Genomic DNA, 72,089 nt, shown 5'->3' with positions numbered 1-72,089 from the left:
AGGAGTGGAAAGGTAGCGGCCGTGGCCTTAATTAAGGTACAGCCCCAGCATTTGCCTGGTGTGAAAATGGGAAACCACGGAAAACCAGGTCTGCCGACAGTGGGGTTCGAACCTACTATCTCCCGAATACTGGATACTGGCCGCACTTAAGCGACTGCAGCTATCGAGCTCGGTTTGCTTGCCTTTCTTGAACAGCTACGCTACCTTCGGTATCATACAGCTCCTCACTTGAACTCATGAGGCTGAGAGAATCACGTTAGGGTCCTCAGTTTCTGATTATAAATCCCTGGTCTAGGTGCGAATCGAATTTGGGTCCTCCGAGTAAGGGGGTAAGATACATGCACGCAACCCCTACACAGCGGGGCTGCCTGACGTTAAATAAATCAAAAAAATATTCCAGTATTTGTAAATTTGGATTACATGTCTTATAGAAAAGGAAAATGGGAAAAGATTAAAATTAATCTGTCAGAAAGTAACCATCACCGCATTTACAGGAGTTCGAATTGGAATGTATCGCCTAAATACTTGGAAAGTGGCTACCGAAGCCGCTGGTTACACTCACTGTGCTTTCTTCATAGCAGTGAAAAAGAAGAAGAATCTGTAGGTGACACTGAGTTATTCTCAAACACTTCGTTCTTAAAGCCATGCGACTGTATGGAATGCTGTTTGAAGCGAACAAGTAGTATACAACATTGCACGAACAGTGTGGAAAATTAGTGATAAACGATGTTCCATGAAAAAGTTAAATGTAGACATCATTTCACGGTTATGGAGCTTCAAGGGCAGGACGGGATACTGTACTTGGGTTACCGCAGATGTTACATGATCGGAATTTCTAAGCCGCTTCTCAATGTCCGAGTGAGTTTGTTACATTTTACGGGTCATGTAGCTGTAAGATAGCAGTCAGTAGATGATCGGCTTGAATCACACCACGGGCAGCCAGAAGATGATGGTCCATGATTTGTAATTTCTGCACCACAAAAAATTTATCAAGGTCGCAAAAAGCCTAATTTCACTGCAGTTTATCTTCATAGGACGATATTTTTTTACAATTTGCTTTAAACGCACCGACACAGATAGGTTTTATAACCACGATTGGATAGGATAGGAAATGACCGTGGCCTTAATTGAGGTACACCCACTATCTCCAGAGTGCAATTGATAAGATGTTATATCACGTCAAGCGTTGTATTAAACAAATCATTTAAAATATTTTTATTCAATGCTACGACGTAAATGATTTTTCCCTGACGTCCTGGTTGACTATTTTCTCTTGCCACCCTACTTCATTATTCCTCTAATCCCTTCACTTTAGCCTTCCGTGTTTTACCGTTACCAGAATTCTGCACTACCTCGTCTGCTATGATTCTGAGTTCCAGTTCTACACACTCTTTCTTCCCCCATGTCGCTGTAATTTTCTCGGATTAGTTCTCTCTTAACAAGAAATCTGACTTAGAGCACTGATACCGGAGTTAAAAATATGTTTTTAAAGATCCATCTCTACACCTGCCGGGTTGAGTATCTCGGTCGGTAGAGCGCTGGCCTTCTGAGTTCAAGATGGCAGGTTCGATCGTGACCCAGTTCGGTGATATTTGAAGATGCACAGATATGTCAGCCTTGTGTCGGTAGATTTACTGACACGTAAAATACCTCCTGGGAAACAGGATTCCTGCACCTCAATGTCCCTGAAAACAGTAAAAGTAGTTATTTTTACGTAAAACCAATAACATTATTATTTAAGAAATTAATTACCTCTACATCGCCTGTTTTATGTAGCACTGACACCATTGCTACCTCCATCAAAGTTATATGTAGTCGAGATTGTACTGCTACTACTACTTCATGTCTTCATTTCATGCCCTGAAGGAAGTTTTGTTTTGTTATAATGAAAGCCACGTTTCCTCAGTTTCAACTTGGTTAATTTGTAACTGTGGGGTTCATCATGGTATAGAAATTTATTGAGTATAACATAAATTTAGAAAATCCTGAAAAATAAAACATTCATTAAGAAATTTTAACTGAAATAAATACTTTTAATTCGGTTTTTAAATAATGAAATATCTTCAGTTGTTATCTGTTAATAAATGTCTTCTTTATCGGGTATTTTCTAAACTTATGTTGCACTGGCCGCCTCTGTGGTGTAGTGGTTAGCGTGATTAGCTGCCACCCCCGGAGGTCCGGGTTCGATTCTCGGCTCTGCCACGAAAATTTGAAAAGTGGTACGAGGGCTGGAACGGGGTCCACTCAGCCTCGGGAGGTCAACTGAGTAGAAGTGGGTTCGATTCCCACCTCAGCCATCCTCGAAGTGGTTTTCCGTGGTTTTCCACTTCTCCTCCAGGCGAATGCCGGGATGGTACCTAACTTAAGGCCACGGCCGCTTCCTTCCCTCTTCCTTGCCTATCCCTTCCAATCTTCCCATCCCTCCACAAGGCCCCTGTTCAGCATAGCAGGTGAGGCCGCCTGGGCGAGGTACTGGTCATTCTCCCCAGTTGTATCCCCCGACCAAGAGTCTGAAGCTCCAGGACACTGCCCTTGCGGCGGTAGAGGTGGGATCCCTCGCTGAGTCCGAGGGAAAAACCGAACCTGGAGGGTAACCAGATGATGATGATGATGATGATGATGATGATGATGATGATGTTTTACTGAATTAGTTTCAACAGACTGATGAAACTCACTCACAGTTACAAAAGAAAAAAAGAAGTACCCTGCAGGGGTACGACGAACCTCATAGACGGTTACGCCCACTCTCACGCCAAGGAGATTTGAAGCGGCGATTTGAGTTGCGGATGAGGTGAGGGGGTGGCGGCCGTGGCCTATAAAATGATCTGTCCCGGCATTCGCCTTCGTACAGGACAATGCAAAACCATTCTCAGGACAGCCGACGGTCGGGACCAGCCCCTCTGTTACCCAAATACAGAGCTGCAAGTCTAGTAAAAGTAGTCGCTGTTAGCCGAAGTTGTTTTGATTTCAAAGTAATAGGTGTAGAACTAAACGAAAAAGATGATAGCAGATTTTTTTTAGAATATGTTTTACTTCGCACCGACAAAGATAGGTCTCGTGGTGACAATGGGATGGGAAAGGGCTAGGAGTGGGAAAGAAGTGGCCGTGAATTAATTAAGGTACAGCCGCAGCATTTGCGTGGTGTGAAAATGTTAAACCACGGAAAACCATCTTCAGGGCTTCCGACAGTGGGATTCCAACCCACCGATGATCCTAGAGAGGCTTATTTAATTCTCAGAGTCTTGCACAATGAACGCTGAAAGCCATAACAGCCTATAATAAAAGTGGTGATTAGGGATGTCCAGGCAACGGAACCGGGTAGACTCTGTTCAAGCAACTTGAGAATCGAAACTTCCGGCTCGCATAGTGGTTTCACGTTTACTCGTATCACTATCTGTGAGAGCAATGCAGCGACAAGGGATGTGAACTCGGTTAGCAATCGGTGCCAATATTGCTCCAATTACTGCAAATATAATGTGAGTAGTTCTGAAAAGGAAACAGTTAATTACTATGACTTCTGTTTCAAGTACTTAAGAGAATATTCTTCACCTGCAATTTGCTATCAGCAATTGCATTCAGTTTTAACGATGGTGGAATCAAAATATGCCATTCGATGTCCAATCAAGCTTCCATGTTAGGAATTAATTTCTACCAGTACCATCCATGTATCCCGTTTTATGAACTATTCTGTTATCTAAAATATATTACTGAACAAGTAACGGATTAGTACCTAGTCACCAATACACATATCAAGACAAACTTTCACATTCTGAAGGACATGATGTTATTCATTATTTCTGTCCTACTTTGTGGCAAAAACTTTAACAAAAATGGTTATAATTAAATACCGAGGAATTCACAAAAATATCCAATATCTGTTGGATGTGGTAGAAAACTATAAACAGCAGGATATACCCAGTGAATCAACAGTAAACAGGCCTGTGAAGATATAAAATTATACAGCTTAGCCTTTTATCCTTAATTTTTCTCTCTTTTATTCCTATTTGGCAGTATGTAGAGAGACTACTGCAAACTCTGCTGTATATCTTCTATCGGCTTAGACGAATTGTGTCTCTCAAGATAATGATAAATGTTGATAATGTACTTGTCAATTCCGGATTGTAGTATGGAATTTATTATAGGAGTGGGTGGGGCACTGGATAAGTATATAATCCCTCTACCCATTACCCATAAGCACGTACTAAAAGCTATGCATGGGAAATCTTTTTACTTTCCCTCTAATAAACATTTTCAATTTAGCTCACGCTTTAAACATAAGACAGTTATACGCAAATGTTATCACAACACACATAGCAAAGAACTACCACAGATTCAAGGACCAGAAACGTTCATGCCATGGCACTAGACTACAACTAAGACCTGCATTACCAATCCCAACTCGAAATACACCTCTTGGACAGAGACACATAGCATATCTAGGACCACGTATTTTTAATAATCACCCCCAGAAATACTGAAGATAAGGAGAGGACCAAAGCTTAAAAAATGGCTTCTACAAACAGATATGAATCATATAATACATTTTTACCTACGATATTTCCTTCCAAACACCGCAGGCTGTTAAAAGAATCTGAAATGTAGATTGAAATATTGTAATTATGAATAATGTGAATTAAATTAAAGAGAAAGAAACAGGCAGCGTCCCATTTTAAGCTGTTATGCGATTGCCTGCATTTCTAAAGTAATATAGATGTGATGTTGAATTATTGGAAGACATAAAAACAGATTTCAGATAAACTAATCGGAGCTGCTCCTTTGTAAAATCATCATTACCATAGACTATTCAATAACCTTAATACCCTTCTCCATTTTCCCCCTGAAGGAGAAGGCAACTAAAATGGTAACCTTAGGAGTCTCTCAGCATGGGAGCGTGAGTTTCTGACCATGCGGTCCCTAGGCCTACCTGAGTCTGGCATGGCCACATATCTCGAACATAACTGTATACCGAGGTGCTTCAATAAAAATCGATCCTCATTCACTGCTGAAGGTGCAAGTTAAAAGTTTGCTTTGATTTTTTCTTTATTAGTGGTTTAACGACAATATTTCTGTGATCTGTGATGATGATCACTTTGTGAAATGTAACTTCCGTCTCCTATAAAACATTCTCCTATTCAGAGGCAGTTACTTTTCGCGCCATCCAAAGGTGAATTTTCCATCGTTCTCCTACAAACAAGGTTTTCCATTAGCAGCTGATATTGCGCATGCGAAGTAGATGTGGCTTGGTAGTCTCAGTGATATCAACAATATAATGCTTTCTCGATCTCTAACTGGAATGATTTCTGTAACATCTGCACGGCCTCTCCCTACTGGTAGGCAACACTTTAAACACCTGAGGCCAGTGAAGTCTCACGGAGACAGTCGTAATTTTCAGAAGAGTACTCGATAGCTGTTCACCTGTTTCTAAGTTGCCGCTATTTTGACTCCGTTATCAATAGGGGTTATCTTCTACCTTATGCATCTATCTGGATGGTTTCGTGAACAAGTGTTATGGGCTATGAGGTTCTCCTCACAAGGGGTTACATGTGAGCTGGGGCAGTCTCTAAGGTAGTCAGCTTGACTTTACTCTGTCATGTAAACTTACTTCCATGTGACGACGGGGAGATGCCAGCGTTTCCCTCTAGCATGTAACGGTTAGTGTTGAGCTGCGTTTACCTTTATTTTAATGTAGACTAACTTTAATTTTCACTCACGGTAATTTGGTAACATGTAGGTTTTTATGCTGTCTTCGGATGGAATGTAACCACTCAATTGTGTGCCATGGGATGTACAAGTGTGGATCCTCATTTCCCATGTTCACTTTGCTGTTTGGTGCCCAAGCATTACCAGATTTTGTAAATTTTCATCTTGCATTTCGGTGAGTAATTTTCTTTCCCGTCTTAGTCCCCAACGTAGTATAGATTATCCTGAGTGTCACAGGGCCTTCTGCCCCATTAGGTTTTATGGCAAGTTATGTACGGGATTTCTTGAATGGGTTCAGCATCCCTTTCTATTTTGTTCACGGCCTCTCTATTAACTATTTCTGCCATTCCTTGCCGTGTGTCCGCACCGGGTTTCACCCTTTCCCTTGCTACTATCATATATCACGTCGTTCATTTCATCTCATTAATTCCTCTGATGAGGGTGGCGTCAGGAAGGGCATCCGTTCATAAAAACTCGCCACGACAGATTCACTTCACATAATACCCGACACTGTACAGAAACGGGAAAGGGATTGGACAAACAAAGAAAGCTGTACCGTACTATTTACCTAATATCATCACAAAAAACAACTATACAAATATTCATATCTATATGGTATTGTACAATGTGAGCCATCTCCGTCTATTATCTGCGCACTTTTTATCGATAGATTAGTGTACGGGTTTGAGGAGTAAGGAAGGAGCAATTCCGGTTCCATAAGTACTGCCAACCGAATGGAAATGAAATCTGAATTGAATCGATAATATGATCGATCGATATGAATTTTGCTAAACCTTTGTTATCTTAAGCCAACAACTGTGTCATACACACATTGTATAACATTATATAACATTTCTCGATGCGAATCTTATTCCTAGAGTGAATTCTATAGTTTGGCTTTGCTGTGTAAATAACAACAGTACTAGTACGTAATGTGTACGCCAGATGTCGCACAGCGATGCATAAGCGATTCATAGTTTGTGTTTCAAAGGTTGCCAGTACGAATTTCGAAGATTGCCGTGGTCGACCAATTCAGCACTACGGTGTAAATCTATCCAGAAAAGGTGCGCAGATAACACTTGCTGAACTCCTAAATTGAAAGACAGCCATATCCGTAGGCATGATAATTACTGGGGTACTTCAGGAACTGGCGCTGAGTCTGTTGTTGCCATTTCCATCAATAATAATAATAATAATAATAATAATAATAATAATAATAATAATAATAATAATAATAATAATAATAATAATAATAAAATTCACTAACTATGTTTTCGATTTTCAGAGACGCTGAGGTGCTGGAATTTTGCCATGCAGGAGTTCTTTTACGTCACAGTAAATCTATCGGTTCGAGGCTGACGTACTTGGGCACCTTCAAAACCACCGGACTGAGCCAGGATCGAACCTGCGAAGTTGGGAGCTCTAGTAGCTTTGCTGAACTAAGATGCAAGAAATGGCGCTTCTTTAATGCACATGGAACTCATTTTAGTACCTACCGAAAGTGCCAAAATTTGCGCCACGATTCGATTGCACAATCCTGAGGCAGAGAGGTGATAGTTTAAGCAGCTGTGTTACCATACAGGCACATCTTGTACAAATGAGTGTAGAATCACTCTGATAACGTGTGTTGCTCTGAGTGTGTTTATGTATTCATAATTTCTTTGGCTTGTGATTTGCATAGATGTTTCAGGACTTAAAAATACACATTATCCAAAATGTTGTACTGAAGTAGTGGGTAAAATCCCAGGAAGCATCAACTGAAGACGACAGATGTCATCGCAAATATTCTCACCTAGGTTCTGCGAATGGCGAAGTTTCCCTGTCCCACTTTAGAGTAGACTTGACCGACCAACAACGAAATGTATGAAGACGTCGTACGTCACATAATTGATTGCTGTCTTTGGTGCTGTTCTTAACCACTTTGTTTCACTTTACTTAAAGGATTTATTCTGTATTCCGTCTCCTCCAGACCAATATCCTACCCACGTTGTGAAAGATACTAAATTTACTTTCATCATAAGTAATATCGTATCCCAAAAATCTGTTGTACTACACACGCACTGTTACGCAAATTCCAATATCCATTCCTTATTCTTTTCACCAATGTAGGTACCAAACAAGGTACTCTGGCTCTGTAGCCTGAACGGTTGATGTCTTTTTCGTCTGGTTATGCACAGGTGCAGATAGTGGAGACGGTACCAGTTTAAGGGATTTTTTAATCATCTTAGCAGAATTCTAGTCTCCCTTGTCGTAAGCTTCTGTGGACAACCTCTTCTTACCACCGTTGTTTATTGTTTTACTGCTCTTATATCGCTTACTGATGGGTTGTACAGTCTCTCGACTTCATCCGTTATACTTGCAATTTCAGAATATGATTTGTGTTGAAGATGTTGGGACACGACAATGTTTCTTTCCTAAACGGTCGTATACTTCCCTTTGCGGTCCATTCTGCTGTTCCATCGGACGTACGTCTTTCCAGCTCGTACTTCACGACTACACAAGTGTTCCTTGCACTACGGGGTCGGAGCAGGTGTTGTTTGGGTTAAAACTAGTCTGGTGTACACTTTGTTCCAGGTTGAATGCCGTCCGAAGTACAGTATCTTCTATTTCATAGAACATTTCCTTATCATACGAAAAGCTTTATAACTAATAACATATTCGTGGTACCTATAAGCTTGGATTTAAATTTTTAATTTACTATTAAAACACGCAGCGCATATCTTACCGTATGAATACCATTCCCATAACGGTATCATGAAATATATACTGTACATTTCCGTAGCCGTGTTTAAACATGAGATCTCCGAAGCTAAGCAACATTGGGCGTGGTTAAGATTTGGATGGATTGCCACACGCTGTTGGTGGGGGGTAAGGGAATGGAGGAGCGGAAAGGAACCGGCCACACTACCGTACGTAAACTCCGGCTCAGGCACACCTCTGCGGAGGTTCGGACCTGCCTTCGGTCAGAATACACCTTTACCTTACCTTTTTACATGTTCATAAACTAAGAGGTAGTTTTACATGAATGCTGTAAACATACACGGAGTCTCCATGGACACGTGGAATCCTAATAACAGAAACTTGACTTTCGTTTAGAGAATTTTATATACGTTGGCCGGGATTCAAACCACGACTACCTTAGGAAGAATCCACAGAGTTTTTCAATCGGAGAGCAGGTCACCTTTCTACTAAGTATAGAACATATTTGTGAACGTATTTGTGAGGAACGAGAATTTCCTAGTACCCTGCAAGTTCAACTCGTGACCAATGTTGCAGTGCATGGAGTAATTTGCCGGAATTTTGAAATTGTAAGTGCACATTGAGTGTTTCTTTCAACAAGCGATTCTCATTCATAAAACATTTTAAAGCCTTTATGACCTTTTCCGTTATTCACCTCATTCCGAGATAGCATGTCATTATTTCCTTTTATCGCCAAATATAGGTAAATGGAACAGTACCTAAGTGGATTAAATATAGTCTGTAGTTGTAACAGAATTGTTAAGTCTTGTAAGCGGTGTTCAAAAATTATTGATATTACAGATTAAATCATAACAATAAATGGATAGATTCCCTTGTCCTCATTTGAGCACGTGAGATGTTGAACTATACCTACGGCAGGTGAGTTCACGACGCGCCGTCACGAAGTCCTTGAGCTGTCGAGGAATGTTGACATCATAAAGTGTCCACTCTTCTGCCGTGACTGCCCACAGTGTAACATCATCTTTCATAATCTTAAGAGACGTAGTGTAGGTGATTGTTGTTTTATGCAATGAAGTGTTACAAATATTAAAACGTTTTACATCACCTCAGACCAAAGAGCTCCTGACTGTTTATTTTCTTAAAAAAAAAAAAAAGAAAGAGAGACGTACTGTCCACTAGTTCATCATGTTAATGTTGGTTCAAACTGTCCCACTCCTCAATGCTGATCTCACAGACTCGTTGTTGGGTCGTGATATCCATAAACAGCCTTCTTTAATTTATCCCAGGCATAGCCGATTGGGGTCATGTCCGGAAAACACGACGGCCACTCCAATCGAGCGATACCCTAATCAACTGACGTCATTAACGAGAACCGCACGACGGATGCGTGTATTATTGCCCATTAAGACAAATTCTCCTCCTGCTGCTGGTGATGTGGTGTCATTATGGGTCGGAGGATGTCGTCCCCGAATCGCACAGCCGAGACATTTCCCAACATGAATAGGAGTGGCGTACGGTGGACCAACACAATTCCACCCCAAAACATGAGGGAACCGCCACCTTGTTGCACGTGCTGGACAGTGTGTCTGAGATGTGAAACCTGACCAAATTGCCTCCAAACACGTTGCCAATGATCGTCAGGAACAAGACTTATGCGACACTCATCGGTGAAAAGGACGTTATGCCAATTATGAAGAGACCACACAGAATAATGCTGGTCCAGGCTGTATCGCGACCCATGGTGTCTAGTATGGGAGCAGAGCCTCGCCATAGGCATGGAGACTGAAGTTGTGCCTCATGCAACCTGTTTCTCACAGTTTGAGTTAGAGGTTGCCTACGATAGTTATTCAACATGCTGGAATTGCGTTCAGGGTTCCTCCGATCTGAAATTTGAAGATAACGGTTATCAATAGTAGTCGTAGCCCTTGGACGACTTGTGCGAGGCAATCCATCAACAGTTCCTATCTCCCTGTGCCGCTTCCATGTTCGAACCACATCACTTTCATTACGGTCCGCACGTCGAGCAAGTGTTCTTGTTGGCCATCCTCCTAGATATAATGTGATTATGCGTACACGTTCACATGTCAACACTGCACGTCTTGGCATCCTAGATGCTCACTACACAGCTTACAGCACACCTCTATTGCTTCCACACTAGTGCTACTTCAACTGAAATGCTGCCTCGCATTGAGCGTGGCGTTTTGCCTGTGGGTTGGGGTACGTGCACTTGTGAATATGTTTACCAACATCATAAGGGTCGCCTTTCCGGTCTGCATAGGATAGATCAAGATACCAATGCAGTTCAATGGAACACAGTGTCGATGCAAGACGTTGCTAGGTGTGTCTTACTACGACATCTTCTTCGTATTATTATTATTATTATTATTATTATTATTATTATTATTATTATTATTATTATTATTATTATGTTACTTAGGACCTTCTCGGATATTTCCGAGGTTGATTACCTCATTATTTAAGTATCCATGCATTTCCTGACAAAATGTGACCTTCTCAGGTGAAATTGTGCCACGAATTGACCAGGATTCGAATCTCGGTCGCCAATCTGGAAAGCCAGCAATAGAGTCTCTGATCTAATCATGACTTCTATTTTTACCGTAAATCGTTCTGGAAAATCGCTAGATTCAACGTCTAAGCGATAATCGTACTGCCGATTATGTGGAACTAATATTAGACAATGTCCTTTATTAAGGTATGATTTCATTGTTTGAATGAAGTTCAAATGAGACGCAAGTAAAACCCTTTGGTATATGGCTTTTTTAATTTAATTTCGTATGGCTATTTCTAGCCGTGTGTAGCCCTTATAAGGCCATCCGATGAGGGTGTCCTCCATTCCAATTCTTAAATCCTGTCTCAAGGTCATGCCAGACGTCTAAATGTAATTCATTGGATTTTATCTAAAAAATTAGGCGATCACCAAACTTGACCATTCGCAACGCGCTGTACATTCGAGTACACAGGGGTGTTGACTGTCATATCCTTTAAAAAGGTTCTTGAAATTGTGGACCACCGAGCTCGATAGCTGCAGTAGCTTAAGTGCGGCCAGTATCCAGTAATCGGTAGATAGTAGGTTCGAGCCCCACTGTCGGCAGGCCTGAAGATGGTTTTCCGTGGTTTCCCATTTTCACACCAGGCAAATGCTGGGGCTGTACCTTAACTAAGGCCACGGCCACTTCCTTCCAACTCCTAGGCCTTGCCTATCCCATCGTCGCCATAAGACCTATCTGTGTCGGTGCGACGTAAAGCAAGTAGCAAACAAAAAAAAAAATTGTAGACCTGTGTCAGGATTACAGGATTCTATAGTGAGATGGTAATTTTTAATATTAAATTTCGATAATAAAATATAATAATCTAATGTAGGCTTCCTGCGTGACAATTTCGATGTTCCGAGTTACTCTACCAGATAGCAGAGTAAACCGGATGTCTGCTGGCCAATTTATGGTTGAGCTTTAATTAATACTGTCAGATAAATACCAAATGTTCACCAGTCTGTTGAATGTACATTTAAGTCCGGCAACCTATTCCGGGTAGAAACTCCGTGAAGAAACTGAATTCGGAAGGATGGGGGTTTAAAACTGGATTTGGAAAACTAAACGGAATTAGTACAAAAACGCAAGCATTTTTCCAACCAGTCGGGAATTTTTTTTCTAAATGTACGAAGTGCACATGCTTAGAAATAGAACGTGTGTATTGGCACATAATTTAATAAAAGTATTGGAGAAGAAATAATTAATATACATATTTCACCGAATGTATTTTGACCCCTTAGGTGTTCCACACATGGAGAGAGACAGAAGAGCCGGAAGGTCTCGGCGATTTGAATAGGGAATATGTCGTATACCATTAGGAGACGAACATACCGAACACGGAGCTGTCTCCAAATGGCGACAATGGCAATCGTGTCCTACGTAATTTTCTCTGTTTCATTCTTTATTGTTCCTTTTTTTTTCGCGATAATATCAGAAAGTGGTTTAAGTTACGAGGAATTATACGAGTGTATTATCACACTACGATTAACGGTTACGTTTACGTAGAATGGAATAGATACCACTTTGGTTCCGTCCATTCATCCATGCCGGGCTGAGTGGCTCAGACGGTTTGTGACTTTGTGAGCCTAAGCTGGCAGGTTCGATCCTGGCTCAGTCCGGTGTATTTGAAGGTGCTCAAATACGTCAGCACCGTGTTGGTAGATTTACCGGCACGTAAAAGAACTCCCACGAGACAAAATTCCGGCACCTCGGCGTCTCCGAAAACCGTAAAAATAGTTACTTGACGTTAAAACAAATAATATTATAATTAGGTACCATCCATCCGTTCAGAGAAATATAAATATCAGACCGTTCGTCGCCGCCAATGAGCTATAACTTACAGACTTAAAATTAATTGATTTCTGTAACACGTCTAATGCATTTTACATTCAACTGGCGAAAATAACTGCTCCTATTTGAACTTGTATTGAACGGGGCTTTTTCTCAACCTCCTCCACAAATTTAACGTTCAGTTCTTGTTTCATCATTATTTTATCGTACTGGAGGAATACCACGCGAAATGGAAAAACACTGTAGGAAAAAGGAGACTCGGTGGAAAGGCGATCTGTTACATGCGACCTGCATGCAGCGTCACGATCAACTGGTAGAATGCATGTTCGCTACCTTGTAGCACGCTATGCGGAACCCCATTAAATGTCGCTGGAAATGACTTGTAAGTAACTTCGCGTAACTCCGTTGTACCGCCGATGTTGCTCCGTGTGCAAGTCCTGAATTCGAAGACTGCGATGGATGTAGTTTACACAACTATTGATACTATTATGCATGTTGTGTATTCATCCCGAAGCCTGGCTTGATCCTCAATAGCTACACCATCAGCTATAATAGATGGCCTAGGCGTCACTGAAGAAGAAAATTAGGTAAATAAGGAGTGAGGTAGTTCCCCGTTGGTTTCCTCAACGAGCCTACATATCAGTCTGCCAAGCCCACTTAAATTCACGCGCCATTCGACCCCTTGAGCGACATTTTCATACCATTTATAACAGAGACCGGCTGTATTAGGCATGGCATTACATCATCATCATCATCATCATCTGTATCTGTTTACACTCCAGGTTCGGTTTTTCCCTCGGACTTAGCGAGGGATCCCACCTCTACCGCCTCAAGGGCAGTGTCCTGGAGCTTCAGACTCTTGGTCGGGGGATACAACTGGGGAGTATGACCAGCACCTCACCTGCTAAGCTGAACAGGGGCCTTGTGGAGGGATGGGAAGATTGGAAGGGATAGGCAAGGAAGAGGGAAGGAAGCGGCCGTGGCCTTAAGTTAGGTACCATCCCGGCATTCGCCTGGAGGAGAAATGGGAAACCACGGAAAACCGCTTCCAGGATGGCTGAGGTGGGAATCGAACCCACCTCTACTCAGTTGACCTCCCGAGGCTGAGTGGACCCCGTTCCAGCCCTCGTACCACTTTTCAAATTTCGTGGCAGAGCCGGGAATCGAACCCGGGCCTCCGGGGGTGGCAGCTAATCACGCTAACCACTACACCACAGAGGCGGACTAATGGCATTACAAACACTCATATTTCAGTCACTTTCATATCGTCAAAGCCAAGGATGGGACTTACACAAGTCAATGAAACGAACGTTGTCTATAACATGGATAGTATGTGAAGTTCAGTGCGATTTGTAAGTGCAGTGAAACGCTCGGGTACCGTCAGTTTGTTATGAATTGAGGCTAGGATTGATAAGGAAGCAGCCATGATCCGTATGGTACGTGCCATCACAAAATGCGCCTGAAAATCGTCCTAGGACATCCTAGAGTGAAATTGTAATTAATTTCCCGTTTCGATTGATCCCCCAATGTTGAATCATGAATCAAACTCGGGGCAACCGGTCAGGAAGAATTTCTATTATCCTCTAGATTCAGTGGTTGCTTTGCCTAGTTTGAATTAGTTTTACTCTATCACTTGACCCTAGAGTTGCCAGGTGTACCGTATTATACGGGATTTACTGTATTTGAAGCCAACGGCCGTAGCCGTGTTGAAACACCGGATCCCGTGAGATCTCCGAAGTTAAGCAACATTGGGCGTGGTCAGGAGTTGGATGGGTTGCCACGCGCTGTTGGTGGGGGGTAAGGGAATGGAGGAGCGGAAAGGAACTGGCCACCCTACCGCACGTAAACTCCGGCTCAGGAACACCTCTGCGGAGGTTCGGACCTGCCTTCGGGCAGAACAACCCTTAAATTACCTACTGTATTTGAAGGTCTGAAAGTGTCTCGTTTTAACAGCATACTGGATGCCCTTTTCTGCCATATTTAAACAACTCGCTTATAACCTAACCCCATGGCACTACAGCCCTTGAAGGGCCTTGACCTGCCAAGCGATCACTGATCAGCCCGGAGGTCAGCACGATGAATCCTCTCGATGTTATTCTTGGCTTTCTAGACCAGAAACAACTCACTTGTATCAGGGCTAAAATTATTTGTTTACTGTAACATTTAGTGATTGTGTACTATAATCGACACTTGCAGTAGGCGTGTGAACCACCTGCGTCGAGCCCAAGCGCGGACCTCACGGGAGCGGAATACAGAAGCATCTTGTTTATATCAATGCAACAATTAAGGAAAACTTGGATTGTTTAATTTTCAAATTAATTTAAATTGTTAAAGCTGTCAGGTTGTGTTGTGTTGTGGTGCCATGAGAGTAAAAGAGTTCATACTAGTGTTGTTATTACGTGTGATCAAGGAAGAGTCAGCATTATTGGAAGAGGCTGAAAGTGAAGAAAAATACGTATTTTAAACCTTTTGTGTAGAAAATGTAGAAAAATACTGTAATAAAGTATGTGCCTACAATGTAATTATACATGTTGCAGTAAATTATATCTCACTGTCGTTATGTCGTGTTTGCATGACCTTTCCCGTGTTGGAATTTCAAAAAACCTGGTAACCCTATAGGGGTCAGTTGGGCAATCAATCAATCAATACTGATCTGCATTTAGGGCAGTCGCCCAGGTGGCAGATTCCCTATCTGTTGCTTTCCTAGCCTTTTCCGAAATACCTAGTCTAAGTGGTTCCCGAGTTTGTTTCCAGCTTGCTTCATGCTCTTCTTTTTCACATTGTATACGAATCACCCCTAATCAAATCATACTCTCATTTCATGCCCGTTCTTTTTCATTTTTCTTTATCTCCGTCAGTCAAGAAGGTGGATGAAGTAGATAACCATACGTCGGAAATTGTCAACCTGAGGTGCTTCTTGACACGAGGAGAATTAAACTGTTACATTTCAATTTAATTGCGATCATTTATATTGCATCGCCTACCCGTTCTCCTGACCTCATCCACTTGACCTTTTTGTGTTGTGGTACCTAAAAGAGCCTGGTACATGAGATTCCAACTGAACCAGAGGAACAGCTCGTCAATCGGGTGCTTGCGACTGTTTACTGTCTACAACGCATGTTTAGATTCTTTCATCTTGTACTACAGACCATGGCACGTCGTCGCAGAGTTTGTGTTGCCTCACTTTTCATCATTATTATAAAGAATTCCGATCAATGACAAATTCTCTTCAGTCACCCCCTATGGTTGAGGGCGGTAGAATAACAAGCACGGGATCACCTGCCTGTCGTAAGAGGCGACTAAAAGAGGCCTCAGGTTCTCTGAACTTGGGAGCGTGGGTTTGGCTCCCACGGGACTTTTAACTGAGTTCTGGCATTGCATCCACTTACTTGTGACAGGCTCCTCTCTTTCACCTCTCCTATCCTACCTCCCTTGGTCAACTCTTTTTCCTTTCTGACCTCTACGATATTAGCTTTTGCGAGGCCTAGAGATTCTTTCATGTTCTGTCCCTTCGTGGCCTTTGTCTTTCTTTGGCCAATACCTTAATTTCTTTCGAGATGTGTTGGGTCCCGTCCATGTTTTCACTCTTATTAACAGTAATAGAGGATGGTTGCCTAGTTGTACTTCCTCTTAGGATAATAACTGGGCTTACCACGACCACCACCACCTAAAAGTTTGAGAATTAAATTCTGTTACACCGGATACATACTATTCCACTTACTATTCTTTAATAATTAATGTTACTGTTTTTTACGTCCGAACAACTACTTTTACGGGTTTTGGAGACGCCGAGGTGCCGCAATTATTTTCCACAGGAGTTATTTTACGTGTCAGTAAATCTATAAACATGAGGCTGGCGTAAATGACCCCCTTCAAATACCTGGATTAGGCCAGCGCTCTACCCTCTGAGCTACTCAACCCGGTTTAATATATTTTCTATATATATGTCTATCCCTTAGTCCTGTTTCCTGATTCAGGGTCGGGGACAAAATGATGATTACTTAATATTTGATAGTTCCTTATAATAATATCCTTCTTGAATCATAGGCAATTTAAAGAAATGTATTCAGAGATGCTGGACAAGAGATTTATAAAATATGACCATAAATATGTTGGACAACAGCTCATTGAAACCGCGTGTAAAAATGTAAAGGATATATTCATAAATGTGTTCTACACGATTTAATCAAAAATGTTCATGGGTAGATTCGACGAGCACAAAATATAACGGAAAACATGAACGAATACAGAAAGGAACCTTATTACCATGTTACTCCAAAATGTGATCCTGGAATTCGGTTTAATAAACATATTCAAAAAATACGGAGAAAGTAGGAACGGAAGAGTTTTGAAGGAGTGGCCACCTGAACCCGGAGACGGAAGAGGCATGGAGGAAATATTTGCAGGGATTTTGATTTGACATCGTTTAGGCTACATGAGTCTGTTTTACTCTAGCAGATGGTAAAGAAACAGATCGTTGGCTGAATGGTCACCGTTGAGGCCTTCGGTTCAGAGGGTCTGGGTTCGATTCCCGGCCCGGTCAGGGATTTAGATCGCATCTGATTAATTCTTTTGGCCCGGTGACTGGATGTTTGTATTTGTCCCAACACTGTCCTCTTCATATTCAGACAACACACTACTCTACCAGCCACCACCGAAGCACGCAGTAGTGATTACATCTCTCCATATAGGGTTGGCGTCAGGAAGGGCATCCGGTCGTAAAACATGGCTAAATCCAAATGTTCAACACATTTCGCACCCGCGACCCTACAAGTGTGGGAAAAGAGGTAGAAAAATAAGAAGAAGGTAAGGAATCGGGTCCGTGTCGGGTGACCTATGGTGGAGTTTTGACTTATGTTGTCGGGTTATCACCAAATGTGTCATCAGACCCTGTCGGCCAACGTTCTTATGGTGAAATGGTTTTCCACCGAAGGGACTTGGACCTGCTAACCACGATTTCATGATCATATAAACTTGACACCTTAACGATAATGACGACCACGTAAGGAGTTTATAGGTTATATTCATAGTTACGTTCGACAAGATTTGAAAAACATACGTTCACAGAATTGTTCGACAGTATTTCCTCAGATATAACCTCGTCGATTGTGTTATGATTCCCTTCCCAGTCTGCAGTCTTCTTCGAAGTAACATACTGCCTTATATCTTTTAATGAGAAAACTACAAGTCAGAGTTTTGTTAACTTTATCATTTACTTCGGTGTCTTGGCTGATGATGTAAGGTTGCTGCTTTTTCTAAACAATAATGATATTGAGACTGCTTCCCGACTGATAGTTTAAATACATGTCTGTTCGGTGATAAGGTGAAACAATTTCACACGTTATTCACGTGTGTCTAAGCCGATCACCGATCAAGGCTGGTATTTCCTGATAGCATACTTCATAAAAGGTCTTCTTAATGCGAGTATGTAAGGAGAACATGTGTTCCAGATGACCCTCTTGACCTCTGGTGCATTGTTCTGATGGTAAAATTATCTTCACTTTTACTTAATGTCTGACCTTGGAAAATGAAGTTATTGTGTTAAGTATTACAGGAAATGGCTGCATGTATAGCATCACAGGCTATTTTCAATATCATCAATATGTATGACCGCACTATTGAGATTTACAGTGCAATTTAGTTAATACGCAGTCACTGAAGATTCTATAGTTGTGATAAATGAATTGATTACCTAATAATCAATATGTCTGTGATTTCTCAGAGGTATGTGTATTTACTGGGGCTAGGTACGAGATGACGATTATCGGCTCATAGATACTGCATTCGATTTTTATTTAAAGTTGTTTTACGTCGCACCGACATACAGAGGTCTTATGACGACGATGGGAGAGGAATGACCTAGGAGTGGGAAGGAAGTGGCCGTGGTCTTAATTAAGGTACAGCCCCAGCATTTGCCTGGTGTGGAAATGGGAAACCACGGAAAATCATCTTCAGGACTGCCAACAGTGGGGTTCCAACTCAGTATCATCCGGATGCAAGTTCACAGCTGCGCGTCCCTAACTGCACAGCCAACTTGCCCGGTTACTGCATTAGGAGAAAGCATTTTTCAACGGAACATATTGCAGATGTAATCGTGGAATAATAATAATAATGCTATATTGCTTTACGTCCCACTAACTACTTTTATGGTTTTGGAGGCGCTGAGGTGCCGGAATTTAGTCCCGCAAGAGTTCTTTTACGTGCCAGTGAATCTGTCGACACGAGGCTGACGTATTTGAGCACTTTCAAATACTGAGCCAGGATCGAACCTGCCAAATTGGAGTCAGAAGGCCAGTGACTCAACCGTCTGAGCCACACAGCGCGGCTATTGTGGAATACATTTATACTGGATGGTAACTACTTCATTCTGCATCAGGGGTTGTGACACTACAAATGCCATCACTTATTTTTGACATTTCAGTCTCTAATACTCATTGCCATTTAATTTCTCTTTCTTCCTTTCTTTCTCTTTCTTTCTCTCCTTCCTCTTAATCTGCTTACCCGCCAGGGTTGGTTTTTCCCTCGAACTCAGCGAGGGATCCCACCTCTACCATCTCAAGGGCAGTGTCCTGAAGCGTGAGACATTTGGTCGGGGATACAACTGGGGAGGAGGACCAGTACCTCACCCAGGCGGCCTCACCTGCTATGCTGAACAGGGGCGTTATGGGGGATGGGATGATTGGAACGGATACACAAGGAAGAGGGAAGGAAGTAGCCGTGGTCTTAAGTAAGGTACCATCCCGGCATTTGCCTGGAAACCACAAAAAAACACTTCGAGGATGGCTGAGGTGGGAATAGAACCCAAATATACTCAGCTGACCTCCCGAGGCTGAGTGGACTCCGTTCCAGCCCTCATACTACTATCAAATTTTTGTGGCAGAGCCGGGGGTCGAACCCGGGCCTCCGGGGGTGGCAGTTAATCACGCTAACCACTCTACCACAGAGGTGGACTTAATGATTTATAATAAACAAACATGTTTCCAGTGAGTTCAGTTTAACATTAATGTTGATTCAAAACTTCTGTTTTCTCTTAAACACATTAACAGACTGCCAAACATTTAACCAAATATTTTAACTCCCATAACAAATTCCAAACATGAATGCATTAAATTCAACGATCGAAACATTCAATAATACATTTTTGATAAATCCGTATGAAGTATCAATGTCAATATAAGCAATATAGTGTCAATATATGCACTCTTAGACTGAAAAACTAAAAGGACGCAAAGGCGTGTTATAATCTTTGTTAATTTCAATTTTGTCAATTAAAGATTTTAATTAGAATAACTTCTTAAAGTACAGAGTATTTTATATGTAAATGAACTATGTAAATGCATATGTTGATCTCAGTTCCGAGTGTGATAGAGTGGTTAGTTCTGCGTCTCACCACATTTATCCCCAGCAATTAACCTGTTACTCATTTCTGGTGCAGGCTGAGTCAACCTGAGGGCCATACGCCTTCCCAGAAGTGGAAATCTCGTTCCTAAATTGTCCAGGCGGGCGAGGTAACCAAACGTACAGAAGAACAAACAAGAATTGTCGCATTCGTTTCATTTTCCTTTTTTTTTTTTTTTTTTTTTTGAAGTTGCTTCGCGTTGCATCCACACAGATATGTCTTATAAGGACGGGATGGGAAAGGGCTTGGAGTGGGAAGGATGCGGCCGTGGCCTTGCCTGGTGTGAAAATGGGAAGCGACTGAAAACCATCTTCAGGGCTGCCGACATTGGGGTTCGAACCCACTATCTCCCGAATGCAAGCTTATAGCTGAGCGTTTCTAACCGCATGGCCAACTCGCTCGGTACGAGCGCATCGAAGTTTTCCGGCGTCACAAGGCTGAGAAAGGGCTAGGACTGGAAAGGACTGGCGGTCCTGTGGCTATTACACTATATCAATAGTTACATAAAACTCCGAGGGTACTATCTTTTGCGATTCTTTCTTTAATTTACATCACATCACATCTTATGGTTCTGTACACTACCTGGCACAAAAGCTGTGGTGTACTGCACACCTCACTCCATGCTATGGTCTATGGTAATTACAAATTTATTTCTAGCCTTACACTTCAAGAATTGTATGTACTTTTCCTTGGCTGATAGGTCAACTCGATGGGCTTCGATTGAGAGGGATTCAGAATCGATTCCTGACCAGTTCGGGTATTGTACTGGCGTGCATTTGGCGTGGGAACTGGGTGTTTGTGTTCCTCTTAGTACACTTCTCTTCACTTACATACAACGCTATAAACCAACACACAACAACGCAATAGTGAATACATGCTTCCCCATACGGTCGGCCAAATCCACATCAAGTGCTAACCCCCATACATCGGGGAAAAGCTCAGGAAGAATACACATTTTTTAACACACTTTCTACTGTTATCATCCCGGAGGCTGTTAAACTGTCAAATGGTGCCATCGAAGGTTATGTAGTTATATGAAAACTGAAAAAAGCCGATGGTGGCGCTGAAATGAGGTGTTCTACTCAAGATTATAAGGTAGTTTACTATTTCATCCATCATTGGTCCAGAAAGTGCTTATTTCCACACAACTGATCCAGTGAGTAGTACATTTCACAGAATGCTGACGCATTAATCGTCTTGTTTCTTTCTTTAGCAAGCTTTCATTCCGTATCCTGAACAAGTACGGCGGGCCTCTTACAAGGTGGCACCCTCTCTCTGGCCTGGGAGATTTGTGTAGGTGATCTGCGGTCCGGAGAAGTTGACGGGGTAGTGCTCGTGGCCTAGGTAAGGTAAGGGTGTATTATGCCCGAAGGCAGGTCCGAACCTCCTCAGAGGTGTGCCTGAGCCGGAGTTTACATACGGTAAGTGGCCAGTTCCTTTCCGCTCCTCCATTCCCTTACCCCCAGCAACAGCGCGTGGCAACCCATCCAAATATTTACCATTCCCAATGTTGCTTAACTTCGGAGATCTCACGGGATACGGTGTTTCAACACGGCTACGGCCGTTGGCCGTGGCCTCGAGAATGACCTGAAAGTATTTGTTTTTGTGCACGAGAATGCAAATCCACGGAAAACCATTCTCAGGAGAGCCGACGGTGCGGTCCAGTCTCTCCGCCTCCCGAACGTAGATCTGCAAGGCTAGTAAAACTAGCCACTGTCAAGCTGAAGCCTCCTCTACTCGGTCCACTAATCGTGTAATGCATGCCATTAATTATTAGTACCAACCATACCTCAGCAGTCTACAGTACATACTTTTTTTTTTTGCTAGGGGCTTTACGTCGCACCGACACAGATAGGTCTTATGGCGACGATGGGATAGGAAAGGCCTAGGAGTTGGAAGGAAGCGGCCGTGGCCTTAATTAAGGTACAGCCCCAGCATTTGCCTGGTGTGAAAATGGGAAACCACGGAAAACCATCTTCAGGGCTGCCGATAGTGGGATTCGAACCTACTATCTCCCGGATGCAAGCTCACAGCCGCGCGCCTCTACAGTACATACTGTCACTGTCACAAAAGAGACTCGAACCTCACATGAAGGTAGCTTTTCCTACGGTCTGTGCCAAGCGGCAGGTGCAAAAACAATGCAGCGACAAAAACAAAGTGTGGAGGCGAGTCCAGTATACCGTACTATTTCGTAATAAACTTGCACATTTATACAGGGTGTTCTTTGTTCTGAAAATAAGTTACGGAAATTGTAAGGGGGCATAGCGTTCTGAAACAAAAATCGATCTCTAGTGTATTTTCTTTTTTCCTAGTGAAAGCTCACCAGAAAATCGAAAAATATGAGACAGTAGTATATCTGATACAACGTAAAAAGCAGCAATAGTGTATCGTTTTCGGTATGGTTTGGTACCTCATCATAGGCTGCACAAATCATAGGAGACACGCAAAGGAATGAAACATATAGTTTCATTCATTCCCTAAAGAGACTGACCTAAATAAACGACTTGTCCACGCTTGTAAAATACGTGATTCGTATTGAAAGTAATGCAAGGGTCTGTTCCGAACATTTCGGAGATGAAGTTTATCAACGAGATTTGCTACAGATCAGTGTGTTTGATAATCTTATTTAAAACTTATCCGCATTATTCATTATCTATAACACTCTCCTGTTTATTTTTTATGAAAGGAAGGTTTTTATTTACGTCGCATCGACACAGATAGATCTTATGGCGACGGTGGGATAAGAAAGGCCTAAAAGTGGAAAGGAATCAGCCATACTTCAGTTAATCCCGCAGAAGAAAGCTGAAATCACACGCTGTTCAACATATAAAGTTGCAATGTGATAACGGTATCCTAGAGGCCGAGTTTCAGTGAGTACAAGACCCTAAATATGAATAAGAAAAGGGGGGGAAGCAAAGAAAGTGAATGTATTATATTGATGCTACAGATCAGTGTGTTTGGTAATATTATTTAAAACTTATCCGCATTATTCATTACGTATAACACTCTCCTGTTTATTTTTCATGAAAAGAAGGTTTTTATTTACGTCGTATCGACACAGATAGGTTTTATGGCGACGGTGGGATAGGAAAGGCCAAAACGTGGAAAGAAATCAACCGTGGTCATAAAAAAGTAACAGTAACAGTAACAGGATTTGCCCCGTGTACAAATTGGAGACCACGAAAAAACATCTCCAGGGCTGCCGAAAATGGGGTGACAGCTACGTGACCCAAACCGCGCAGCCCCTCGTTCAGTGAAAGAAATGCTGTATACGAAACCAGTGTTAATATACTGCGTTATCAATTCCTATATCTAATGTTAACGTAGAATTTGTTTCTCTTAGCAATGTTACAACCTTTTATACAGACCATATCAATATTTCAGATTAGCTCAGTGGCTTAGCTGCTGGATTCCTACCCGGAAGGCTAAGGTTCTAATCCCGGTATAATCTGGCTCGAGGAAAATAGAACTCAGAATATTAGAGTAGGTGACGCGTTATCTGGTCCTGTAATGACTAAGAGGGGGGATCCAGCAGAGCAGATTTATTGGACCTTTATGTTTCCTTATATATGGAGCCTCCGTGGCTCAGGTGGCAGCGCACCGGCCTCTCCCCGCGGGGTTCCGTGGTTCAAATCCTGGTCACTCAATGTGCTGGACAAAGCGGAGGTGGGATAGGCTTTTCTCCGGGTACTCCAGTTTTCCCTGTCATCTTTCATTCCAGCAACACTTTGCACTATCATTTCATTCCAACTGTCCTTCATTAATCATTGCCCCAGAGGAGTGCGACAGGCTTCGGCAGGTGGCACAATTCCCGTCATCGCCGCTAGATGGGGCTTCATTCATTCCACTCCTGACCCGATCGCATGACTTGAAACGGTCTGTGGATTTTCATTTTGTATGTCTTCTTATATATATAAGTACAGATTTGGAATGTCAGATAAAAATATTTGCGAATGATGTTATGCTGTATAGCCAACGGCCGTAGCCGTGTTGAAACACCGGATCCCGTGAGATCTCCGAAGTTAAGCAACATTGTGCGTGGTCAGAAGTTGGATGGGTTGAAACGCGCTGTTGGTGGGGGTAAGGGAATGGAGGAGCGGAAAGGAACTGGCCACCCTACCGCACGTAAACTCCGGCTCAGGAACACCTCTGCGGAGGTTCGGACCTGCCTTCGGGCAAAATAACCCTTACCTTACCTTACCTTACCTTATGCTGTATAGAGTAGTAAACGAATTGCGGGATTGTGAGCAACTGCAGAGGGACTTAAACAATGTAGTGAGATGGACAGCAGACAGTGATATGAAAGTAAATGGGATGAAAAGTCACGTCGTATGTTTCACCAGGAGGGAACGTCCTCTCAATTTTAAATAGTGCGTTGACGGGGTGATAGTAACTAATGGGGAATATTGTAAGTACCTTGATGTTAATATAAGGAACGATCTTCATTGGGGTAATCATATTAGCGAAGTAGTTAAGGTTACAGATCTCTTCACATGGTTACGAGTGTATTTATAGATTGTAGTAAGGATGTAAAAGAGAGGGCGTACAAGTCTCTGGTAAGACCGCAGTTAGAGTATGGCTCCAGTGTATGCGACCCTCACCAGGACTACTTGACACAAGAACTAGAAAAAAATCAAAGGAAAGCAGCACGATTTGTTCTGGGTAATTTCCGACAAAAGAGTAGTGTTACTAAAATTTTGCAAACTGTGGGCTGGGAAGACTTGGGAGTAAGGAGACGAGTGCTCGCCTATGTGGTATGTTTCGAGCTGTCAGTGGTGAGTTGGCGTGGAATGACATAAGTAGAAGAATAAGCTTGAGTGGAGCTTTTAAAGGTAGGTTTTTTTTTTTTTTGCTATGGGCTTTACGTCGCACCGACACAGATAGGTCTTATGGCGACGATGGGATTGGAAAGGCCTAGGAGTTGGAAGGAAGCGGCCGTGGCCTTAATTAAGGTACAGCCCCAGCATTTGCCTGGTGTGAAAATGGGAAACCACGGAAAACCATCTTCAGGGCTGCCGATAGTGGGATTCGAACCTACTATCTCCCGGATGCAAGCTCACAGCCGCGCGCCTCTACACGCACGGCCAACTCGCCCGGTTTTTAAAGGTAGGAATGATCATAATGTGAAGATAAAGTTGAAATTCAAGAGGATAGATTGGGGCAAATATTCATTTATAGGACGAGGAGTAACGGATTGGAATAAATTATCAAGGGAAATGTTCGATACATTTCAGAGTTCGTTAGAAATATTTAATAAACAGCTAGGTAAGCAATCATAAATAAATATAAACATGAGGTAAAAAAAAAAATTGATAGGGATTCTGCCACCTGGGCCGTCAACAAAATTGTCTCATTTCTAACTTGTGGCCAGGAAATAATCGCTCTCAGATGTGTATTACTTCATACAGAAGCCTAGGCACTGTGAGATGTCTGGGTTCAGATGACGTCACAGACGGCCAAGCGTGGTGGGGAGACCTGCGCGTGACATCTACCTTTTACTCGAACTACCTTGTTACCAGCCATCAGAGAGAGACACACAATAGTGAATATAACCCTCCAATACGCTTTGCATCAGGAAGGGTACCTCAATGTAAAACGGTGGAACCAGATGCAGTACTGACTTCAAGGATTTGACAAAAATGCCAAGAAGTTATATAACATTTGGCAATTGACATTAATCTTTCTACAAGTTTTTTTACGTCGCATCGACAGATAGGTCTTCTGGCGACGATATGAAAGGTAAAGTCTAGGAGTGGGAAGGAAGCACCCGTGGCCTTATAATGGTGCAGTACTAGCATTTGCCTAATGTGAAAATGAGAAATCACGGAAAACCATCTCCAGGGCTGACGACGGTAGGGTTCGAACCCACTGTCTCCCAAATTCAAGCTCACAGCTGTGCGGCCCCAACTGCACGGCCAATTCGCTCGGTCAAATGACAAGACGAATTTAGAACATTCTGTAGTTAATGTTCTAAGAGATTAGAAGTACCCCCTATTGTCGGCAAAGTGTACATAAATCTGTGTATATATAAACTAGCCAGAAATCTTCATGAGCATAATATGCTCCTTCATTTTGGTCGTGCGTGTACTCGGGGACTTAAGTTTTCATCCTATTACCTTTGTGTCAAGAAGTAAGCTATACCTTAAAACTATAACCACCACTTGTTTATGTGCTGCGTGCACGGTAAGATACAGTAATTGAGTTCGTAATTTCATGGTTCAAGTATCCTAACCACTGAGCTTATACAGATATCGTCGCTAAGGTTGGGATGTTTCTCGGACCAATCTTCTTATAGCATCATTTCACTTTCATCAGCATGACTTGTGGCTTGCTTGACCTCTTACCCACTTCCTCTGTGGTAAGACCCAACGGAATGCTGGCTTCTTTTGTTTCATAAAGTCTGACGACCTTGACTGCTTCTTTAAAGAATTGAAAGTGGAACAGTTTATTTTATTTTTTTAAAAGTTATATTCATTATCAATAGCATCTCTGTGGAGGAAGTCATTAGAATGTAACCGCTTAAGAAAAAAATTGAAAACATACAAATGAATTGTTTATGAAGTTGGTGATTGTCTACTATTTCATGGTTCAAGTTCATGGAAACTCGTTGTTTGTTTGAACAATGGCCACTTGTTTCTGAATGGCTATTCCTTATTTCACTTCTAACGCAGCTTTCGATGTGAAATTACTGTAGTAAACAATCACAGTAGTTAACGAACAAAGGATTATTCATCTTCAAAGCGGCAGTGAAAGCGACCTTTGATTTGGGGGACCAGCCCATTATCATTGCATCTCTCAAGTCTTCAGATCAGAATCTGGTTGGATCCTCAGAAAGTACCACTAAAGGTAAGGCGGTTATAAGAAAAGCACAAAAAACGATGGCATTACCGTACTCGGACGTACAAAGCATGATGATGAATGAGGTAGTTTGCCATTACTTTCCTCACTCGGCCAGAAAGTGCTATTGCAGCACGACCGGTCCTATGAGGGTTCAGACGCATTAATCGTGTTCCGAAGCCATTAAGCCCTCTCAGTTTCACCCATACGAGGACGGTTTGAAAAGTTCTCGGAATCGCCGCTAGATGTCAGTGCTAGAGCAACGAGGTTCCCGCGCAATAATCACACATCATTTGTGAGTGAACACGTGGCGCGTCAGTGCTCTAGCTGCAGGAGTGTGGTAGTGACGACTCTTTGTTATTGTTCCCGCGTAGTGATTTGTGACAATGGAAAAAAGCTGAGATTCGAGCAGTGATTAAATACTTTGTAAAGAAAGGTATGAAAGCAAAGGAAATTCATGCCGACTTTCAGAACACGCTGGGGGACTCTGCTCCTTCATTTTCAACTGTTCCGAAGTGGACCAGCGAGTTTAAATTTGGTCGGGAGAGCTTGGATGATGATCCGCCAAAAAGTGTCACGATCCCAGAATTTATCGGGAAAGTGCATAAAATGGTCATGGAGGATCGTCGACTGAAAGTGCGTGAGATTGCTGAAGCTGTAGGGATGTCTTCTGAATGGTTATTGTATTTTAACCGAAGAATTGGGTATGAAAAAATTATCCGCAAGATGGATGACATTGGACAATAAAGGACCAGGTTGGAAAAGTCCGAACAAAGTCTGGCCCGTTTTCAGTGCAACCAACAAGATTTTTTGCGCCGGTTTGTGACTACAGATGAAACTTGGGTCCACTACTATACCCCAGGGACAAAAGAGCAGTCAAAGCAGTGGAAACGTGCTGATTCACCACCACCAAAGAAAGCAAAGGCAGTGCGTTCGGCCGGAAAGGTCATGGCCTCAGTTTTCTGGGATGCAAAAGCCATTCTGCTGACAGATTATCTTCCTACTGGCCAAACAATTACGGGGCAGTACTATGCAAACCTCCTAGACCAACTACAGGAAAAGATACGTGAAACAAGGCGTGGTTTAGTAAGGAAGAAAGGTCAACTTTCATCAGGACAACGCTCCGCCGCACACAAGTGTTGTTGCCATGGCAAAACTTCATGAACTGGGGTACGAATTGTTGCCACATCCACCTTATTCACCTGATTTGGCACTATCAGACTTTCATCTATTCCCCAAGCTGAAAATTTTCCTCGGTGGACGGAGATTTTCTACAAGGTAAGAACTGACAGCCGAATTGGAGAGGTATTTTGCAGGCCTGGAGGAATCTCATTTTCGAGATGGGATTAAGGCATTGGACATCGCTGGACCAAATGCATTAGTCTACAGGGAGACTATGTTGAAAAATAAAAGCAGTTCCACCGAGGTAAGATACTTAATTCTAGTACATTCCGAGAACTTTTCAAAGCACCTACGTATCTCAGCAGCTTCCATACTGCCACATACATATAGAATTGAGACTTCGGGGGAAGCTACATTTGCTCTGGTCGGTGCCAAGACAGATGCAAAAGTACTGCATCCATCAAGAAGAAGCAACAGATTAATCATTGTAATTGTATAAATAAAAGTTCTATAATGTTCTATTATCAGAATTTTTGAAACTGGTATTTGCTTGTTGATTATATCCAGAAAGGGTAACTTATAAATTTCTACCTTGTCTGTACGTATACTGTATGTATATATGTAGTACACGCATCACGAGGAAACGGCTGAGTGGAAATGAATGGAAATAGGTATTTAAGGTCAAGAGGAAGACACTGTAATCTAGGTCATAGATAATTGTATTCACAGAGTGAAATACTGTATTGATTTAGGTGAAGGTCTAAAACTTAACTCAGCTCTCTCTGTTAATATTGGTCCTATCGACAAATGCTACAAAGAAGCGCTGAAGAATATTCAGGTAATTTCTATCGTAGTAGAGAGAGTGCCGGTCCCGACACTTCAATGTATTTTCTGTACCACAGTGTACCATGGAATGCGCGTTAGGGTGGTATTACCTCGCCAAGTGGATTAGCCTCTAAGAATACTGACAGGAGGAGCTGGGAGAGATACATTTCTTATTTATTTTGCTGTTCCTCTGGATCAAATATATTGTAATAACTACTGGTAACTTATTGACCTATTGATCCATCATAGTCAAGCGATTCGATCCCTACTATGGAATCTCCGATAGGAATTGGGAGTTTACAGGTGCGAATCGGACTGCTTTTCTCCATTTATCTGAAACACTTTAATATCCGACTGTCGAAGGTACGACAGGTAACTTGCACGTACAAGTATCAGTCCGACTGCGTAACTGAAAAACCAAATTACCTTTGTGGTTTCTACACGACATAACATTAAAAAATATATATACCTGAGGCACATACAGCTCGTGAAGAGACTTGACCAGCCAAGATGACGCTGTCTAATCAGATGGACTGCAGATATTTTAGTGCACATGGTCAACTTAACGACTTCCTCAGCCGAACTGCTTGGCTTTGGCGGATGTGATAACCGCGTGATATCGTCAATACAATTACTTACAAGCAGTGGCGTATACTGAGGGCTACCAAGGCTATCCGTGATGCCCAAACCTCAAATAATGAGATAGAAATCTAAGTTACATTATAGTGTTAGCACCTGACACATCGTTCCATTTACGAAACTTGAAAGCAATGAGGAAAAAGATCGCTGGTATTTCTGAGTGCAATGCATCTAAGACTGATATCGCAGTCCAAGCACAGCGTCCGTCTCCCATCGTCTCATCTCGTGCAGCCCGTTGCTAAATGTCCGATAGGTGCGGGGACCGAGGGGATATGTGGACAAGGCTTCGTTCCGTCAGTTCGCCACTCTCCCTCCCACTGCTAACGAGGGAGAGGGAACTCAAAGTCTCGAAGTTCTACGGAAGTCTCCGAACAGACACGATTGACCCATGTACTGCGGTGTCACGTGTTTGCTGTTGCATGTACAAGACATTTTACTGATTGTTTGTAGTCGAGAAAATTATTTTTGTATTTCACTAGTATTACTGTTCTCAGAACAATTTTAGTTTATTTGAAGTTACAGTTATAACGTGACTGACTGTGTGTGGTTACTTTTGTAAAAAGGCTGAACCGTACAAAACAGGTACTGAATAAACCATTCTCGCAACTGAAATTTGCAGACAAATTGCTGATAGTTTAAAATGGTAAGTCCACCCCACATCTTTCGCGGAATGAGCCCTCTTGTACACTTAATTTCCCTGGCTTGGGGACTAGGTCTTTATGACGGCTTCGCAATTTATTTCGTCTTTATTATGTCACCACCAAGCCTTTCCAGAAGACATGCATTATTATTATTATTATTATTATTATTATTGAAAATGAAAATCCACAGCCCGTTCCAGTCTTTCAACCGGGTCAGCAATGTAATGAATGAAGACCCCCATCTAGCGGCGATGATAGGAATTGTGCCGGCTGTCGAAGCCTGTCGCACTCCTCTTGGGCAATGATTAATGACTGACAGGTGGAACGAAATGGTATTGGAGAGTGTTGCTGAAATGAAAGATGACAGGGCAAACCGGAGTACACGGAGAAAAACCTGTCCCACCTCCGCTTTGTCCAGCACAAATCTCACATGGAGTGACCGGGACTTGAACCACGGAACCCAGTGGTGAGAGGCCGGCGCCCTGCCGCCTGAGCCACGGAGGCTATTTATTATTATTATTATTATTATTATTATTATTATTATTATTATTATTATTATTGTTATTATTATTATTATTGCTACTATTATTATTATTAAAATGAAAATGTAATTTTTTTACAACATTACTATCACACCTGTAGTTCACTGGTTTATTATCTTCTTCGGTAGATCAGTTGTGGTGTCCGACCCATGATCATAGAGTGCTGGTATTTCACTCCCGTCTACTTCTACATCCTTGTAGGAAGGTACCAGGGCTGCTGTTAGAGGAGCAATATAAGTTTTTTTATAGGTAGATCTACTAAGATGAAATGCAATCTTTTAGGGTTAGTGTTCTCTTTTGTTGCTTGGAATCTACCCCGTGATCATGGGTCAGACACCACCACCGATCTACCGAGGAAGCTAATAAACCAGTGAACGACGTGTAAGCCGAAGGTAATGCTGTAAAGTTCTATATAGTAATTTGATAATAATAATAATAATAATAATAATAATAATAATAATAATAATAATTCCCCACGTCACAGGAATTAATAGTACGAGGAGATTTATCTCAAGAATTGAACCGGGGTCATTGGACCCAAGGCAAGCGTTCTATCCATTTAGCCACAAAGGCGGCCTTTAATTCACTAAACACTGTGCTACCATTTCCACTGATCAAACGTTGAGTATTGGCAGTGGCAGAGCCCTATCAGTAGCTTGTGAAACAGTCTTGACAACACAGCAAGGTGCTCCAGTGGTTCAAAACGCTTAAGACTTGACGTTCACTAAATCAACTGTGGAAGAAGTGTGTTTGTGGGGAGGGGGGGAAGCGGGTGGCGGGGGGTATCTAAGTCTACTGGTAGCCCATGTCTTGATCCCAGCATACGCCACTGCTTAACAAACAGTGTCCTTCTCCTTTCCTTCCTCCTCTCCTCCTCCTCCTTCTCCTCCTTCTCATCCTCATCCTCATCCTCATCCTCATCGCCTCATTTCCTCAACCCAAAGGTTGGTGGGAAACATGGAAGTAGTGTAACTGTCTGCCTTCTTTCAGCCAGTTGTTTGATTTCTTGATAGGGTCATCCTTGTCTCATCCTATGAAGGAACGCTGTTCTAAGTTTTCCTCTATTCGGGAGAGAGTAGGTTCGAACCCCATTGTCGGCAGCCCTGAAAATGGTTTTCCGTGGTTTCCCATTTTCACACCAGGCAAATGTTAGGGCTGTACCTTCATTAAGGCCACGGTCGCTTCCTTCCCACTCCTTGCCCTTTCTTGTCCCATCGTCGCCACGAGACCTATCTGTGTCGGTGCGACGTAAAGCAACTAGCAAAAAAAAAAAGTTTTCCTCTGAGTATCTTGCATTCAACACAACACTCCAACAGCGTGGAACTGCACAAATTGGAGTATTTTATCAAGTGGCCGATGCATTGTTTTTCTTTGTCCTTTTCTCAATGGTATCAACGATTCTGTGCTTTTCTTGTATTAGGAGGAGCACTTCATCACTCCCTTTCCTTTCTGTCTGAAATATTCTCAACATACAGTACGTTGCCAGCATCGTATTTCGAATGCTGTTAATCTATTCTCAGTATTTACGAAGGTCCATGTTTTCGAGGCGTATGTAGCGACGGTACATAAGTGTCATGACCGGCTTCACGGCTAAATGGTTTAGCGTACTGGCTTTTGGTCACAGGGGTCCCGGATTCGACTCCCGTCAGGTTTAGGTATTTTAACCACAATTGGTTAATTGCGCTGGCACGGGGCCTGGGTGTATGTCTTGTCTTCATCATCATTTCACCCTCATCACGACACACAGGTTGCCTACGGGCGCCAAATCATAAGACCTGCATCTGGTGAGCCGAACTTGTCCTCGGGCACTCCCGGCACTAAAAGCCTTACGCCATTTCATTTTTCATAAGTGTTACGTTTACATATCTTCCTTGTTGTTAGTGATATGGTTTTTGATGTCAGCCGACATTTTTTGTGTTAAGTGTTAGTTTAGATTGTCCCTTACTGGGACCAATTTCCTTTGGACACCTTCCGTTTGATGTTATGATGCTGCCCAGTTTCACTTGCTGTATATTGAACCTTCTAAGGCCGCCTTCTCATTACCATCAAGTGTGCATTTCATAACTTGCTACGGGTAGTGTAATAATAATCATAATCATATAATTGCTGTCATGTTCCAATAACTGTTTTTACAGTTTTTGAAGACTTAAGCGCTACCGGGAATTTGTCCTGCAAGAGTTCTTTTACTTGCAGGAAAAACTACCGAGACGTGTCGGTGCGACGTAAATCAACCTGCAAGCTAGTCAGACCCTCCGACGAGAATGGGCAGCGACCGCAGTGTATAGGAAACTGCATTTTATTGTGTTGGAGGATGGTGTTGTAAGTGGTGTGTGATTTGCGGGAATGTTGAGCACAATACAAAAATCCAGTCCCCGAGCAAAGTCAATAAACCGTTTAATATTAAAATCATCTATTGCCTGGAATCGAATCCGGGGTCTTAAGGAGTAAAGGTCCAGACAGCGTCCACTCAGGCACGGAGCCCGACATAACACAGTGTCAAGGCACGAAAAAAGTCGCCAAAATTGATCAAAAACGTTACACTGTATTCACATTGTCTTAAGGAATTGTTGCTTGTAAGATGTAATTAATGACACGGACAACCAGAGAACTAGACAAAGACAGGGTGGAGTCATTACAGGCCAAGCCTGTAAGAGATACATTGTCCACCCAGAAGCTACAGGAAGATGACATCACTTGAAGTGCCCAAACACAGCACCGAGGGTGTAGTCCATCTACCGTACAAGGTGAGCGCACACCAAGAAGTGCCGAGCGATATGCTGTAATAGTGTAATGGATTTATAAGTATTCTCCTGAATGATGACCTGTACAACCTGACACCTGACCTTTCATGTGGGCAAACAATATTTCAAATGAGAGTGAATCAGGTATTCAGAGCCAAGAACGAATATTATATTACACCAGTAGAGACTGAATCATATATCATAACAATGACAGTTGTTCTTTAAATGTGAACGTGAAAGTTTTATTCCTCATAGGTGCAACAGTTTTGCGTATGTTAAGTGCTGACGATTCAAACACAAGTAGGCCTAATGTAAAGCCAAGACAAGCCTAGCCTTCTTCGTACAATTCATGGAGACCCATGAAAGAAAGGATTTTAAATAACAATAATGCTGGCTCAGTTGGCAAGAGTATTCCGGGCGAAATCAGAACGTTGTGGGTTCGGATTCCGCTGGTATCCGCCCGGTAATTTTTGTTCTGTACTTAATATCTCTTCGACATGTTCTATACGGACTTGTATGTACTGAACACGATCTAATACGTTGAAAGTTAATTAGGAAAAATAATACCGGGCGAATTGGCCGTGCGGTTACGAGCGCGCGGCTGTGAGCGTCCATCCAGGAGATCGTGGGCTCGAATCCCACTGTCGGCAGCTCTGAAGATGGTTTCCCGTGGTTTCCCATTTTCACACCAAGCAAATGCCGGGGCTGTACCTTAATTAAGGCCACGGCGGCTTCCTTCCAACTCCTACTCCTTTCCTATCCCATCGTCGCCATAAGATCTATCTGTATCGGTGCGACGTAAAGCAACTAACAAAAAAAGGGAATAATAATAATAACTATTATTTTACATCCAACGAACAACAGTCACGGTTGACGGAGACACCAACGAATTTGTCCCGTAGGAGTTCTACGTGCGACTAAATCTACGGATACGAGTGGTGTTGGTTGTAGAGGTGGAGGTGAGATTTAATTGGAATTACAAATGGGCAACCATCCTCAATTAACTCTAATCAGAGGGAAAATATTGAAGGGGTCCAAAACTTAGAAAAATAAAGGTATCGGCCATAGAAAGGCAAGGGGCACGAAAGGCGTAAAAATGAAAGACTCCCTAGGCCTCGAATGCTCTAATACCGCCAGAGCCGGAAAAGAACAAGAGTTGACCGAGGGACGTCGGATAGGATTGAGGAACTTAACACAAGCAATGCCAAGACTCAGCTAAGGGATCCATGGTCACCAATCGACGCTCCCTAGTTCAGAGAACCTGTGGCCCCTTTTAGTCGCCTCCTACGACCGGCAGGGGATAACTTGGGTGTTATTCTACCGCCCCTACCCACAGGCGGATACCAACATGAGGCTGGGGTATTTGAACACCTTCGAATACTACCGGACTGAGCCGGGATCGAACCTTCCTACTTGGACTCTGAAGGTCATTGCTTAATTCAGAATAGGAGTTCTTGACCTACGTTCGAATCGAATCCAGTGCATGCGGGTAAGACGCATGCACGCTACCACCACATTCAAATTGATCACCTGCCCGGAGATTAATATGGAAATTATCAAATGTTGAGCAGTTCGTAAATTCAAGTTATGGTATTCACTGTGAATTAGCCAGAAGAAATGTTTAAGTTATGGTTCCTGAAGAGATCCAAACTTGGAAGAAGCGTCAGTGAACTAAATTGGAGGTGAGTACTCAGGAAAAGGCAAGAGGAAAAAAAAATTCCTGAGAAAAACAAAGCCATTTTACGTTTTTGAATCCCACGCTTGACAATGTAAAACATATTCCATACATTCCTTCATTATTATATCCCCCATTAAGCAAGTCTAGACATGCATTGCAAGTTACAGAACCACGAAGCTCTTCCCACAATAACTAACGATATTAATGGAGTGGCTGTCGGCTGTTCTTCTCCAAGGTTGTGGCATGTTGGGCGTGCGTGCAGATTTACCTTGGAATGTATTCAAGCCCATCAGGTCAGTAACAAAAGCTCATCCGGATGTACCTGCACAGCCAATAAAACAGGTTGTCCTTATCCGACCTCCACAGTACCAGAGAAAGGGAGTTAAAACCATCGTTGACCATTTGCTGCTTCTGAAGGATCACAACAATTGACATAATTATTGATGTCTTCTTAGTGAGCATCTCACTCTTCTTTTTCAATTCCTTGACGGAAGCCGGTTTAATCTAAAATGAGTACGTACAAAGCCATCATCCACATCACTTCATTAAACTGCGACCTCGATGGTCTAATGATGCGTTAGCGTAGCACTTGCAGAACTTGCTCGATCCCCGGAGTGACAAGCAAATGGCGATAGACTGTCACTATTGTATTCGCCGCAGGGGTTTGAGGGTTACGTACACTTATTAGAAATAAAACACAGATATTATGTGGATAATAATAATAAAATAATAATAATAATAATAATAATAATAATAATAATAATAATAATAATAATAATAATAATAATAATGGGGTATGGACTCCGGAGAGGCCTGGTGCGGGTCTTTTTCTCGTAGACGGCATATTAGGCGATCTGCATGTCTGTGAAGATGAGGGGCCTACCTACGTCATACACACCCAGCTCCCGAGCCATTAAGGTTAAAATCCCCGACCCAACCGGGAATCGAACCCGGGACCCTTTGGTCCAAAGGCCAGCACGCTAACCATTTAGCCATGGAGCCGGATATTATGTGGATAATAAATTTTATTCAATGGAATGTGGTACGCTTGGAATGTGGGTAATAACTCGGTGTAGTATGGGCCTGTGGTATGAGAAATAAGAGACATAATTCATACATTGTTTTATTTATTTCTTTCTTTCTTAATCTGTTTACCTTCCAGGGTTGGTTTTTTCCTTCGGACTCAGCGAGGGATCCCGACTCTCCCACCTCAAGGGCAGTGTCCTGGAGCGTGAGACATTGGGTCGGGGATACAACTGGGGAGGACGACCAGAACCTCGCCCAGGTGGCCTCACCTGCTATGCTAAACAGGGGCGTTGTGGGGGATGGGAAGATTGGAAGGGACAGACAAGGAAGAGGGAGGAAAGCGGCCGTGGCCTTAAGTTAAGTATCATCCCGGCCTTTGCCTGGAGGAGAAATGGAAAACCACGGAAAACCACTTCCAAGATGGCTGAGGTGGGAATCGAACCCTCCTCTACTCAGTTGACCTCCCGAGGCTAAGTGGACCCCGTTCCAGCCCTCGTACCATTTTTCAAATTTCGTGGCAGAGCTGGGAATCGAACCCGGGTTTCCGGGGTTGGCAGCTAATCACACTAACCACTACACCACAGAGGTGGACCCAGCCGTCGTATCACTTGTTGCTTTACGTCGCACCGACACAGACAGGTCTTACGGCGACGATGGGATAGGAAAGGCCTAGGAGTTGGAAGGAAGCGGCCGTGGCCTTAATTAAGGTACAGCCCCAGCCACGCGCTTCTAACCGCGCGACCAACTCGCCCGGTCCTTCTGTCGTAGGAGGTGACAATTGTTCAGTTTCACCTCCCTTGCGACCCTCTCCTTTCTTTTACAAATACCTTACAAGGGTTGGAACTCTCACGTTCTCCTCTGATTAGGATGGTTCTCCTGTTGTACTTCACCTTGACACAATAATCATGATACCTCTTAACATTTCCTTTCAATTATTTTTTTTTATTTCCAACCTTTCTCACAGATTTTCAAAGGATACTTAAAGCCATGGTAAATATATTCAATTTTACCCATTACAACAGCCCAAATCTAAATGCTATTTCAGTCTAGAAATATATAGGGCTCTGAATTACACGGCATTGTATTAAACCATGATATCAATAAACGATAATTTAAATTCCTTAAATAATACATACAAAGTAACATAAACATAATTTGGAATGAAGGCAGATTTTTATTTTTATTTTTCTTTCGCTTGTGTGTCAGTGGTGGTGGTGATTATTTTTTTTAAGAGGAAGTACAACTAGGAAGCCATCATCAATATAATAATGGTATTTATTAAATATTTTCTGATTAGTTGTGAATTACTTTGTAGGCCTGCTACAATTTTCGCAAGATTATTCCTGACAGTTTTCTGTTGACAAGAATTTGAGTGTGGTACATGGTAATTTATTTTAGATAAGAACTCAGATTTCTCAGCAAATTATTATTATTATTATTATTATTATTATTATTATTATTATTATTATTATTATTATTTAAGTGACATCTTTCAGTACCTAATTGATGACTCATAGAACACCGATAACATAATTTACCATCGCGTAACTAATTTTTTATTTACAAAATTTCTTATTGCTCAAATGAATAGGAAATGTATGCCGATTCCCGTTCAAATATTGTAAAATTCTCAAAAACTTGATATTGACAATATTATATACAAGCCTCTTCTATTAAATACGGTTCCATGAGTATGAAACATGCTCCATTCTGACTACATATCTCCGTGTTCCCTCTCCTTCATTCAGCCCCACTGGACACCACGTTAATTCGATTTCAGCTACTTTCGCGCTTTGATCCGCTCCCAGTGCTCCTTCTTTCTTCCACTCTGCATTGCTCTCCTTTCCTCCGTCCATGGTGGTTGAGTCCGAAATCCACTCTTTTCTTAGCAACTCCTGTGTTCGTGATTCTAGGCTTGTAGGTTTCCCTTTACCGATGTCCGTTCTTTGTACTTGTATTTATCCTAAATCTTCTTTTACCTTCTGACGCCAACGTACCGGTACTGTAGTTCTTGCCGGTCTGAGTGGCTCAGATGGTTAAGGCGCTGGCCTTCTGACTCTCAACTTGCCAGGTTCGATCCTGACTCAGTCCGGTGGTAATTGAAGATGCTCAAATACTTCAGTCCCGTGTCAGTATATCTACCGGCACATTAAAGAACTCCCACTGGACAAAATTCCGGCACCTCGGTGCCACCGAAAAACCAATAACATTATTATTATACTGTATTTCTCTTTGTCTCGAAAAACCTCATAATTTGATGTGTTAATCTTCCTGGATCCATTCTATAGGTGTGTCCAAATAACGTCGTTCTTCTTACCGGATGGTGTCTTATATTTTATATTTTATATTTTTGGCCAGTACTTGGAAAATAAGCCAACGGCCGTAGCCGTGTTGAAACACCGGACCCCGTGAGATCTCCGAAGTTAAGCAACATTGGGCGTGGTCCAGATTTGGGTGGGTTGCCACGCGCTGTTGGTGGGGGGTAAGGGATGGAGGAGCGGAAAGGAACTGGCCATCCTACCGTACGTAAACTCCGACTGAGGCACACCTCTGCGGAGGTTCGGACCTGCCTTCGGGCAGAATACACCCTTACCTTTACCTTGGAAAATATGTGAAAATGTAGGTAACATTAATATTTCATTGGATCATTTATGAACATAATGTAAGTTTTCATTCCTCGGCTGAAGTGGGAGGTGGGTCACTTAGAGGATAGTGCTTCCTCTCTGGCCAGGTAGGTTTGATATGGTGAAGGAGATGCCTGGTAAAGGGGAGAGGATTAGCAGCCGCGGCTAATACTAGGAACTCTCCCGGCATTCAAGAGAATGGAAAATCTCGCAAAACCATTCTCAAGACAGCCGACGGTAGGGACTAGCCCTTCTCCGTCTCCCGAATGAGTGCCACGGTGGGGCAATCACCGGTCTTCTGCTCGGTCGGTCGGTCGGTCGGAATACAGAGCTGTAGACCCACGGACCAGCCGTGGTGACCTCGTCTCTACACCGGCCGACTAATGTGTTTGTGCGACGTTAAGCCACTAACAAAATAAAAGGAAACTAACAATACTTAAATTTCAAATTTTTGAGTTTGTCTTCAGATTACTTTATTAGTGATCATTCAAAAGAACTAAGGAAATGACTACTTTGCCACGTACGACAGAAAGTTAGATTATAAAAATAAAAAAGATCGAAGTCATCTCCGCTCAGGAGAGAAGGAGTAGAGGATACAAATTGTTACCTCAGCGATAAGTGAAATGATTAGCTCTATGCCTCCACCTTAGGTCCACTAAATTAGTCTAGTACTCAGGAAAATACCAGGGCTGCGAGCCTCTCGAAAGGTTGAAATTTCGTTTCTACATTTCTGGACTTCCTAACAAGGAATCGAACTTATGTCCTTGCTCGTGGGTTGAGCATGCAGTATTTATCGCCTCAGTTAGACAGCTACCATGGAAGAAAGTAGGTATGTTTATAATTTATCAATCAACGAATCAAATATACTGTATATACACACAAGTTGCTTTACGTCGCACCAACACAGATAAGTCTTATGACGACTATAGGAGTAGGAAGGAAGCGGCCGTGGCCTTATTTAAGGTACAGCCCTAGCATTTACCTGGTGTGAAAATGGGAAACCACAGAAAGAAATCTTCAGGGCTGCCGACAGTGGGGCTCGAACCCACTATCTCCCGAATACTGGATTCTGGCCGCATTTAACCTGCTGCAGCTATCGAGCTCCGTGAAATATTGTTTTCTAAACACAGTGGTCAATAGTCTTTGAAGTAACAGAACCTTTGCCTTTATAGGGATTTCCAACGTCTGGTAAATCATTTGACAAAGATCAACTAAGATGTCATATTTTAAACTCACAACCTTGTGCTCAGACAGGAAGGGTCTAAACGTATGCTATTCCCAGCAAGCCGTGCGGTCTGAAGAAGTTAAGTAACCACTTGTTAAAAAATTCGGACGCAATGTGAGTTCGTACAACGAAATGTTCATTGTACATTTTTTGGAATTATTAATTTTGTAATTAGATTCTTATCCACACATGGGAAGAGTTCTACTGTTGTACCGGTATGGAATGTGTTCGTTCTTGATCCGTGGGACGACCGAACAGAGGTGATACCGAAAGGTCCTCTAGCAGTCCGATATTTTCACTTCATCAATTCAACCGCAAGGACTGTCTGGATCTTACGTAAGGCACCGGATGAGTCTAACTTATATCCGTACGTATGGGCGTGTATAAACGCATCCTTCAAACGTTCTCCTAGAGACGCAGTGTCCTTCGTACAAAGATGAGTTGGATCTGAGTCTTAAAATGATTGCAGAGTTGTTTTAAGAGTTGACAAATAACAGGTCTTGTGTTGTTTTACCGCTTCCAGCTATTTAAGGGTGCACTAATGAGGTCAATTACACACTAAATGAATGTGATAGTTAGACATTACGTCGTACCGCGATGCGTGGTGTAACCAATTGAATGTAATAGCATTAAGTCACATCTGCATTCCCAACATAAAGCCCTGACCTGATCTCATATTCCAGTGGCGACTAAAGGACCTCCTGAGAAGATGATCTTACTGGCAAAATTCCTTCACGCGATCGTTTCTTGCTGGCTGATCACGAGCAACACCTTTTTCCTCATTATTAGTTAGTTTTGCTGTGCGGTGTAGTGATAAAGTTGGCTGGCTGGCTTGGTAGTTCAGACGGTAAGCACTCGTCTCCTCCAATTAAGTTTGCGAAATCGAATCCCGTCACAGTCAGTTGCTACTTAAGTTTCCTTTATGCAGGACACCAAGGATCCCGTGATACGACAGCCCAAGACGCCGATGCCAATCCAAATAAACTGTAGAGTTTGGAGTGCTCCATGGTCAGCAGGGCGATACCATCAGGCGCATTGCTTAGCTTTCAAACCCGGGCTCCTGTCTCTCATATCAGATAGCTCCTCAGTTGGTCACTGAATGACCGAACCGCATTCCACCCCTCAGTCCAGAAATAACATTCCTGGACTGGCTGCTAATCGAACCGGGGCCTCCGGGTAAGAGGCAGGAAACTTAACCCCGCAGGAATAGTCGTCGTCATCTGTCAGATGTTCAGTTTCTATCCCATCTCTATTAACAGCCATGTCCGAAGTAATGTAAGGCCTCAGATTAAGTGACTTACCAGATATGCTATCATTTAGGAATTGACAACATTGTATTTAACAGTCACGTTTACTTACTGCATGAGAAATATATACTAACCTGTGGAACAATATTAGTCTACTTGACCCAGAGCCGATAATTTTCTGGATCGTGCAGTTTATCAATTTCTCTGCGAGGGGGGAATGAATACCACTCTAAAGCCTGAAATCAGACATTAAACCGGGATAACTCTGATATTCTTTCTTTGCAATAAAGAGTTCTTCACGGTTGCAAATCAGGTCAGCTTTCTTTTTACCGAAACCTTTTTCTTATAATGCTAAAAATCGAAAATTCCAGTAAAATTTCAAGAAAATAAATATGAGTAATGTGCTGATGAAGGATAAAAATGGTGTAGTGTTACTGGACAGTATAATGAAAATAAAGAGTTATGGAGAATGTTTGTGAAGGTTTTGTATAGTCCAAATGTTCCACTTACTTGGACACCAGTAGCACTTCATGACAGAACACTGGAAGAGGATGGTATAACAAGACAAGAATTTGATGTTTGTCCGCCTCTGCGGTATAGTGGTTAGTGTGATTAGCTGCCACCCCCGGAGTCCCGGGTTCGATTCCCGGCTCTGCCATGAAATTTGAAAAGTGGTACGAGGGCTGGAACGGGGTCCACTCAGCCTCAGGAGGTCAACTGAGTAGAGGTATATTCGATTCCCACCTCGGCCATCCTGGAAGTGGTTTCCCACTTCTCCTCTAGGCAAATGCCGGGATGGTACCTAACTGAAGGCCACGGCCGCTTCCTTACCTCTTCCTTGTCTATCCCTTCCAGTCTCCCCATCCCCCCGCAAGGCCCTTTTCAGCATAGCAGGTGAAGCCGCCTGGGCAAGGTATGGTCATCCGCCCCACTTTTTTCCCCTCAACCCAGAGTCTGAAGAAGAAGAAGAAATAAATATCTACAAGACGGAAAATGTCCAGGGGTTGATAATATTCTTGCGGAGCTTATTAAGAATACTGGCGAAATAACAAGGAATGTTTTTTTGAATTAACTGCATTTACGAACTAGGTGAATGGCCAGAGGACTTTTACTCTTCAATCATCATACCTATTCAAAAGAAAACAACTCCTACTGGTTGTAATGACTATAGAACGATACATTTAATCACTCACACATCTAAGGTACTCCTCCATGTCATAAAATGCAGAATGGAGAGTTACATTGAGCAGGAACTTGACAACACTCACTTTGGTTTCCACAGAGATTTGTCTACACGTGATGCCATAAAGGCCTGTTTTCACATGTGGGACTGTGCTTCGACCGTGCTGTGTCGTCCGCAATCGCCAAACAGTATAAACCATTCCATTTGCACTGAACAGCAGTTGAGTATTTTCACATGTAGGACTGTGTCCCTACCGTGCTGGTACTGTGCTGTCATGGATCGCCAAGCAGAGCGATTACGGCCCACACAGTCGTCGCCTGGTCTCAGCACAGTACCACATGTGAAAATTAGAAACGGTCGCCCTAGTGTCGTCAAGCCGGACTTCCGTCTTATTTCGGTGGTAATCGGAAGCACTCGGTCGCACGTGATCCAGAGATAAACGAGGACAGAATAACATAGAGTGCGTAGTACGCAGTCTGAGTACTGTGCTCGTTGGTTGAGATACATTGTGTGATAGTTTGCAGTAATAGGTGTGGCGCAGTTGTCTTCCTTAAAGAACAAGTGATAATTTTAGTTCAACAACATGAATGCCTTTATAATTTGCAGCATAGAGACTATGACAACAACCATTTAAAAGACAAAATATGGAAGGATATTGCAGTGCAACTCAACATCACTGGTAAGTTTCTTTTAGAAGCCTGTTATTGTGCAGGAAGATATCGTTTAGGCCAAACTGAAGTGATTAATTTGTACTTCCCCGCTATTTTCAGCTGAAGAATGCAAAAATAAATGGACTTTGCTGAGATCTTACTATAGAAGAGCCTTGAACAGGAGAAGAACTATGAGTGGCCAGGCTGCCAAGAAGATTAAAAGATGGAGGTTTGAAATGCAAATGGAATTTCTCAAACCTTTTCTACAGGAGCGAGAGTAAGTTCAAATGTTTCTTAGGTTATCCGTAAAAATTACAAACAATTATTATTATTATTATTATTATTATTATTATTATTATTTTCAGAACTCACACAAATTTGGACGAAGAACGGGAGGAAAGTGAGGGCACATACGAGTCTGCTGATAATAATGCTGATAATTCAACACCACGATCTACTCCGTCCCCAGCGGTATCAACGGTGTCAATAAAGCGTAAAAGAGCAGCATCACAGGAGTCATCTACACGTACATCTGATTTAGCGACAACGTTAAATCAGTTTATTTCATCCAGAACCACAACTCAGCAAATGTTGGACCCAGCCAAAAGGAAACTGATGACGTTCTTCGACGACATATCCGAAACAATGCTGAAATTTAATGAACTCGAACAGGCAGAAATTAAACGGGAAATTTTCAACATTGTTAACAACAAGGAATTAGAAATTCTTCGAAAGGAAGCAATGCAGAGAAACAGCAATATAGTGGGATATAATTTAGCTAATATGAATACTGGAAACAGGACCCATCACGTTTCCGCACATGGCAATCTCCCTCATCTCAGCTTGTATGATCCTGGCACAAGTACTCCAGCCATAATACCGAGTCAAGAAACTCATTAACAGTAGCCTAGCATGAAGGACAGAATATAACATTAACATTTTATTTTTTTACTAGTGTCATTTAATAACAGAGCATATGTATCATGTATTGTGCTGAAAATACAGTGAATAAAATACAATGAAGCAAACTGTACACGTACGTCTTTGTGTTATGAGTTATTAATCACACCTTCCTTCCATCACAATGTCCCTTGTCTAGGGACCTAATTTGTCATTCATGAAATATTCTCGAAACGTTTCCCTGACTCTTGTAGCCTCAAAACTTCCATGAACCCCAACATGTGGTAGCGCAGTAAACAATGATTGCTCAGAACGTATTCTGTTGTCTTCGTAATCGTTTACTATTGGCAGGTCACTGAGTAAATAGTTGTGTAATACACAGACTGCCAACACTACTTTTTCAGCATTTTCTGGGTGCATATGGAGTCTTCCATAGAGTACCCTATGTCTCTGGACAGCAATGCCAAAGGCATTCTCCACTACTCGTCGTGTTCTCGACTGCCGGAAATTATAATTCGCCTGCCTTTCATCACTGCGAGCTGTGGATCCAGGGTACGGACGCATCAGATACGTTTTTAGTGGGAAAGCTTCATCACCAAGTATTACATAAGGCACAACAGGTTCATTACAATTTGGCAACGGTTTAGGACCTGGTATATTTAACGTTTTGTTTTCCAAAGATCTTCCTAAAACTGATCTTGAGAATAGTCCTCCGTCACTGGACTTGCCATAACCTCCTACATCAACAGCAATGAATCTGTATTTGGCATCCACTAATGCCAAAAGAACGATAGAGAAAGTATGTTTATAGTTATAAAAGAGAGACCCGCTGCTTGGGGGCGCTTGAATAACAACGTGTTTTCCATCTAAAGCTACTATACAGTTCGGAAAACGCCACAGATCATAGAATTCTTCAGATATTTTCTTCCACATTTCCTCAGTAGGTTGGGGCATTTCTTGTGGAGACAAAATGTCCCAAATAGCCTCACATGTGGAGACTATTATAGAGTGAACAGCTGTCGGGGAAATTCTATAACTGAAACTCATGGAAATCTGCGAATTTCCAGATGCGAGATACCTGGAAAATTTGTAAAAATTAATATTAATATCTACTCAGTGTACATTTCAATGTTAATTAACTGCATATATATGCGTATAATGCTAGTGGACATGCAAGTGGCAAATTTACACCAAACGTACACTGATGTACGATCAAAATACTTCGGTACATATGAATATTATTTACCGTAATGTTAATGCTAGTCTCTCTTCTGCACTAATGGATTTCCTCCATTTTGAATTCTTTTTCGTGAGATGTGGTTTCAGTTGTTGAAGCAAATTGTCAAACTTGGAGTAACTCATTCGAAAATATTTTACGAATTTTTCTTCGTCATTTCGTAGCCGACCGAAAATTGTGTGAAACTCTCCTTCTTCTTCTCTCGTTGTAAACAATTTATGAACCCAGTATCGTTTCTTATTTTTCTTCTTCTTTTGTTGTAAAACAATGTACACTGCACAGGCGATAACTACGTCTTCTTCGTTCGGATCCATGTCTCCAACCTGTGAGCACAGATGCAATGAACAAGGACCACATGACCACAGCACAGTCGCAGCACAGTCCTACATGTGAAAAGACGGAGTAGGCGACACCGCCGTAGCACGGTCGAAGCACAGCCGAAGCACAGTCCTACATGTGAAAACAGGCCTTAATTACACTGCGCTGTATGGGAGAAAGGTTGTTGGGCTGCGGAAGGAATTTTTATGTATGCTTCATTGATTACGAGAAGCCATTTGATAAAGTGCCATGGAACAAACTGTTTCTAATTCTCGTTGAGATAGGTTGCCTCCATGGCATGATACAGTTGTTATGCAATTTATATAAACATCAAAATGCAGTTATCAGGTTTGGCAACGAACTAACAGCCCTTGCAAAGATACTGAAAGGAGTGAGACAAGGCTGTCTGGCCTCACCATTCCGGTTTAATGACTTTGCTGAGAAAACCATTAATGAATCTATAAAAAAAAAGCTTGGAGTGAAAATAGGAGGGAGACTAATGCAGATAATCAAATTTGCCGATGATCGAGCTATAGTTGCGGGTAGTCCAACTTTATCCAAAATATTGCTAAAGCTGAATGAAACAGTTAAGGAATTTGGTATGAAAATCTATATTAATAAAACAAAAATCATGATGTTCAGTACGAACTTAGGTCCATTGCACGTGATGATCAGTGGTGAGCCTGTACAACAGGTAGCACAGTTCAAATAGCTTGGCCAGATCATAACAGAAAACCTTCAGTGTCAAACTCAAATAAAAACACGAAGAGCAATAACAAGGCAAGCCTTTAGAGATAAACAGTGCCTTCTATGCCAGAAAAGAATGTCCCTCACCTTACTTAAAAGAATAATGAAATGTTATGTTTAGTCTCTTGTGCTGTATTGTGCTGAGACCTGGACGTTGACCAAGAGTGATGTTAAGAGGCTAGAAGCCTTTGAGATGTGGTGTTGGCGTCGGCTGTAACGGATAAGTTGGGTGAAGAAGTAGACCAACTCTGAGCTATCGAACATCGTCCAAGAAAAGAGACAACTGTTTAGTCAGATTAGGAAGAGACAACTTTCTTGGATGGGACATAGGCTTCAGCATAGGAATGTGTTGATGGAAATTTTGGATGGTAAAATACCAGTGAAACGACTTCGTGGAAGACCAAGAAAAACATTCATGATGGCATTTCTTCTGAACTCAGGATGCAGGAGCTATGAAGATGCCAAACGTACTCCACAGTATTGACCCAATTGGAGAAGACTCCTCGCAGTGGCAAACCAGTCATTAGACTGAATTACTGAAATAATAAAATAATAAAAAGTAATTGAAATGGTGACGAAGTACCCATTAAATATGTTAATTCTTTGATGTCGGTCAACAGCAGAACATGGTCTATATCATGCATACATGCATAACACGGCGAGCGAGTTGGCTACGCAGTTTTTGTCACGTAGGTGTCAACTTGCATTGGGGAAATGGAGGGTTCGAGCCTCGCTGTTGGCAGCTCAGAAGATGGTTTTCTATTGTTACCCATTTTCACACGAGACAAATGTACCCTAATTAGGGCCACGGTCGCTTCCCTCCTAGTCATAGCCATTTTCTCTTTCATTGTAGCCGTAATACTGTACCTATCTAATTTTGTGCGATGTAAAACAAATAGCTATATACACAGTAAATACATAATTATGCCTTTCAACATTCAGTCTGCAGGCCTCAGTAAATGAACAAAACACCTCTACAATCCTCCATTTGCAACTAGCGCTGTGATCTCTTTTAGTACCACTCGTCTTTTCTTGAAACTATTGAGAACTGAGCATAAATTGAGTAACCTCGATTCCCTTTCAGGCTCCACACCGAGGCCATGATTTCCCTAGGCAACCTATCCTCCCCCAATCGCCGCACATAATCCTAACACCGAAGACGGTTCATAAGCATAGCTCCATCTGTCGATTTTTTTAACTTAGCTTTTATATCAGCATTATGAGTCCACTTCTCTAACTGCCCTTTATTCATTACCTAACTTCAAGTCACCATGTACTTCCTGACCAGAGAGAGAGGGTGTAACCCTCGAAGTGGCCCTCCTTCCCCCTTTAGGGAGGAATGAAACCTTTCAGTCTGATTTCCTCCTCGCGATGTTTACCTGACTGTACCGGAAATCGCCTAGCTACTTTTAAATCTGTTACTTCCAGCATATGGATAAGCTATCCTGATTATACCCTGTTTCTACTCCTGTACAATGAAGTAGGTCAGAAAACAGCGATGTAAAGATAAGTTCACATCTGTCTTTTCAGGTTCGTATTCCCTACACGAGATTAACATTCCAATCAACTTGTATCACTTTAGTATTGGAATTGTTTTAGGATGCATTTAGCAGGCTTAGGGATAATTTTCGTGTTTTCTAGGCGACTTTTATTATATTTTTTATAAATTTTATTCGTTGAATTAATTAATGACCTAAGTTTTAACAATAGGTGAAACGATGCTGTACTGTATTTATTTGTGCGGCCGTCTAGTTCTAGTTTTTCCCACATATTCTGCAGTCCTATAATTTGGAGAACGTGAAATCACTGTGGAAGTGTACAATTTCCTTTGAGGGAGATGGTTTCAATTAACAGCGCTACAGATGTATCGCCGAAGCGAAAGGTTTAGTGGACTGTGAATGTCATTTTAAACTTTAGAATACCTTAGAAGATTCAGACAGGATTTACGCATGAATCTGAAATTTGTACACCAAGAAGAGTGGACTATACACCGTCAGTTGGACCATGAAATTAACGACGGGGAGAAAGTTTTCCACCGAAAGTCATTCAATTCTTGCTTCAGAGTTTAACACCTTGGCTGATGACGATGGTACGCAAAGACTTTATGGTTTCAACTGGTACAGTTTACGATTACATGTATAGTGTAAGGACTTTCAAATTATCTTGAAATGTACGATTTTGAATTCAGTATAACGTCCATAGTTTTCAGATCATATATGTTTCATTCAGACGACAATACACAGAATATTCATTTGTCCATTATTTGATTTAGGAAATAGGCCTATCTACAGACTATATACAAGGCATTATAAATGTTGATTACTGAATAAACGAATGCCCAAATCCTACAATTGTAGATGTTTAGAAGCAGATGGGAGGAAATCCTAAACTGAAATTGAAAATATACAAAGTAAGTGTTAGGCGTAAATCCACTCTATGATCATGAAGACATATTTTTCTCGCCACTTTTCAGAGTTTAACACCTTGGCTGATGACGATGGTACGCAAAGACTTTATGGTTTCAACTGGTACAGTTGAAACTAAATCACGAAGTTTTCAGAGACAGTGGGAAGACCATGGAGGTACAGTCCCAGCATTTTCCTTTGTGAAAATGGGGCAACCACACATAACGAGTGCTGCGGAGAGTGGTGTTCAAATCCACTATCCCCCACATGCAAACTTATTGGTACACGGCCCATACCGCGAAGCCTAAGAGACAGTATGCATATTTATTTATTTAGACTGAAAGCTTTTCGGACTCACAACGACTCCACTATCAGCAACTCTAGACAGCCTAGGAATCACTGCGTAAGTATGGAGTGAGGTTATTTCCTGTTGCTTTCCTCTCACAGCTAAAGGTACTATAAGAAATCATTCTAACAAGTCAACTAAAATTCACATACCAACCTTTTAAGTAACCCTTTCACTTGGATATTGCCCAAGCCAAAGATGAGGCAGACGGACAGTTCATTAAAATTAATTGGTCATTATACACACCATTGCCAATGCTTTGAAAGCTTGGTGTTACGAGCAGCACACTTTTCTCCAGGAATACTTGGAACGAACAAGCAGATAGTGGCTTTTATCTAATCAGATGTCGAACATTATTGTCAACCAAAAAAAAAAAAAAAAAAAAAAGGCTTCCCTTGAAAGGAACATCGTCGAATGGAATAGAGCTCGTGGTGAATACGATGTATATTAAATTCCAAAGTTTGCTTATGTGCTACTGTGCGACTTCGCTTTGCATGGAGTCAAGGGTCATATCTTGCCATTGTGGCGAGTCGCCTCGTAATATCTGCATCAGTTGCACCTCCTTTCTTGGTCCACTCTTGCTCTTTTCCTACACCGACCTTATTAGAGCATTCCATTTTCACGCCTTTCCTGGCCCTTGTCTTTCTTTGGCCGATACATTTATTTCTCGAAGTGTCGGATCTCTTCCATTTTCCCCTCTGATTAGTGTCAATAGGGGATGATTGCCCAGTTGTACTGCATCTTAAAACAATAATCACCACCACCACCACCACCACCACTTTTTCCAAAGCAACCACATTGTACATATTTGGTCATTTCTAGGAATACCAACGGGTGGGTTGGGGGGGGGGGTGAGATATTTTGTACCCACCACCTGATATTTCTTCCTCTATTTTTTTAATATGTGAAATTAAAGGCTGTGAAATGTATTTATTGTTACTAAGAATGACGCCGAGTGGTGTAGTTGGTTCAAGTATCCCCCCCCCCCCGGTCGGTATTTGACGTAAGAAATTTCGTATTTTGTATTTATTGTAACATTTAAATAGTTTATCCTTTGTTGTGAACTCATTGTTGACTTCTACTAGGTTACTAGGCATTATTAACTGGATATAAAGTGCATAGTTCTGTGTCTACTCCAAGAGCATTCAGAGTGAGTAATTTGCACCTGATGGATGCTGAAATATTATCAGAGCTAGACAGTTGGTATAAACATGATGACAGTGATATTACTGTAAGTACCGAGCTCGATAGCTGCAGTCGCTTAAATGCGGCCAGTATCCAGTATTCGGGAGATAGTAGGTTCGAACCCCACTGTCGGCAGCCCTGAAAATGGTTTTCCGTGGTTTCCCATTTTCACACCAGGCAAATGCTGGGGCTGTACCTTAATTAAGGCCACGGACGCTTCCTTCCCACTCCTAGCCCTTTCCTGTTCCATCGTCGCCGTAAGACCTATCTGTGTCGGTGCGACGTAAAACAACTAGCAAAAAAAAAAAAAAAAATTACTGTAAGTGAAAATGAAGATGAGACCGAGGATATAAATTACGTGAATGAAGATAGAAATGATAGTTCCTACTCAGAAAGTATACTTTATCAGATGAGAGTGACCGTTCTACAGACAGTGGCATTTCTGGGTAAAAATGTTTATTCTACAGAACCACCTCGAGTGACTAGACTGAAAGTAGAACTATAAATAATAGATGAAAAAGTTTTATCTCTTCTCCCTCAACAGCGTGTATTGAATACGGATTGGGATGGCATTCTCCGCCACGCAGCGCTCCAGTCGATTTTGGCTACATGATCTCCAAGTGTATTTATATGCGAGTGTTTTGGTGGTGTTCTCTGCAAACTTTTATTGATTGATATACGAGTACTAACACTATTACTTCATAGTATTAATACCTGAAATACTATTGTAGGAAGCATTAAGTGAAAGGAAATTGAATTTCTTGCCGTGTGTTGAAGTTATCTTCATGTGATAATTTTCATGCTATTTAATGCAACTAAACAGAATTTTAGCTCTTACATTTTCCTGAGTGCTTAATGTGAGTAGTGAAGATGCCTCGATGTTTTTCACCAGGATACAGATCAGGCTAATGGACTGTAAAGAGTTAAGACGGTTTTTCAAACCCCCTTTTCGATAAGGGACATTTTATCAAGTGGAAAAGGACCATACCAAGGAAGGATAGGGAACTTACTGAAAAGTCCAACATCTGTGATGCTCACTTTTTAGAAGATTTAATTGTAAACTTTGAAATTTTTTTGAGGGAAGGAAAGGAAGTACTTCTCCCAAGAACCAACTGACGATTGAAATACTATTCTGTTCCACATATATTTCCTAATTTGCCCAAGCATTTGTCTAGTAATGTAACTAGACGGAAATCAACCACAAGAAAAGAAACTCGTCTGATAATCTTCTGGCAAACACATACCATAAATGTTCGAAATTTCTTGATTCTGTATCCCCTTGTGATATCAAAAATATTCAGTTCACTAACACGCCTAAATCCGATGATTCTAAATTTGAAGTGTTAAAATTAAAACAACAATTAAGGAACCTAAAACGGGACTTGGCCAGGGCAAGCAAAACGATTGTTAGAGAGGGCTACAGTTTCTGTTCTGCAAAGTGAACTTGGAAGGATGAAACAGAGACTTTCAGGACAAGGTGCCTGTCAGTGTAAATAAGGGCTATCTAGGTAACAAAAAGTTATTGTGGAAACTATGTTGCAAAAGTGTCAGTAAAAGAATCCCAAAAGAATGAGGTATGACAGTGAGTTTCATTTAGGTTTTTATCACACATATAATCACCCAAGAGCTAAAGACACTGCCTGAAACATGGTTTGCTGCCCGTTCCATCTGAGGTGCACTTAAGGAGGTTGTTAAATGGTTTAAAATGTTCATATGATGTAAATAAAAATGCTCTTCATGCAATTAAAGACTATTTCACTGAGGAAAGGGATGAGAATAAAAAGACAGGGATTGTCATTTTTGACGAGGTGATACTAAGAGAAGATGTACTAGTTTAATTGGTCCTCTTTTCCTCATAGATGGATTTGTGGACTTCGGTAATGTAACACCAAAAGACCAGTGTAATGTGTTGGCTGACCATCCCCTTGTTTTTATGTTTGTCTCTCTCTTACACAGTTGCGTTCAACCAGTTGCTGTCTTTCCTAGTATAAATGGTACTCTTGGAGAGCTTTTGGCAAAAATGTTAATACAAATTATAATCCAATTTAAACAGGCAGGGTGTAAACTGGTAGGGTTCACATGTGATATCAGCCAATCAAACAAAAAAGCCTGGCGTCATTTACAAATATCAGGAAAGAAAGTATATGTTAAGTGTTGTTTCTCTAACCCTCTTGATGGAAGTAGAAAAGTATGGCCTTTTTCAGATGCAGTACATGTTTTAAAATGTATATGCAACCACTTCCATGACAAGCGTGCTGCCGTGTTTGATATAGACACAGAGGACTATCACTTTTATGAACTTGTGTACAATACTGACAATTCATCAGAACTTGCTGGTGTAAAGGCATGCAGTATATTGACTTTTGCACATATACATACATCCAACCTCCTTGCAGCGAATGAACGCCCGTATTGCCTTTCAGTTAATTAGCACTAGCATGGCAAAAGCCTTACGTATACATTTTTTAAAAAGATAAACTGGCATTCCAGGTTTTGAAGACAGTGAAACGATTGAAAGAATCACGCAGGCGTTGAATGATATGTCTGATGCTTTAAATTCCACCACACCATCTTTTGCTTTGAGGGAAGATCCGAAACACCATCAGGTTGTACTAGACATGCTTGTAATTCTAAATAATTCAGATAGTACTTTTGTTTCCAACAGAACATTATAATAATTGAGAGTTACTATTCAGAGTACACTGGAAATTGCTATTTATTTGTGGAGTCAAGGTTTGAACTATGTATTGACAAGAAAATTTTAGCAGGAACCACTACAGAGACATTTTGGCATCATGCGATCACTGACCTGCGATAACCATCCTTGGACATTTGATTTCTTGCACTTAAACGTGTTGCAATCTATTTATTTTCCAGTAAAAAATGTTTTGTCAAAGGGAGGGAATTGGGAACTAACGGCAGAACCCTCCTGTACATCATATGTCAACCAGATCAGAATTCTGGCAGAGAAGACTGAGAAGGGAAATAGGGACCTAAGGCATCAGTATTGAGAAGTTTAGAAAAGATTGTTTTTGAAAGTGGTTGTGAAAGTCTTTCAGTACAGGGAGAAAATCCACCTATCGGTGCCCTTGCAAGTGTTAAAAGATGTTTGTTTTGCAATTTAACTGGTTATATTGTACATCAGGCTTCCAGAATTCTGAAGTGTGCTTCCTGTGTTGATGTTATCATGACATTAGCAGTAACAATTAGTTCTTTTGCCCTCTTCACAAACTTACAGGACTATGGCTCTCAACTGAGACAAAACTATTTGTGCCTCCTTTCAGAGACAATAAATACTCACCTCTCATCTCCCTCTGGTTTCTGGGGTGTCTTGTTTCATGGTTGCTTGGACAACATGGAGAACATTACAATTCAACATTCAGGCTTGGGGTGTAATGAACAACATGCCATGGAGACTGTACCAAAACTGATCTTTCACTACATGAAGTGTCGTTTCTACGAGTACTTAAAGATAAAGGAACTTCGGAAGGAACTGAGATAAGGGTAAATGTCAAAATCTACCAGGAAAATCTAAGGTATCGAACTAAGGCTAAGAATTAAAAGAAAGAATATGACTTCCCAGCTTTTCTTACACATGTTGTTCTCTCATAAGTTTATACACTTCACCTTTTTTTTTTTTTTTTTTTTTTTTTTTGCATGATGTTGAGTTTATGCTGCACTTAAGGTAAGGTTGGACTACATAACCTTATGATGTGGTATTTTATTCATGTTCTGTTGATTTGCATCTAGTTTTCTATAATTTCTTACTTGATTTAACATCACCCTTATTCTAACAGTATTGTTTTTGTTTCATGAAATGGAATGCCTGTGTGAATTCCTTCAGCACTTACACAGAGGAGCCAGTTCCCTCAAGAACAAACTTGCCCTACAGATTGACAATTTGATTTCAGGTCACGAGAGGGTGATACTTGTTGAACTTCATTTACTACTCATTTGAAACGGTTAATATCATCATCTTCAGCATCATCATCATCAACACATCATCATCATCATCATCATCATCTCAGTTTTCTGATTTGTTGAGACCTTTATGCAGTCTTACTGCTGTCCCTGAATTATTGAACTAGGCTATATAAAGATTCTTTTTTTTTATTGAACTTAGATTAATTAATATATGACTGCTTATGTGTATATGTGTGTTGATAAAAAACCAAACCAAACCCCATGACACTACAGCCCTTGAAGGGCCTTGGCCTACCAAGCGACCGCTGCTCAGCCCGAACACCTGCAGATTACGAGGTGTCGTGTGGTCAGCACTACGAATCATCTCGGCCGTTATTCTTGGCTTTCTAGACCGGGGCCGCTACCTCATCGTCAGATGGCTCCTCAATTCTAATCACGTAGGCTGAGTGGACCTCGAACCAGCCCTCAGGTCCAGGTAAAAATCCCTGACCTGGCCGGGAATCGAACCCGAGGCCTCCGGGTAAGAGTCAGGCATGCCCCTACACCACGGGGCCGGCATGTGTGTTGATGCCTTGTAATAATTATATTTCAGATTTATAATATTTACTTACCGGTTCCAAAAATGTTGTGTTCAGGCCTACTTTTAGATGACGATTTTATCTTGAATGTATGTTGCCATGATGTGAGTCTGACAAAGATACCATTGTCGAAACTGGACTATGACGGGAGACGACTTATTAAATTACAATTGAGTACAATGAAGTAAGTGGAGATGTCGAAGTTATTAGCGCCCAAGAGAATCTCTACGGTGTTTTAACATGTAAAACAGGTCGCAAGGGTTTAAAAGCTTCGTAAGCTCTGGTGCTGACTGAAGCCAAGGTCGGAGCCAGCGCTGCGCTGCGTTGGACCAGGTGTACTACGCCAGTGGTAATATCACTACTTCTTCTTCTATTCGTTATGGTAGAACGTTGACAATATTTGCATTTTAATAATAGATCAGTCAGCTGTTTATCTGCAGGCAAGTCATTGAAAGGGTGACAGCTGATAATGTGACGAAGTTGCTAGTTGTTTTTTTACGTCGCACCGACACAGATAGGTCTTACGGCGTCGATGGGACAGGAAATGGCGAGGAGTGGGAAGGAAGTGGCCGTGACCTTAATTAAGGTACAGCCCCAGCATTTGCCTGGTGTGAAAATAGGAAACCACGGAAAACCATTTTCTGGGCTGCCGACAGTGGGGTTCGAACCTACTATCTCCCGAATACTGGATACTGGCCGCACTTAAGCGACTGCAGCTATCGAGCTCGGTGACGAAGTTGAAATAAGCTCTGTCATTGTTGAAAGGTCTCTTTAGTTGATTGTAAGGGATGTAAAATAAGTTGTTAAATGCGTTTGTATAAATATATCCAATAATAATAATAAACATCATAGATTCCCAGAAACTGGACATAAATTGGTGGTCGCAAAGTACCTCCCCGTTGGTATACAATGAAAACAAAACAGTTTGGTATTCCTAGGGTTAAAAATTGTACACGAGATCACATACACAACTGGCGTTTTCTACTCGTCCCTAATCATCACCACCCAGGGTTATCTCTTGGCAATTAGCCTTCAGATGAAGTATCACGGTTTTGACGCATTCGGATACCAAATAACAATCTAAATAACTTCTTTGTTTTACGTCCCACTACCATGTTCAAAGGCGCCACAAAATAACAGCCTAGTCTCAAGAAATATTGACTGACCGACATACGAATAAATGCAGAAAGTAGCTGAGAGTACCTGCAGGGCAATAAAATGGAGGCGTCCATGGAGCGGGAGGTACAGCCGAGAACTTCTCCCGCATACCGCAACTGTTGGATCGTACTAAGAAGCAATTCATTTAGAACTCGTCCCTACCCCGACATAGACTCCGGTAGGCAACACTTAGATAAACCTCACCGTATCTTGCAACATATCCATCGAACTTAAGACTTACATGAGTTATTTCTCATATTATCGGCCTGTAAACAACACCGTTCCTTTTTTTTTTTTTTCGCTTTACGTCGCACCAACACAGATGTGTCTTACGGCGACGATGGGATAGGAAAGGCCTAGGAATTGGAAGGAAGTGGCCGTGGCCTTAATTAAGGTACAATAACGGCATTTGCCTGGGAAACCACGGAAAACCACCTTCAGGGCTGCCGACAGTGGGGTTCGAACCCACTATCTCCCGATTACTGGATACTGGCCGCACTTAAGCGACTGCAGCTATCGAGCTCGGTGCACCGTTCCACTTCACTATTAGTCGCATTACCATCTACTCCAATACAACCCATCCGTCCATATTTCCTACTGGCACTAACACACTGAAAATTTTCGGTAACGCAAGGATAGAAGACGGCTAGAACTGAGGAGGCTTTGGCATCAGCCTTAATTAAGGTTGATCCCAGCATTTGCCTGCTATGAAATTGCTGTGGAAACATCTTCAGGGCTATGGATGTTGGGATCGAAGCCACGATCGCACAGCGACGCCCCTGAACCACGTAGCCAACTCGCTCGGAATGAAACAGATGATATTACCGTATGCACATGGGTTTGGTGTATCAACCAGTATCACAAACTCTCATTTTTCGGTTTTTAACCATTCTGGGCCAATAATAGAGACTCTCTTAAAAATACAGACTCCACAGATTTTTTGTTGTTAACAATTTTGCCTTACGTCGCATAGACACGGCGACGATGGGATAGGAAAGGGCTAGAAGTGGGAAGGAAGCGACCACGACCTTAATTACGGTACAGCCCCATCATTTGCCTGGTGTGAAAATGGGAAACCACGGAAACAATCTTCAGGGCTGCCGACAGTGGGGTTCGAACCCACTATCTTCGGGATGCAAGCTAATAGCTGCGCTTCCCTACCCACACAGCCAACTCTCCTGATAATTAGGCAGGCGGATCTGTAACCACAAAGTCTCAAGGACGTTACAATAAGTAAATGAAACAGTTCTAATAACTGCACTGATCCACTAACCCGAAAATATGAAATACAAATAAAAAATGTTAAACTTTTAAGATTAAAATATGTTTTAGAGAGACGTGTAATAAGTCTCAATTTTTTTACTACCTGCTTTACGTCGCACTGATACAGATAGGTTTTATGGTGACGATGGGATAGGAAAGGCCTAGGAGTGGGAAGGAAGCGGCCGTGGCCTTAATTAAGGTGCAGCCCCAGCATTTTTCTGGTGTGAAAATGGGAAACCACGGATAACCATCTTCAGGGCTGCCGACAGTGTTGTTCAAACCTAATATCTACCGAATGCAAGCTCACAGCTGCGCGCCCTTAACCACCCGGCCAACTCACTGTTTTATTTTTTTAAGAATATTGGATATAGGGATTAACTATAAATTGCTGCATGCAATAACCTCATTAATGATCGGCAACTCCTATGATCCATACTGAGGTCTACAGTATATAAATTATACATTGTCTAAATTTCTATGCATGTAGTGCGGAATAAAACGACGTCAATGATAAACGAAACGGAAACCTAATGAGATATACCAGCTTCTTGCAGCGATCACTTCCATCTTTCCTCTCCGATCTCCCTTGGTCAACTCTCGTTCTCTTCTAACCCCGACGGTGTTAGGTTTGAGAGGCTTAGGGGTGTCTTTCATTTTCATACTATTCGTAGTCCTTTCGCTTCTTTTGCCGCTATCTTCATTCTTCCGTCTTTCCATTTTCTCTCCGATTGGTTTTAAGAGGATGTTTACTCAGTTGTACTTCCTCGCAAAACAGTGATCAACACCACTACCATTACATGTTACAGCGAACTCCTAGCTTATTATGTTTCATGTTCATCTTTATGGAACAGCTTGTAGTTGAGTCAATGGACTTCACTACATCCGGGAGGATGTCTTGTTTTCCTCCACAGCTTATTTGATTAGTTGCGCAAGTCAAGCACGTTCCTGGAATTGCGTTTGTCTTCAATAATATCCAATACCCAAGAAGCGTATTACATTGATCGAACTTCTTTTATTGTTTCACGAGCGGAGAGAACACCCTCAATAGCTCGGACGAGGAAGGTTAAGAACTTGACCCGCTTTATAAATCAACTTAGGTTAAAGGTAACAAGTCACGAATGATTGGTATTGACCCATGCAAATTCAGTTGGCAATTCTTTTCTGAGCTGGCAAGTTCACTTGAAGGAACACAGCCAAGAACACCAAACATAGCCTGCTTATTTGGTCAGACTCCACCTGCAGCTGGTATATCATATAGCAATTAGGTGATGATCTGACTAGTAGATGAGTGGAACTCTCACGATTAGACTGAAACTGTGAATAAATGTCGCTACTATTCAAAATTCAACTAACTTTGGAGGGGCGGAACCTGGATTATGAGTTGGACACACGATATGCGTATGATATACGGTTATTTTACTGTATAGACTCATTTCATCTGCCACATGCAAGCATTTTCATTTGACGCAATCTTAGACTGCCTTCACGTCAATTTTGACATCCCATTTTACTCTACCAGAAGGCCGAGAAACTGATCTCAGTTGGGCGATTTATGATTTTGGCGGATAAACTCCGAAATGTGTCGCCAGTGATGTGCACTAAGCAGGCTAAGTAAGCCCTGGAGTAATATGCTCCTCCCGAAGGGATAATCCTGTTTCTTAAATATTTAACTTCCTGACGGGAAAACCATCTGTAACTTTCCGGACGAACTATAACGTTTTTAAAGCACCGACTAGGCTGTTCTAACTTTTCATCACAGGAGAAAATAAATCTTAGAACTCAGTTTCCATCCACCAGTAATTTATACAGCGTGATTCTAAAACACTTTTACAAAATTTAGGAACGGGCTCCTTACACCAAAAGAAGAAAAAAGAGTTCATATAAACACATCTCCCCAAGTCCTTTGTCTTCGATTTATTAAAGTTCAAAATGTTATAAATGAAATAACATATCCAAGCGATACAATAATCTGTTATTGACATTGACATTGTCAGCTTGTTAGGAAGTGTTCAATATATAAGCTCAGAATTCTCTTTTCTTGCGTCAAGACACGCACGCACTCGGCGAATCACGGACTATCCCACCCTTTCAAATATTCCCTGACGGTGTTGAATTGTTTCGCAGGCTTCCATGACACATCGAAGAATAGTTTATTCACCCAGTTTGTCTGCCGAATAAATCAACATTGTTTAAGTTACCCTCACAGATAAAAATCCAAAGGATTGAAGTCGGGGGAACGTGCAGGCCATGGAACTGGTCCTCTTCTACGTAACCACATCTCATGGTAGATACCAGCCAATGCATCTCGAGCAATGACACTAAAATGTGCTGGAACCCCACTATGCATAAATCCCGTTTCTTTTTATTTGCGTGGACACATCTTCTAGTAAGTCTGGGAGAGTGTTCCGAATAAAATCCCTGTAGACAGCACCTGTAAGACGTGCAGCGAGAATTGAAGTTGTTGGAATAGACCTGGAAAGCAGTCGAACTTAACTTCAATAAATAAATAAATAAATTAAATAATAACGCAAAAGCGAAACGAAGGATTTTGGGACATGTTTTTATGCCCTTTTTCTTGTTTGGTGTAAGGAACCCGTCCCCAAAGTTTGTAAACATATTTTAGAATCACCCGGTCTATATTTCATAACAGCAGATAATTTCTACACAGGAAGTGAAATTAAATTAAGGTGCAGCAATGGTAAGGCAGGGAACTCCCAACTGAGATCAACGGTAATCTGTAAGATAGAAGTGAGCTCTCAGGCGATATTATCGTTACTTCGATCTTTTCTCAACCGTCTACACTGTACGGGACTGAAAGTTGGCTGGACTAAGGATACTGTTACGTTCCAGCCCTCGTAGCTCCCTTCGCTATTATCTGAAAGGGATTAGTGAGTCAACCGGAGCCCTCCCAGACGGCCTGGAGAACATGGCCGACTTTTTCCCTGTATTGTTCCCTTCGTCTGGTTCTCCCATGCGCTTTGTGGAAAAGGAAACGAGAAACTTCCCTCTCTAACCACATCGCGAGTATTCCGGTACACTTCACCCGAGCTATAGAAAGGAGGCTAGCCGCGAACTGTCAGTCAGTGTTGGAGCTCGGTAGCTGGACTGGGGCGGCAGTGATGGATGCCGTCAATGTCCCGCCGGTGTCGGAGTGCGGAGTACGGAGTGCTGTGTGTGTACTGCCTTGGGGTACTGTCTGTGTACGGATGTAGAGTAAGTGACTGGAGCTTGACGGCAGTAGTGCTGGTTGTCACCTGTGTCCCGCCGAGCAGGAGTATCTTCGCGTACGGAGCGGAGAACTGTCTGTGTACTGCCTTGGAGTACTGTGTATGTACTTCCGCGGACTACAAACCGTCTTGGAGTCAATATGCGGAACAGCTGTCGTGAGTAGAAATGGAACAGTGTTAACTGTCGTTGTTATGAAGAATATTGTAGTGCTCGCTAGCTGTTGAGTTTTTGCTGTTGTGTGACCGCTGTTAATTTGTCAGTCTTAAGCAGTTCCCTGTGCAGATCGGCCGCGTGAGCTACTGTGTTGACTGTCTGAATTACAGGACTTTCTCTGGAGTCGAACCAAGGAACAGTCATCGTGTGTTGTGGGGATCAGCAGTCCTGTGTTCAACGTACGGCTGTGTGTGTGTGTGTGTGAAGGGGATGAACTTGCAGGAGCGAACGTGAAAGGGCTGTCAATCATGATTACTGTCTCCCAAATACTTGTGAGCCGGCCCGCTTAGTGTGAGGAGGACAGACTGTGTAAATAGACAGCAGATGGTTGTGGTGATTTTTGTTTTAAGAGGGAGTACAACTAGGTGATCATCCTCTCTGAACAAATTAAACGGAAACAAAAATTAAAATAAAATGCATGTATTTATTCAACGGAGGAATTCGAAAATACGGTTGATAAGAATTGAATATATGCATATATGTGTGTATTAATTTACGCCACCCTCAGACGGTTGAAGTGCTGGCCTTCTGACTCCAACTTGGCAGGTTCGATCCTGGCTCAGTCCGGTGGTATTTGAAGGTGATCAAATACGTCAGCCTCGTGTCGGTAGATTTGCTGGCACGTAAAAGAACTCCTGCGAGACTAAATTCCGGCACCTCGGCGTCTCCGAAAACCGCAAAAGAATAGTTAGTGGGACGTAAAAGCAAATAGCATTATTAATTTACGCCACCCTGAAATAAGTTAGAGCGATAAAACAGCCAGTTTTTTATTCCTAACAAAATCGTATTCGTAAGTTGGAAGTAACAGGCATGGCAGTAGCGAGAATGCTTGCTGGTACAAACAGGTGGAAACAATGGTTGGAGGGTACTTGACATTAGGAAATGACGGTTAAGTTCGTAATGAATTCGACAGATGAAGCTGTACGTGTAAACCTACTCCGGTGGTGGGTCATGTGAGGCGAATGGAGAAAAATAGGTTGCCTAGGAGAATAATGGAAACTGCCATGGAGATTAAGAGTAAAGGCAAACCAAGGCGACGATGATTAGACTCAGTTTTAATTTATTTTTAAGATACGGGGTGGGGAGAAGTGAACAAAACCACAGAGTAGTTACAAACAGGGGGTTTTAGAGCGTGTTATTTAGTTAATAGAGACGTTTGCACTCCTAGCTGGAAGACAGAGCAATATAGTATGAATATGAATGTATTGAGGCCTGCAGAAAGTATGTATGTATGTAAATCCGGTCTCTAGAGCATAATATTTATTACCCTATCCCAGACACTATGCCTTTGCTGGCGAGATGTAGTGTTTACAGTGCACTATGTCTTCTGGTATGGGCTATATCAAATTTGTTACTTTCATTGACCTGTCACAGTCTCATCCTTGGCTTTGACAATATGAAAGTGACTGAGGTATGAGTGATGCTAGTAATACCATTCCTTATGCAGCCAGTCCCTGTTATGAATGGTGTGAAAATATCGCTCATAGGGTCAGTTGGTGCATACATTTCAGTGGGCTTGGCAGACTGATATGTAAGAGCAACTGCTGGCTCGGTGAGGAAAGCAACGGGAAACTACCTCACTCCTCGTTTCCCTAGTACGCCTCTTCAGTGACGCCTAGGCTATTTATGACAGCTGTTGGCGAAGCTGCAGAGGATCAAACCAGCCTTCGGGCTGATTACCCAACATACATACACATCCCAGACACTATCAGGCCGTTGTGTTGAGACTAGATGGGTAACGTAGTTGTTTAGGACCTCATCTTCTTTGCACAAGATTGAAGGATCGAATCTGGACGCAGTCGGATTGGTTCAAAATCTGCAGGCCAACTGGCTGGGCAGCAGCCGCTTTGACAGGTCGAAGTCCTTACGGAGTTGTTGAACCACGTTTTCTTGTTTGTTTAATTTGATTGGTTTTATTCCCGCTTGGTGGCCATTATCCTTAAGGCATAAAGTCTATATCGTCTGACACAGTGGATAGCCGGTTCGAGTCCCGTTGGTGGAAAAATAATTTCACCAACAGAATGTTGGCCGGCAGGGTAGGAGAGGTGGTAGTATACAATTTCTAATCACTAGATTGCGTGTCAGAAGCCTGGATTAAATCCCAAACCTCTCCGTATTGGCATATGACGCTGTTGATGATAATTCATCCGTCGGATGGGGATGTAAAGCCTTGAGCAGACCCCTTGTTGCCATTTGATTGGTGTTGACTACTATTAATAATCTTGACCATAATGGCCGGTATTGGGTCCGTATTGACTTAATCACAATAAACAGAGAGGTGGATGATCCGCCTAGACAATACTATGTGTTATTGAGGTGTAGGCTATGTGCCGGCACCCTTAATATCATATAGCACGTCATTAATTTCATCTCATTAAGTACTCTGGTGAAGTTAATGCCAGGAAGGGCATCTGGTCGTAAAAAATCGCTAGGAAGATTCGTCTCACTTCATACCCGACTCCGTAGACAAACTGGTCAAGGGTTCAACATGCATACAATGTTCTTTGCTTTATGTACCATTAACAACTTTAAAGGTTTTTGGAGACGCCGGGGAGGAATATTGTCCCGCACGAGTTATTTTTCTCGAGCCGATAAAACTGCCGAAGCGGAATGGAACGGAGTTCAATCAGCCTCGTGGGAATAACTAAGGAGTCGAGTGGGACGACACAGACAAGTTATGGTGACGATGGGATAGGACTAGGCGGGAAGCGGCCGTGGGCTTAATTAAGATATTTTCGTAGAGTGAAGATGTGAAACCATGGAAAACCATCTCCAGGCCTGCCGACAATGGCGTTCGAACCCACAACCTCCCGATATCGCGTCGGTTGCTATAACTCGCAATATTAATCCAGGGTTAACAGGGGAATGAAAGGTTTCGTAGCTTTAAAACCATAATTTATTAAGTATGATACCAGTCTTCGTAGAGCAGCCGACGCGAAATAGGGAGGTTGTGGGTTCGGATCCCACTGGCGTCCGGTTGGCCATTTTTGTTCTGTACTTAACATCTCTTCAACACATACTAAATGTACGTAACACGACGTAATAGGTTGAAAGTCGACTTCGGAATCAAGACAATAATTAATATGAGGATAGGAATAACCCTATAACTCGCAATATTAATCCAGGGTTATATGAGGAATGTAACATTTCGTAGCTTTGCAACCATGATTTATGAAGTACGGTACCAGTTTTCGTAGCCTTTCTGCTTGGTCTCAGCTTGAATTTTACTGTGTGAGTGCAGAGAGTATTTCACTTGTTCAAAAATTTGACATCTAGATTTTTATATCTATTTACTGGTAGGATTTAGAAACTCTCGAGCTTTTGGATTTCTGCATTAATAATTACTGCCAGATAATCGTCTATTGCGTTAAATTTTATAATAATTTACTCCTGGAAAACGTTGGTTTTTGGTACCACAGTTTAGGTTCCACCTTAAACCTAACTTACGACGTCGTAGGGGCGGGCTGAGTGGCTCAGACGGTTGAGACGCTGGCCTTCTGGCCCCATCTTGACAGGTTCGATCGCGGCTCAGTCCGGTGGTATTTGAAGGTGCCCAAGTACGTCTGCTCCGTGTCGATAGATTTACTGGCACGTAAAAGAACTCCTGCGAGACAAAATTCTGGCACCTCGACGTCTCCTAAAGTTTCAAAAATTAGTCACTGGGACGTAAATACATTAACATTATTATTACGTCGTGTGAGCTCCCTCTGAGGCATTTGGGCCGCAGACTTCATCTTGAACGATATTACGTTACTTGGCCCATTTGCATCTGGATGAAAAATTCGAGCTACAGCGCTGTTCCCATTCTCATTTTAAATGCCTTGTTCTTATTTGACGGCATTTTAAAATCAACTCCATGGCATAAGAGCCGTGATGGGCCTTGGCTTACCAAGCGACCACTGCTCAGACAGAAGGCCTGCATATAACTTGTTGCCGCGGGGTGCATGCGACGAATCCTCTCGGCCGTTATTCTTGGCTTTCTTGAACTAAGCCGCTATTTCACCGTCAGACAGCTCATTATTTGTAATCCTGTAGGCCGAGAGGACCTCGAACCAGCTCTCAGATCTGGACAACAATCCCTGACCTCTCTGGGAACCGAATTTAGGTACTCCAGGCAAGACCGAGGGACCAGCACAATCTAAAAGATGACATGTCAACAAAATCCACACCTTAGTTATCAGGAAGGCTTTGTTCATACTATTTTCATATGGGCGATGGCCGTGATTTCCCAAGCTCCTTGCTTGAGACGAACAGTAATTCGCATCAAGTTTGGGATTAAAACCTGTTCTGAAATTTAGAAAGGGAACGTTACTAGTTTAGAAGAGGCAAAAATGTCATTTGAGTAGTCTGGAACTGTGTCAGGGTATCCAGGTTCCATAAATCAGTAGATGATCCCATCTGTATTCTTCGTGGGCGAGCTATTAAATGTTCTGCAGAACGTAAATCGATTACGGCAGCTACAGAGTAGCTATAGCGAAGCTGCTGCACTTTGCGTACATACGAGATAATTGTACACTTCATGTGTGTTTTTCAGATTGAGTGTTAATTTACCTTCATTTGCCTAACCTTCAGATCTTAATGGATTACAGTAGAGTATGGCATCTCGATTTCTTACTCTTTAAACTCTTTATATCCTGTTTAAAAGAAAGAAAAAAAACGTGGGCTTACTCATAGTCGAGAATAAATTCCCCGGATCTTCTGGAGAGGTGATGTATTCTCAGCAAAGTCTGCTAACACACTCTTCTTGACAATTCTGGATAGCGAAACATGGGTGCTGCGATTACCAGTTATGATGATATTGGCAATGTCTTAATGTAGATTATGTACGATTAAATGTCGTTAGGAATATCTTTCTTCCTGGACCTTCCATTCTCTGTCTCTTCTGTTGTAACCTGAATTTGCTTTTATTTATGTGGTTCTTTATGTAAATATGCAAAATATAGGATTATAGTTCACTAGACTTGTACAATTAATTTTGTGTATTTCTGTGCCGTTTGTATAGGTTTTTATATTTCTCATTTTAGATTCATTTGTATAACTATTGTACGTAACAGAATTTTTAACTTTTTAGTAATTCTTCGCTATGCTGTTTCTAATTCGAAAATTAAACAAGAACTTACATAACTACACCAAATAGGTTGTATAGCGGCGATGAGTAGGCCTTCCAGCAGAAGAATTAGAGTACACGTCATTGAAAAGAATATTAGTTTCGCAGTCAACTAACTACTTTCACGGTTTTCAGTAACACCAAGGTGCCACAATTTGTCCAAAAAATAAAAGGAAGGCGTTGGCCTTCTGACCCCAACTTGGCAATTTCGATCCTGGCTTGGTGCCGTCATACTTGAAGGTGCTCAAATACGTCAGCCTCATATCCATAGATTTACTGGCACGTAAAAGGACGCCTGCGGAATTATATTCTGGCACCTTGGCGTCTCCGAAAACCGTTAAAGTAATTAGTGGGACGTAAAATAACATTATTTTTATTAAAAGTTGTTTTACTTGCCAGTAAATCTACCAACACGAGGCTGGCGAACTTCAGCACATTCAATACCACCGGACTGAGGGATCATATATGCCAATGTGGACACAGAAAACCAGCACTCTACTGTCTGAACTTCAGAGTCAATCAGTGCAATAACCGATAGTATTGACGTGGCTTCAGCAATGTGTGTGTGTTCACTTTAACTATAATAATTAGTGCTAGGAACTGCGTAGGTACCCAAAATTTTAATAAGGGTATAACGTACCCTTAGGCCTACTAGCATTTTTCTGGAGAGTTTGGAATACCTCGAGAGAAAACCACACTCTGTATAGCCACTTAATTAAATAACATTTTGACTGTCCTTTTCATTGTGAAAAATATCAAACTGTTTCACGCAGATTAATCAGAAACGGCTTGTCCTATCAGAAATTAGTTCAATGAAAGGCATTGAGAATATTTCCTGCAAGTTTTGTTATATATATATATATATATATATTCCAAAATTGAACTGTTGTGGTAGTACAGTAGCCTAAGTACAAAGTCACTTATGCGTCTCCTTACCTTCTCCCTCTACTTAGAAGTAATTTGTAGCCTGGTTTTATTTCCAGTTTAGAGCCTTCGTGGCTCAGGCGGCAGCGCTCCGGCCTCTCACCACTGGTTACCGTGGTTCAAATCCCGGTCACTCCGTGTGAGATTTGTGCTTGACAAAACGGAGGCGGGACAGGTTTTCCTCCGGATACTCCGGTTTTTCCTGTCTTCTTTCACTCCAGCAACACCCTCCACTATCATTTCATCTATCAATCATTAATCATTGACCCAGAGGAGTGCGACAGGCCTCGGGAGCTGGCACAATTCCTATCCTCGCCGCAAGTTGCGGGATTCATTCATCCCATCCCTGACCCGGTCATTGACTGGAAAACAGGTTTTTATTTCCAGTTTTCCATATACTTATAAACCTATCTCAATAAAATTCGCTCCAGAAGATTTGACCTCATTTTTTCTCAAACGGACAAAGATGTAACCAAAGGTGGAAATTAATTATTATGCAATTCGAACTTTACAGAGAGGAAGACAAATTTTATACAGAAAAACGTTTTCACTCTCTAACCTACAAAACATGATTGAATATTTGAATTCCCAGGACACAAAACCCAACTCCAAACTCAAATAATTATGACTACAAACACCACCTAAAAAACATCGTCTACGCTTACTGGGATTGTTACCTTAGTATAGTTGTAAATCATTTGGTGTAGGCCTATTTAATTTAAAATAAATACCATTGTATCAATTTTTTTTAAAGAGGATGTGGCATTAAAACATAGAAAAGATGGTTAATGTATCCTTCTTTTGCCAGTTGCTTTACGTCGCACCGACATATAGGTCGTATGGCGACGATGGGACAGGAAAGGGCTAGGAGTGGGACGAAAGCGGCCGTGGCCTTAATTAAGGTACAGCCCCAGCATTTGCCTGGTGGGAAAATGGGAAACCACGGAAAACCATTTTCAGGGCTGCCGACAGTGGGGTTCGAACCTACTATCTCCCGAATACTGGATACTTGCCGCACTTAAGTGACTGCAGCTATCGAGCTCGGTAATGTATCCTTTAATATTTCCTCATATTGTTAAAAACAAAATAATTATTTGCATTATATGCATAGTTCTGAGTTCCTTCAAGGAACCAGCTGCTCCACACCATGAAAGCACCTTTGTAATTAATACTTCATTTTCTAAAAATGACCGTGAAAAGAAATCAATACTCAAACTTGATTCAGATGGTAGAACTTTCAAAATTGGGAGAGGAGTCAAAGAGCCCTTAAATTGTTCATCTGGGTTCTAGAGGACGTGTTTATAGACGTGTAATGGGATGGAAAATGTGGTATCAATATCGACGGTAGAAATATTTCTAATCTTCGTGGCTCAGATGACAACACACAGGCCACTCACCGCTGGGTTCCGCTGTTCAAATCCCGGTTACTCCATGTGAGATCTGTGATGGACAAAGCGGAGGCGGAACAGGTTATTCTCCGGATACTCCGGTCTTTCCTGCCATCTTTCATTCCAGTGACATTCTGCAATATATTTCATTTCATCTGTTAGTCATTAATCATTGACCCAGAGGAGTGCGACAGGCGTCGGCAGCCGGCACAATTCCTGTCCTCGCCGCTAGAGGGGGTTCAATCATTCCATTCCTGACCCGGTCAATTGACTGGAAACAGGATGTGGATTTTCATTATTATTATTATTATTATTATTATTATTATTATTATTATTAGTGTATTATTATTATTATTATTAGGTCTTCAGATCATGTTGAATGGCCCGTATGAGCACAGTAAGAGAGCAGGATTTCTGATGAATGTAATAAAGACAATGTTAATGACACATAGCAGTGAAGAAGAGGTAAAAGTGAACGAAAAGACACGTAACTAACCTGGATGATTATACCCTTCCTTAGAAGACTTGTAAAGGGATGACGTGAACAGCAAAAGCCTGGAACAAGTAATAATCACTGAGCTTAATTTTAAAAATACAATAGCATTGAACATTAAGAGAGAAATAATGAACACTTGTGCCCTGTTTGTTTTCACATATATACCGGGCGAGTTGGCCGTGCGGTTAGGAGCGCGCAGCTGTGAGCTTGCATACGGGAGATAGTGGATTCAAATCCCACTGTCGGCAGCCCTGAAGATGGTTTTCCGTGGTTTCCCATTTTCACACCAGGCAAATGCTGGGGCTGTACCTTCATTAAGACCACGGATGCTTCCTTCCCATTCCTAGGCCTTTCCTATCCAATCGTCGCCATAAGACCTATCTGTGTCGGTGCAACGTAAAGCAAAATAGCAATGTTTTCATATAGAGTGCTGAGGCATCGAAGATAATTAACCTACTCCATAACTATCAACGAAGGACAAAAAGAAGTTTACTAGGAGTATCCTTGAGGGATCGATCTTGGAACACAATAACACTAAATAATGTTTTTTTTTTAAATTTATTTTACGTCGCACCGACACAGATAGGTCTTATGGCGACGATGGGAAGGGAAAGGCCTAGGAATGGGAAGGAAGCGGCCGTGGCCTTAATTAAGGCACAGCCCCAGCATTTGCCTGATGTGAAAATGGGAAACCACGGAAAACTACCTTCAGGGCTGCCGACAGTGGGGGTTGAACCCACTATCTCCCGGATGCAAGCTCACAGCTGCGCGCTCCTGACCGCACGGCCAACCCGCCCGGTAAATAATGTTATTGGCTTTACGTCCCACTAACTACTTTTACGGTTTTCAGAGACGCCGAGGTGCCGGAATTTAGTCCCACAGGAGTTTTTTATGTGCCAGTAAATCTACCGACACGAGCACCTTCAAATACCAGCGGACTGAGCCAGGATCGAACCTGCGAGCGCCTCAACCGTCTGAGCCACTCAGCCCGGAGAACATAATAATAAGGCAAAAACCTAGCATATAGTATGTTCAAGACAAGGATTAGTCCAAACAATAGAGTTAGGCTGGGCATGTACAAGGTCTGATATTCAGAAACGGACGAAGGTGGTAACAAAGCGGTGTGGTGTACAAGCGATGGACACCGCAGGGGAGGACTCCCAAGTACGGTTATCATGAAGTGAGCTGTGAGGCTGTGCCCAAAGAGACGACCAAAGACGTTCGGGTGGTAGTGGTGGTAATGATTATATCAAAGCCTTCCTTACTCATGTATGTACAAGTATACCATTTCCTTCGAATGAAACAGACAAACGTGCAAGGCAAAGGCAATATGAACAATTTAATGTAATAATAATAATAATAATAATAATAATAATAATAATAATAATAATAATAATATAATGTGTTGAATATTCCTAAAACTACTACCTTCTTCAAGAAAGGCCAAAAGCCGCAATTGAGTTGTTAAAGGATATTCTAACGCATTCATTTCAAGACATCACCGTACTCCGTATTAAAATAATTTAAAGATCTCTATTTGTAAAATTCTTAGTGACTCTCGTAAATCGACTTTGGAACACAATAATGCTAAATAATGTTATTGGCTTTACGTCCCACTAACTACTTTTACGGTTTTCAGAGACGCCGAAGGGCCAGAATTTAGTCCCACAGGAGTTCTTTTATGTGCCAGTAAATCTACCGACACGAAGTTGCCGTATTTGAGCCCCTTCAAATACCAGCGGACTGAACCAGGATCGAACCTCCGTCGCTGCATTCTCGTTCCAATCCTGTTATCTGCATTGCATTAAAAATACTTGGGTGCTTGTTTATGGGAAGAAATGCATTCTTTTTATCCATAATTGGCACGGTTTCGTAATAAATTCATTGTCATGTCATGGACACATCTGTCGTACTGTCAGTTGTGTTCACGTACACTTTACAGTTCACCTCTTTTAATTTCATCACGTGACAGTTTAATTAGGACAATTATTTATACTTCTCAGTTCGAATAACGATGCCCTCAGAACAGACATTCTGTTATTGCTGCAATTTGATACCAATATCTACATGAAATAAAATGCGTATTGCTCCTCTTAAAGGTATTTCAGGACGACCAATATCGTTCGTACTAGATGCATTATTTATTTTTAAATGTTTATATGCATTTGCACTAAAAATTAAATACCGGTATACAGAAAAGCCGGCCCCGTGGTGTAGGGGTAGCGTACGTGTCTCTTACCCGGAGGCCCCGGGTTCGATTCCCGACCAGGTCAGAGATTTTTATCTGGACCTGAGGGCTGGTTCGAGGTTCACTCAGTCTACGTGATTAGAATTGAGGAGCTATCTGACGGTGAGATGGCGGCCCCGGTCTAGAAAGCCAAGAATAACGGCCGAGAGGATTCGTCGTGCTAACCACACGACACCTCGTAATCTGCAGGCCTTCGGGCTGAGCAGCGGTCGCTTGGTAGGCCAAGGCCCTTCAAGGGCTGTAGTGCCATGCGGTTTGGTTTGGTTTGGTTTGGTATACAGAAAATGTAATTTAGTCTTTAACGTATAAATGCGGCAGTCATTTTAGACACAGGTCTTTCATAACTGAACAATTGTCTGCAGTGAAATTCAATCTCGAAATATTAGATAATGTAGAAATGTACTTGTTGCTATATGGGTATATCTCAAAGTGAAGAAACAGGGATGTTGTTAAGTGTAGAAGACTTTACATCACTAATACAAATGCATGTCGTCATGTAGGTGTGTTCCTACTTTCCCCGCTGTCTCGATGACATCTGGAACATACTTTTCTCATTAGTTGGGTCAGATATGTCGTCGTGCACTGCAGGAATCACTTCCTTGCTTAATATTAGTGATGCACGCTAAGTTACGTTCTTTATGTCAAGTTTGGGCTAACCAATCAAGATTATACAATATGCGTCACGCTTTAGCTCGTAAGAACCCGTTATTAACATCTGGACCAAGACACGTCTCCGCCTTTCGCTGGCGTCAGAAGGTCATCCTTACAAGATTTGGACCGATCCACCTGCTCATCACGCCTGGCGGGTCGCCAGATTGCTTATGTGTGTGTTGGTGGTGACGATCATGACATCAGTGGTTTGGTCTCCGTCGCTGCATTCTCGTTCCAATCCTGTTATCTGCATTGCATTAGCAATACCTGACTCACCAACTATTGACACTTGCTCGGTAATAATTTAGCTATCTTGGGTGGATAAAAGATATTTCGTCAATGAAAACGGAGAGGACTTTCTGCCACAGAGTGCTGGTGACTTTGTTCAATGTAAATGCTACAAGTGAAAAAGTATTACGGTAGCACCATCGAATGCACAAGCATTCTAATTATGGTAGTCAATGAAAAGAGACGCAGCCTCCGTGGCTCAGGCGGCAGCGCACCGGCCTCTCACCGCTGGATTCCGTGGTTCAAATCCCGGTCATTCCATGTGAGATTTGTGCTGGACAAAGCGGAGGCGAGACATGTTCTTCTCCGAGTACTCCGATTTTCCCTGTCATCTTTCATTCCAGCAACACTCTCCATTAACATTTC

The 72,089-nt window shown here is 42.0% G+C and overlaps 1 protein-coding gene across 1 annotated transcript; it reads right to left on the bottom strand.

The window, feature by feature from the left end:
- Window positions 1-44,214: 44,214 nt before the first annotated feature.
- LOC137501013 (putative nuclease HARBI1) lies at window positions 44,215-45,570 on the bottom strand. The gene is made up of 2 exons (XM_068227873.1): window positions 45,266-45,570; window positions 44,215-45,097 (listed from the first exon to the last, which is right to left on the bottom strand). Exons 1-2 carry the CDS (start codon window positions 45,568-45,570, stop codon window positions 44,215-44,217), a joined length of 1,188 nt encoding a protein of 395 aa, XP_068083974.1.
- Between the last annotated feature and the right edge of the window lie 26,519 nt (window positions 45,571-72,089).

This window comes from Anabrus simplex, chromosome 1 (assembly GCF_040414725.1).
Source record: "Anabrus simplex isolate iqAnaSimp1 chromosome 1, ASM4041472v1, whole genome shotgun sequence".
NCBI classification, from domain to species: Eukaryota; Metazoa; Arthropoda; class Insecta; order Orthoptera; family Tettigoniidae; genus Anabrus; species Anabrus simplex.
This window is presented reverse-complemented; position numbering and strand designations above follow the sequence as displayed.

What these genes read in the sequence shown, in the direction of transcription:
- LOC137501013 (XM_068227873.1), bottom strand. Translation starts at nt 45,570, where the DNA reads ATGGATCCGAACGAAGAAGACGTAGTTATCGCCTGTGCAGTGTACATT. An exon ending in AGACTAGCATTAACATTACG is followed by an intron (nt 45,098 to 45,265) that starts GTAAATAATATT and finishes CAAATTTTCCAG; the next exon opens with GTATCTCGCATCTGGAAATT.